Source organism: Triticum aestivum, chromosome 2D, assembly GCF_018294505.1.
Source record: "Triticum aestivum cultivar Chinese Spring chromosome 2D, IWGSC CS RefSeq v2.1, whole genome shotgun sequence".
Classification (NCBI taxonomy): Eukaryota; Viridiplantae; Streptophyta; class Magnoliopsida; order Poales; family Poaceae; genus Triticum; species Triticum aestivum.
In genome coordinates this window covers 599,142,980-599,210,890 of record NC_057799.1, presented here as the reverse complement: position 1 = coordinate 599,210,890, position 67,911 = coordinate 599,142,980, and the positions used below count along the sequence as shown (strand labels likewise).

Genomic DNA, 67,911 nt, shown 5'->3' with positions numbered 1-67,911 from the left:
CCGCCAAGTGTGGTGACGTGGCCAGCCTTTCGGCCTGGGTTGAAGCTTGTTACAAGGACCGATATGCAAGGTACAGATTGCAATTTCCTTTTTTATGGTGGGTCCTGTTAAGATGTATGCTCATGCTTATCCAATGGAGATCTGGTCCTTCTGGACCCTGCTACTTATACTGTTCAAAGAAAAGGAAAACTAAACCGTGTGCTATCCGTGGGCTCAATCAAAACAACGGGAGAGGTCTAGAAAACGGAAAGAAGAAGGTCGCCTTCAGCCGACGCGACGCGGCGACGGCGTGGACCTTTTGTACTAGTACTTCAGACAGACAGAAGCAGAAGCAACCAGCCGAAGCTCGTTCCTCGTAGACAGTTGGACAGTCGTCTCGATCCATCGTCCATCCCGTCTCGCCAGCAGCCGACCATGGCCGCGCAGGCGCCGCCGCCGCCGCCGCCGGAGCAGAAGATGATGGTGGCCATCGACGAGAGCGAGTGCAGCCACTACGCGCTCGAGTGGGCCCTGCGCAACCTCGCGCCCCGCCGCCTCATCCTCTTCACCGTCCAGCCCTTCTCCCCTCTCAGCTACCTCCCCGTCGGCTCCCCGCGTAAGCACCGCGCCTCTCCCCGTCCATCCAGTTACTTGTAGTACTAGCTAAATCGTATTGCTGGCTTCTACTGAAGGAGCAGTTGGCCCGTCGGTGGCGTCGCCGGAGCTCATCAGGTCGGTGACCGAGCACCAGCGGCAGCTCGCCCAGGCGCTCGTCGACAAGGCCAAGGCCATCTGCGCCGAGCACGGGGTATGTGAATCCCTTGCTAACTTGGTTAATTACTTCCTCGATCTGTTCAATGGGCGCGAAAATGGCTCTGAGAATTAGTAATTTGGGGGCAGAACTGGATCTTGGTTTCCCGGATTAGTTGACCGGCTATGTCTCTCTGGTTAATTGGTTGTGTGTGTAGGTTGATGCAGAGACCGTCATCGAGGTGGGTGATCCCAAGGAAACCATATGCGAAGCTGCGGAGAAGTTGAATGTTGATCTGCTCATCCTGGGAAGCCACAGCCGTGGGCCTGTACAAAGGTACCAATCATAATCCTTTTCTGCTCCTCGGGATTTTCTCTTGGGTTCCCGAAATGTGCCACTCCCTAGTGCTGTGTAGGAGTAAATCAATTAGTCAATGCGGTCCCCTTTCTTCGATTTTGTAGTGAAATGTATTTCCTGTCGATGCTAATTTGTGATGCTGTTCTTCTTATCTGCTTGCCATATGTGACTTACACCTGAATTGGAGATGGATAAATAATTATTGTCAAGAACTACCTTTCATTTATCTGTGCATAGATGGGTAGCAGTCTGATAAGCGCCGATTGGTGATTTCTGATGATGAGTGAAAATGAATATTCAGAGAAGTTACATGTGAGAATCTAAAGCAGTAATGAATGAATTAGTAAAACATGAAATAGTTTTGGGTAAGCCAGAGAAACCACTTGCCAGGTTTGGTCAACAAAAGAAATGTGGTTGTGAAGATAGCATGCTTATGTAGGACATACCTCATTCAAGTGACACCAAGTACTGATTTGTGATTTCTGATGAGTGACAACGAATATTCAGAGAAGTTACATGCTACTCCGTCCAGTGAGGTTTGAAAAGATGAAATCGTTTTGGGTAAGACAAAGAAATCATTTGCCAGGTTTATTCAACAAAACAAATGTGATTGTGAAGATAAGTATGCTCATGTAAGACATACCTCATTCAAATGACTTGTGTAAGTTTTCCGGGGAAAAACATGACTTGGAGAGGAATTGCACACCTCACAGCGAAAACAACTTGACATGAAACCTAGAAACACATCTAGAACTACTGTTTTTTGTTATGTACGGCATCTGTTGTTAAGCCTTAATATGTGTCGAACTCAGCTCTAAGCACCATAGCGCTGTTGCTGTGCAAGGTAAGATATGCCTCATTCAGATGACCTGCATGATTTGAGATGAATTGCACATCTCACAATGAAAACTGCCCAAACAACAACAAAGTTTTTTGTTACGTACGACATGTGTTGTTTTATCTCACATGTCGAATTCAGCTCTAAGCTCTCTAGCATTTGTGCAAGCTAAATACTTGGTTATCGCCTGATTCATCTTTTTGGTGTCTTAAGTGATTACATACATATCACCTAAATTGGGGGGAAATCCCTCCTTTTTGAAAAACAAAACATATCACCTGAGTTATTGTACTTGCCATGTTGTTCTTGGTGTACTATCCTTATTCATACTTTGTGTAGCTTTTACAATTAAATTGAGGTAGATTGTTCGCAACATGCAGAACTTAAACTATCTTACTTCCTTGTTTAAAAAGAAAACTATATTGTACTTAACCACCTAACAAGGACATGATGAGAGCCACAGTACTGTGCCAATATTGCTAACTTAGTGAAGAATCAAGTACTCATCAGTCATCACACTGCACCATCTGAGACACATTTGACAGGATGGTCCAGCGTCGAGTTGGTCAAAGTTCCTTCTTCTCCAACTAATGTGATTGCTGATATTGCTACTGCAGGTTTTTCCTTGGCAGTGTGAGCAACTACTGTAGCCACCACGCGAAGTGCCCGGTTCTTGTTGTGAAGAAGAAAGAATGAAACTCCGCTATCTACTGTATTCATGGACATCGTGTGAAGAACCCTTGAGATGTGTATCTACATGTTGTTTGTCACAGCATCTAGTTGCATACTTGCATATGAATAAACATACTTTGCCAATTTGAAAACAACTATATATTCAGTCTTGTACATGAACGAATAATGCCAAGAGGCAAACTGAGTGGTTGATTATTGGAACTGAAGTTGAAGATTCACGGGATTATCTTAGCAGCAACAAGGGAAAATTGAGCATGTGACAGTCGACGGGGGTTTCGTCGATTCTAACCTGCGTGCTTTGTTCTTCTTCGATGCCTTGCGAACAGACTTTTTGGGCACCTTGCATCTTTTTTTTTTCTTCGAAAAGGAGGATAACCCCTGCCTTTGCATCGGGCGATGCACACAGCCATGGGCACCTTGTATCTGCCTTGCAGCTTGGAGCTCTACTGGTCACCTGGTTGTTCGATCAGTCCGTAAGGGGGATACAATGGGAGGTCTGTGATTGCTACGAATTTCTGCTGCTGTGGAGATAAACTGATTGACATGAGCTATCTATGTTCCAAGCGATCACTGAACCTGGAACCCCAAAGACAGGCATGTTGCGACCCAAACGAACACCACTTTCACATCCAGCAGAGTGCTTGCATTTGTTTCAGCGTAATTACCATGTGACTAATAATCCATTCCATACCACATCCCCATCAAAGAATGGCTAACACAATCCCACCACAAAACGTAGCGTATGAGCACACTAACGCACACACACAAGCAAAAACACCCTGCATCTGCGCTGCATCACATGTAATGATTCACCAACCTAGCTACGGGCCCAAGGCTAACACACACACGACCGCACCGAACGGTAGCTAGTTGACGGCGGTGCAGACCCGGCGCACCTCGCCGCCGGAGCCGGTCTTGACCCCGATCCGGCCGAGCTTGGCCATGGCGGCGACGAAGGCGTCGAAGAAGGCGGAGGAGTTGGCGGCGAAGAGGTTGACGGTGGGGCGGGAGCGGCGGTCGGTGAAGAGCACCTGGTCGGAGGCGAGCAGGCCCTTCTGGTACCGGAGGTTGTCGAAGTAGGCGTTGTCGAAGGTCTTGGGCGTGGTCACGTCCAGCATGGCGAACGCCGTGGGCGGGTAGTTCATGGGGCACACCTTGCGCAGCGACCGCAAAAAGTCGAGGTTCATCGGCGGGTTGTACCGCAGCCGCTGCTTGAACGTGTAGATCCGCCGCACGAACTTGTCGCAGTGCGTCACCCCGATCGTGTGCGCACCTGTGGCATATATGTAACACAATCAAGGCACGAAACAGATTCAAACTTTGATTAAAAAAATGACAAACGGATGAATTTTTTGCTTTTTTTCCTTGAGAAAACAGTTCTTCAGTTTTACGGTTTTGCTAAGTCTCAGTCGACTGAAACGGATGAATTACTTTTAGCAATGAGAAAGATATTATTTTGCCAAATTAACGAAAATATAGCTAAACAAGTAGGCTAGCACACGCAAGTGCAAATTCAGGATCGGATGCAAGTGCTAGTGGACTTTGTCAGTTCAAAGGACGAAAGATTTTATGCAAAACAGTTGCGCTCCCGTGGTCCTGCCTGCACAGTCCTTTGAACTTTGCATGGGCCAAATTGGCCAGTTTAGTCAAAAGTTGCTGCTATCAGTACTTTGTTTCTATTTCGTGTCATCATAGGGTGGGCCTTCTTTGGCCCCGAATCCAAGCGTTCCGGTTATGTAAAAGCAAAGCATAGGATCTCACACGAAACCAAGAACATTCAGACAAAGTGTCTTGTGTGCCCGTGCACTGTGACTGAGATAGTTTATCATCCTCCCAATGTGGAATCAAACAAAAAACAAGCGTTAGCAAACACACAAACGGGCTCCTTTGTCTACTTGCTAGTAGTACTATGTCAGGAAACAGCACATGACTTTCTATGTGTTTCCAACGAAAGTAGATTCCGGGCCTGTTACTGTGCAAAAGAGGCCTCCATTTCCCCTCGAGGGAAAGAAATTACCTCTGTTTTATCACCGTGTCAGTGTTTTTCTACTTTCGAAGCAAACAAAACAAATGTGGGAGGCTCTTTTCATCGAAAAATAAGAGGGAAATGCAGTGCAGTGTGGAACAGTGAGCCGCTTTGTCCTCTGCTCCAAGCAGCAGGATGTGTCACGTGAAGTGCGCACAGGGCCAAAGAAAGATGCTTGCGCTGCGATCAACCTACTGCTTACTGAATGTTGAATACAATAATACGGTGCAAACGCTAACGAGGAATCTTTAATCACTGTGCATGCGAATGCGAGGAGGTGTGGTGACGACGGAAGGAAGGGAGGGAAAGCAGTGGTGTACCGGAGAGCGCGATCATGTCGAACTGGGTGAGGCCGTTGCTGGCGAAGAGCGCGTTGAGCTGGTTGAGGTCGAAGCCGGGGCCCGGGAGGACGTGCTTCACGATGGACTTGCTGAACGACCTGCCGTCCAGCCGGCCCAGCTCCACGCCGTAGCTCGGCCCGCCAGTCTACAATAACAACAGCAGCAAAATGAACTTGTCAGCAGCGATTTGTATTGCATTCCCATGGTAATCCTTACGATTTAGCGGGAGCCGTCCATCGGTCCATGACAGAGTTTCAGCAGGGAAGGGGCCTGCTGGGATATTTTCTCCTGGTGCTCCGAGGAGCACTCGTATCGTATCGTATGTAGGCTAAATTGTCCATACCTAGTCATGCATGTCAGTGGCCTACGACTCTACGGAATGGAAACTTTGGCTGCCTGCTGGGCGGGGGCACGCCTTGCAGTCGCAGGCAGCGTCCTCACAGACACAGGCACCCGTCACGGCCTCACGGGCAACATACAGACGACACCGAGCCTACAGTGACCCGGGGTTGCGCAGAACCCGACTAGCTTCCCATCGATCTCCTCGAATCTCATTTCAGGTCACGTCCCTGTCGCTGAAAGCGCCGGAGGCCCAGAGCAGAGGCCGGAGGCTAAAGAAGTACGCTGGCTGTGCGTGCCCCGGTACTCGCCCCGGAACCGCGCGGCGCATGCGTGCGTCGCGACGCGACCCGGCCGGGCATCCGGCCGCGCCCGACACGCATCACGTGTCCTCCGTAGGCACCGCCTTTTCGCGCTTCGGGAGGGACCGAGAGACCGGAAGCGATCGAGCCACCCTGCCGCATCTCTCTGACTCTGCAATGCAAGGCCCGGCCATGGGCGCGGATCACCGGCCGGCAGCGGGGCTGGACCATGGCTACCCTAGCCTATAGATGCAGCATAGCAGCATGGCGCGGTGCCTATCTAAAAAGTAACTGACGGGCGAGCTGGTCGAACAGTGTCACCGCGGCCCCGCCCGGCCTGGTGGGGCTGGGCGCGCTCAGCAAAAGGGTTGCGCGCACACGGCAAGGCCGGACCGTGGCCCGCCCGGCTGGGGTCACGGAGGAGAGAGTGAGAGGAGACGAGCCTGACTGCCTGAGCCAACCAGGACTTGCGCATTTCGGAGTCCTGGGGTCCGTGCGAGCCTGGCTCGACTGACAGGGGCGCATGCGTCCCGCTCTAGCTCCCTACGCCCGGCTACCCCGGTGTCACGGGATAGCGCGGCACGGCCCTTGTTTACACGGCGGTACGATGGCTGAAGTGGTAAAGGGATACGTACCAGGGAGACGACGTCGCGCGCGGCCATGGCGAGGATGTCGGCGCAGGAGACCTTGCCGGCGCACCCGGGGAGCGCCTCGACGGCGGCCTTGGCCTTGTTGATGGCCTCCACGGCGTCGGGCGACAGCGTGGCGTCCGCGCCGCTGTGGCTCTCGTCGTCCCCGTTCGCCGCCATCAGCATCACCGACGCGTCGCACCCCTGCGCACAGCAACAGAGTCACGGTCAGGGCACGGCGAGCAGCAATGCCAGCACGGCGGAGCAAGAAGGGAAGAGACGAGCGGCTTACGCGGACGAAGCAGTCGTGGAAGAAGAGGCGGAGGGTGCCGGGCGCGACGGCGAAGCTCTGCTGCACGTGCTGCGAGATGACGGAGCGCACGGTGGACTCGGCGCTGGGGCAGCTGCTGGCGTAGTAGTTCTGCCGCAGCTGCGCGGTCGCGGCGTCGAGGACGCACGCGAGCGCGACCACCGCCAGCAGGCCGGCGCACGAGAGGGCTCCCGCCATTGCCGGTCGAACAGGCCCCTGCTCAGCTCAGCTCAGCTCGGCGTGGACGCGCGCGCGTGTGGGCGAAAGGCACCGTGCGTGACTGACGCCGGTACGCACGATTTGTACCGGCTGCGCGCCTAGAGAGTGCGAGTGTGCGCTTGCGTGGGGGCGCGGGAGCGAGGAGGGAAGTGCGGGGGCATTCGCGAGGATATATAGGACCGGGGAAGGGTTGGTTCCGTTGGTGCGCGGCGGAGATGACGGGAAAAAGGAGCCGTGCGATGTGAACGGGAACATGAGGGGAACCGAGACGGTCGTGGACTCCAGCCGTTTACAATCTCGGCGCGGATGGATGGGACGCAGGAGTATCTTTTTCCTTTTCCGATTATCGATGAACTGAAACACTTTTTTAGTCCGAATAGCCTCCGGTGCAGAGCTGATCGATGAGCACTTGTGGATTTATTTATTACGTTTTTCGTTGATTTCTTTCTTCAATTTTGCAGCGGGGGATCCATTTCACTTGTTAGTGCTAGTAGAGCACAAACAACCATAATCACTGCTTGCTAAGTAGTGATTATACGCCGAGCTAGGAGTACTTGCTTTGCGAGTGATAGAGTAAGGGGAGCTTTATCGAGCAACAAAACACACTTGAGCACGAACCGCTATAATTATTCGCTGTGCCGTGTGCGTGCCGGAGCGACTAAAAGGGGCTTCATCGGAGAACAAAAGGCCAAAAAAGGATGGCCTCGTGTGGCTGCATGCACCATGTCTACAGTGTGGCGCTCAGGCTCAGCTCATCTCTGGCGCTAGTCCGCTTGCTTGCGCGCAGATTCAGTGGCCAGCTACCATCCAAAGCATCCTCACATGCCGCTGCCTCGTTGCGTCCAGCTTGCGGCCAGCACCCATGGCGCCCATGGGCATGGTAGACTAGCCAGGCCGCCTCCCTTCCCCTCTGTCCCGTCCGGCCGGTACCCAAGGCGCACGTCCCGGCGCCAGAGAAAAACAAGATTCACGGACATGCTGCATAGAAACGCGGCCGCTTTACCTACCCTAAGCTAGGTAGCAGGCCAAGATCATCAGTGACCAACATGCAGTGATGCAGTGCGGTTGTGCGCCGTTGAGACTTAATCCGAAGAGAAGAAATCAAATGTACTCCCTCCATTCGAAATTACTTGTCACAAAAATGAATGTATCTACAACTAAAATATATCTAGATACATTCATTTTTGAACGAGTAATTCCGAACGGAGGGAGTAGCTCTGCATGAACTTTTGTGTTGAACCCTAATACCTAAGCTATAGAAGTATCTTTTTTCCTGTGTCATCTTTGTCAGCCGTGGCCATGGTCGTATGCCTTCGCAGTAAACCTAACTTTCATTGTCTAAAATAATGTACTCCTTGAAACTAACCCTGGGGCACACGGCAGTTACACTAACCCACTACTCGCATTAGTTTACCATCAAACCGTACCTTGGAGCGCGCAGAAAACAAACAAACATCTCTGGAGCATTTCAGAACCCCAACGTGCAATGCTAGTGGCGCAGAGCGTAGCAGGTTTTCTTGGGGGAACGGCACTAAGACTGACTGATGATTAGTCTGGAGAGGCAAATGCACTAACCAGGGAGATGCAACTTGACGGTGTAGATTAGATTAGTGATGTAAAACCGAGCGCCTCTTCTGAAGCGCATTGGACGCGCCGTTTTCGGCAGACGCATCCATCTGCTTCCTCGGTTTGTCGCAACGGGAAAGCAGAGCGGAAAGGCTTTGTTTATTTCACCCGGCAGAATACGAGGGATCTTTGGACATTTCTGCTGGAATCGTCTCGCGGCAGCTGGTGGTAACCCATGAGGCCATCCATGACCTGTGTCTGTGTGGAGCAGGACCAGCGCTCCTTGCTTCTTCATTTTTTTTCTCTTTTGAGAAAGGACCAGCGTTCCTTGGTCCTCGGCGTCGCCCCTCATTTTCATCTATTTTGCGGAGGGTTTTCTGATATCTGTCGAACTGTGCGGTGTTCACTTCCTTCCTTTTTATCTGAACGGTAGCAGTTTGAGCAGTTAAGTGGTTTCTGCTTAAGCATCTCATTCAATTCTCTTGAGCACCAGCAGGCATTTGCGAGGGCGTCATATTAAGTGCGCAGAATGTTTGGAAAAAAAATATGCATATTACTTTCTTCGGTCGGGTTTATAAGCCGGACACGGAATTTTGGCCAAGGAGAAGTGAAAGGTCTGAGCGGTCGGATTTGGACACCTGGCTTTGGCACAAAGGAGCCATGGGGTCGATAGTTTTTCGATTGGCCGGTCACCAAAAGGATTTGCTTTTCTTAATATGTAATATGGGGTGGGGCTGGGGGGGGGGGGGTGCATGACGCTGACAGCCTAGCCCGGGTACACACGTCGCGTGCGGGGCAACGCGCGAGACGATGCACGTGGGCGCGATCGAAAACAACACAGGAAGGTGGCCCTAGTCGCACCCGCGGCCCAGGCGTCATGAACCCCCGAGAAAACTAGGCGGATGCGAGGTGCACGAGTAGATCGGATGGCGCAGAGCGTGTCAGCCGCAGACGGCGTGGAGGGCACTCTTGCGCGGCGAGGCCCCTAGAAGGCTGGTACTCCAGCATCCTTTACAGGAGTAATATGTTAACGGCAATTTCTGTGTTTTATGTTCATGAACACCTCGTCCATGGCAGCCTTCATTATAAAGTATTGATAAGTGATGCTATTTTTGGTCAACACTACCCATTACATGCAGAAACATGTTAAACAACAACACAAAGTTCTCTATCGGTTCATTGCAAATGAAGCCACAACCAAACTAGATGTATTGTCCATGGTTATTTAATGCCGATTAATGGCCCACATGACATCTTATTGCATGTTTGCCACGTATGTAGTGTCAAATGACACATAGACACTGTACTTTGCATAGGCCATGCGTGACGCGTCATCTGTCCAAAACAAGTTCTCCACCTTACCCTCGTCATCAATATTGATTCTCCATTAGAAATAGGAATCCTTGGTCCTCATCTCCTAGAAGTATGCAATATTGCTTCCCACATCTATGTGGCGGTTCTACATGTGAAATTTAGCTCGCTCATTGGAAATATCTTGTGTCGTGTAGGGTACATCTTGAGTACACGCGTAGAACCATGCAATCACCTACATCTACCTTGCAGTCTCGATGTTGTACCCGTGTATAATTCTTAAGAAGTCATTTTCCTCCTCGGGGATGTTTCGATGTGATGTCAGAAATTTTACTAGGGACGGCTTTTTGATGAGGGGATGGTTGTGGTTGCCGTCGAAATGGCCGAGAGTCCACCACACATCCCTATGCGTAACATGAAGGAAATATGCCCTAGAGGCAATAATAAAGTTGTTATTTATATTTCTTTATATCATGATAAATGTTTATTATTCATGCTAGAATTGTATTAACCGAAAACTTAGTATGTGTGAATACATAGACAAACAGAGTGTCACTAGTATGCCTCTACTTGACTAGCTCGTTAATCAAAGATGGTTAAGTTTCCTAGCCATAGACATGAGTTGTCATTTGATGAACGGGATCACATCATTAGAGAATGATGTGATTGACAACACCCATCTGTTAGCTTAGCACGATGATCGTTTAGTTTGTTGCTATTGCTTTCTTCATGACTTATACATGTTCCTATGACTATGAGATTATGCAACTCCCGAATACCGGAAGAACACTTAGTGTGCTATTAAACGTCACAACGTAAATGGGTGACTATAAATATGCTCTACAGGTGTCTCCGATGGTGCTTGTTGAGTTGGCATAGATCGAGATTAGGATTTGTCACTCCGTTTGTCGGAGAGGTAGCTCTAGGCCATCTCAGTAATGCACATCACTATAAACCTTGTAAGCAATGTGACTAATGAGTTAGTAACGGGATGATGCATTACGGAACGAGTAAAGAGACTTGCCGGTAACGAGATTGAACTAGGTATTGAGATACCGACGATCGAATCTCGAGCAAGTAACATACCGATGACAAAGGGAACAACGTATGTTGTTATGCGGTTTGACCGATAAAGATCTTCGTAGAATATGTGGGAGCCAATATGAGCATCCAGGTCCCGCTATTTGTTATTGACCGGAGATGAGTCTCAGTCATGTCTACATATTTCTCGAACCCGTAGGGTCCGCACGCTTAACGTTCGATGACGATCGGTATTATGAGTTTATGTGTTTTGATGTACCGAAGGTAGTTCGAAGTCCCGGATGTGATCACGGACATGACGAGGAGTCTCGAAATGGTCAAGACATAAAGAATGATATATTGTACAATGTTATTCGGACATTCGATGAGTTCTGAGGGTCACCGGATAAATATCGGAGTGCCGGAAGGGTTATCGGAACCACCAGAGAAGTAATGGGACTTGTTGGGCCTAGGGGAGAGAGAGAGGGGCTGCCAAGGGCTGGTCGCGCGCCCCCCATGGGCCTAGTCCGAATTGGACTAGGGGGAGGGGCGGCGCCCCCTCCTTCCTTCTTCTCCTAGTAGGACTAGGAAAGGGGGGAGTCCTACTCCTACCAGGAGGAGGATTCCTCCCCCTTGGCGCAATTTATAGAATTGAGCATAGTTATGAGAATATCTAGGCATGATCATGTATATAGGCATCACGTCCGCGACAAGTAGACCGACTCCTGCCTGCATCTACTACTATTACTCCACACATCGACCGCTATCCAGCATGCATCTAGAGTATTAAGTTCATAAGAACAGAGTAACGCATTAGGTAAGATGACATGATGTAGAGGGATAAACTCAAGCAGTGTGATATAAGCCCCATCTTTTTATCCTCGATGGCAACAATACAATACGTGTCGGTTCCCCTACTGTCACTGGGATCGAGCACCGCATGATTGAACCCAAAGCTAAGCACTTCTCCCATTGCAAGAAAGATCAATCTAGCAGGCCAAACCAAACTGATAATTCGAAGAGACTTGCAAAGATAACAAATCATACATAAAAGAATTCAGAGGAGATTCAAATATTGTTCATAGATAATCTTGATCATAAACCCACAATTCATCGGATCTTGACAAACACACCGCAAAAAGAGTTACATCGAATAGATCTCCAAGAGAATCGAGGAGAACTTTGTATTGAGATCCAAAGAGACAGAAGAAGCCATCTAGCTAATAACTATGGACCCGAAGGTCTAAACTACTCACATATCACCGGACAGGCTATGGTGTTGATGTAGAAGCCCTCCGTGATCGATGCCCCCTCCGGCGGAGCGCCGGAAAAGGCCCCAAGATGGGATCTCACGGGTACAGAAGGTTGCGGCGGTGGAAATAGGTTTTCGTGGTGCTTATCGATGGGTTCGGGGTACGTAGGTATATATAGGAGGAAGAAGTAGGTCGGTGGAGCTACGAGGGGCCCACGAGGGTGGGGGGCGCGCCCAGGGGGGCAGGCGCGCCTCCCTGCCTCGTGGCCTCCTCGTATGTTTATTGACGTCCACTCCAAGTCCTCTGGATCACGTTTGTTTCAAAAATAACTCTCTCGAAGGTTTCATTCCGTTTGGATTCCGTTTGATATTCCTTTTATGCGAAACACTGAAATAGGCAAAAAAACAGCAATTTGGGCTGCGCCTCCGGTTAGTAGGTTAGTCCCAAAAATAATATAAAAGTGTATAATAAAGCCCATTAAACATCCAAAACAAAATATATAATAGCATGGAACAATAAAAAATTATAGATACGTTGGAGACGTATCAAGCATCCCCAAGCTTAATTCCTGCTCGTCCTCGAGTAGGTAAATGATAAAAACAGATTTTTTGATGTGGAATGCTTCCTAGCATATTTCTCAATGTAATTCTCTTTATTTTGGCATTAATATTCAGATCCGAAGGATTCAAGATAAAAGTTTAATATTGACATAAAAATAATAATACTTCAAGCATACTAATCAAAGCAATCATGTCTTCTCAAAATAACATGGCCAAAGAAAGTTATCCCTACAATATCATATAGTCTGGCTACGCTCTATCTTCACCACACAAAATATTTAAATCATGCACAACCCCGATGAGAAGCCAAACAATTGTTTCATACTTTTGGTGTTCTCAAACTTTTTCAATCTTCACGCAATACATGAGCGTGAGCCATGGACATAGCACTATAGGTGGAATAGAATGGTGGTTGTGGAGAAGACAAAAAGGAGAAGATAGTCTCACATCAACTAGGCGTATCAACGGGCTATGGAGATGCCCATTAATAGATATCAATGTGAGTGAGTAGGGATTGCCATGCAACGGATGCACTAGAGCTATAAGTGTATGAAAGCTCAACAAAATAAACTAAGTGGGTGTGCATCCAACTTGCTTGCTCATGAAGACCTAGGGCAATTTGAGGAAGCCCATCATTGGAATATACAAGCCAAGTTCTATAATGTAAAGTTCCCACTAGTATATGAAAGTGACAACATAGGAGACTCTCTATCATGAAGATCATGGTGCTACTTTGAAGCACAAGTGTGGAAAAAGGATAGTAACATTGTCCCTTCTCTCTTTTTCTGTCATTTTTTTTGTTTGGGCCTTTTCTCTTTTTTTTATGGCCTCTTTTTTTTCGTCCGGAGTCTCATCCCGACTTGTGGGGGAATCATAGTCTCCATCATCCTTTCCTAACTTGGGACAATGCTCTAATAATGATGATCATCACACTTTTATTTACTTACAACTCAAGAATTACAACTCAATACTTAGAACAAAATATGACTCTATGTGAATGCCTTCGGCGGTGTACCGGGATATGCAATGAATCAAAAGTGACATGTATGAAAATAATGAACAGTGGCTTTGCCACAAATACGATGTCAACTACATGATCATGCAAAGCAATATGACAATGATGGAGCGTGTCATAATAAACGGAACGGTGGTAAGTTGCATGGCAATATATCTCGGAATGGCTATGGAAATGCCATGATAGGTAGGTATGGTGGCTGTTTTGAGGAAGATATATGGTGGGTGTATGATACCGGCGAAAGGTGCGCGGTATTAGAGAGGCTAGCAATGGTGGAAGGGTGAGAGTGCGTATAATCCATGGACTCAACATTAGTCATAAAGAACTCATATACTTATTGCAAAAATCTATTAGTTATCGAAACAAAGTACTACGCGCATGCTCCTAGGGGGATAGATTGGTAGGAAAAGACCATCGCTCGTCCCCGACCGCCACTCATAAGGAAGATAATTAATAAATAAATCATGCTCCGACTTCATCACATAACGGTTCACCATACGTGCATGCTACGGGAATCACAAACTTTAACACAAGTATTTATCAAATTCACAACTACTCAACTAGCATGACTCTAATATCACCATCTTCATATCTCAAAACAATTATCAAGTATCAAACTTCTCATAGTATTCAATGCACTTTTTATGATCGTTTTTATTATACCTATCTTGGATGCTCATCACTTTTAGGACTAAAATTTCAACCAAAGCAAATTACCATGCTGTTTTATAGCACTCTAAAAATAATATAAGTGAAGAAAGAGAGATCAATAATTTCTATAAAATAAACCACCACCATGCTCTAAAAGATATAAGTGAAGCACTAGAGCAAAAATTATCTAGCTCAAAAGATATAAGTGAAGCACATAGAGTATTCTAATAAATTCCGAATCATGTGTGTGTCTCTCTCAAAAGGTTTGTACAGCAAGGATGATTGTGGAAAACTAAAAAGCAAAGACTCAAATCATACAAGACGCTCCAAGCAAAACACATATCATGTGGTGAATAAAAATATAGCTCCAAGTAGAGTTACCGATGGACGAAGACGAAAGAGGGGATCCCTTCCGGGGCATCCCCAAGCTTAGGCTTTTGGTTGTCCTTGAATTTTACCTTGGGGTGCCTTGTGCATCCCCAAGATTAGGCTCTTTCCACTCCTTGTTCCATAATCCATCAAATCTTTACACAAAACTTGAAAACTTCACAACACAAAACTCAACAGAAAATCTCATGAGCTCCGTTAGCGAAATAAAACAAACCACCACTTTAAGGTACTGTAATGAAATCATTATTTATTTATATTGGTCTTAAACCTAATGTATTTCAACTTCTCTATGGTTCATAAGCTCCGTTACTAGCCATAGATTCATCAAAATAAGCAAACAACACACGAAAAACAGAATCTGTCAAAAACAGAACAGTCTGTAGTAATCTGTATCAAACGCAAACTTCTCGAACTCCGAAAAATCTACCAAAATAGGACTACCTAGATAATTTTTTATTGAACTAATGCAATTGGAATCAGTATTTTATCACGTTCTGGTGATTTTTAACAATTGTTTTCGGGAACATAAAGTTTCTTGAATTTGCAGCAAGATCAAATAACTATCATCCAAGAAGATCTTATAGGTTTTACTTGGCACAAACACTAATTAAAACATAATACCACATCTAACCAGAGGCTAGATCAAAGATTTATTACTAAACAGAAATAAAAAGCAAGAAAATAAAATAAAATTGGGTTGCCTCCCAACAAGCGCTATCGTTTAACGCCCCTAGCTAGGCATAAAGGCAAGGATAGATCTAGGTATTGCCATCTTTGGCATGCAATCCATAAGTAGCTCTCATAATAGATTCATAAGGTAATTTAATTTTCTTTCTAGGGAAGTGTTCCATGCCTTTCCTTAACGGAAATTGGAATCTAATATTCCCTTCCTTCATATCAATAGTTGCACCAATCGTTCTAAGGAAAGGTCTACCAAGAATAATAGGACACGAAGGATTGCAATCTATATCAAGAACAATGAAATATACGGGCACATAGTTCCTATTTGCAACAATAAGAACATCGTTAATTCTTCCCATAGGTTTCTTAATGGTGGAATCCGCAAGGTGCAAGTTTAAAGAACAATTATCAAAATCACGGAAACCTAGCAAATCACACAAAGTTTTTGGAATCGTGGAAACACTAGCACCCAAATCACACAAAGCATAGAATTCATGATCTTTAATTTTAATTTTAATAGTAGGTTCCCACTCATCATAAAGTTTTCTAGGGATAGAAACTTCCAATTCAAGCTTTTCTTCATAAGATTGCATTAAAGCATCAACAATATGTTTAGTAAAAGCCTTATTTTGACTATAAGCATGAGGAGAATTTAGCACAGATTGCAAAAAGGAAATACAATCTATTAAAGATAAATTATCATAATTAAATTCCTTGAAATCCAAAATAGTGGGTTCATTGCTATGTAAAGTTTTGACCTCTTCAATCCCACTTTTACCAATTTTTGCATCAAGATCTAAAAACTCCGAATCATTGGGACGCCTTCTAACTAAAGTTGACTCATCTCCAGTCCCATCATTATAAAGATTCATATTGCAAAACAAAGATTTAATAGGGGACACATCAATCACTTTTAGATCATCATCCTTATTATCATGAAATTTAGAAGAACACGCTTTCACAAAGCAATCTTTTTTAGCACGCATCCTAGCGGTTCTTTCTTTGCATTCATCAATGGAAATTCTCATAGCCTTGAGAGACTCATTGATATCATGCTTAGGTGGAATAGATCTAAGTTTCAAACAATCAACATCAAGAGAAATTCTATCCACGTTCCTAGCCAATTCATCAACCTTAAGTAATTTTTCTTCAAGCAAAGCATTGAAATTCTTTTGCGAATTCATAAACTCTTTAACACTAGTCTCAAAATCGGAGGGCAACTTATTAAAATTTCCATAAGAATTGTTGTAGGAATTACCATAATTATTAGAGGAATTACTAGGGAATGGCTTAGGATTAAAGTTTCCTCTATACGCGTTGTTACCAAAATTATTCCTACCAACAAAATTCACATCCATAGATTCATTATTATTCTCAATCAAAGTAGACAAAGGCATATCATTAGGATAAGAAGAAACACTCTTATTAGCAAACAATTTCATAAGTTCATCCATCTTTTCACTCAAAACATTAATTTCTTCAATCGCATGAACCTTTTTTCTAGTAGATATTTTAGTGTGCCATTAAGAATAATAACCATAATATTATCTAGGAGTTTAGTAGCTTCTCCTAAAGTGATTTCCATAAAATTGCCTCCCGCGGCTGAGTCTAAAAGATTTCTAGAAGCAAAATTCAATCCGGCATAAGAAATTTGTATGATCATCCATAAATTCACACCATGTGTAGGGCAATTACGTATCATTAATTTCATCCTCTCCCAAGCTTGTGCAACATGTTCATGATCAAGTTGCTTAAAATTCATAATATCGTTTCTAAGAGAGATGATCTTAGCGGGAGGAAAATATTTAGAGATAAAAGCATCTTTGCACTTTTTCCATGAATCAATACTATTTTTAGGCCAAGACGAAAACCAAGTTTTAGCACGATCTCTAAGCGAAAACGGAAATAGCTTCAATTTAACAATATCATTGTCTACATCTTTCTTCTTTTGCATATCGCACAAATGAACAAAGCTAATTAGATGGGTAGCGGCATCTTCACTAGGAAGGCCGGCGAATTGATCTTTCATGACAAGATTCAGCAAAGCAGCATTAATTTCACAAGATTCAGCATCGGTAAGAGGAGCAATCGGAGTGCTAAGAAAATCATTGTTGTTGGTATTGGCAAAGTCACACAATTTAGTATTATCTTGAGCCATCGTGACAAGCAAGCAATCCAACACACAGGCAAACAAGAAGCAAGCGAAAGAAAAAGGCGAACGAAAAAAGAGGGCGAATAAAACGGCAAGGGTGAAGTGGGGGAGAGGAAAACAAGAGGCAAATGGCAAATAATGTAATGCGAGGGATAAGAGTTTGTGATGGGCACTTGGTATGTCTTGACTTGTGCGTAGACTCCCCGGCAATGGCGCCAGAAATCCTTCTTGCTACCTCTTGAGCACTGCGTTGGTTTTCCCTTGAAGAGGAAAGGGTGATGCAGCAAAGTAGCGTAAGTATTTCCCTCAGTTTTTGAGAACCAAAGTATCAATCCAGTAGGAGACCATGCGCGAGTCCCTCGTATATACACAAACAAATAAGAACCTTGCAACCAATGCGATAAAGGGGTTGTCAATCCCTTCATGGCCACTTGCAAAAGCGAGATCTGATAGAGATGATAAGATAATATTTTTGGTATTTTTATAATAAAGACTAAAAGTAAAGAAAGCAAAATAAACGTTGATAGAAATAACGAGAGATTATTATGATAGAGAATAGACCCGGGGGGCCATAGGTTTCACTAGTGGCTTCTCTCAAGATAGCATAAGTATTACGGTGGGTGAACAAATTACTGTCGAGCAATTGATAGAATTGAGCATAATTATGAGAATATCTAGGCATGATCATGTATATAGGCATCACGTCCGCGACAAGTAGACTGACTCCTGCCTGCATCTACTACTATTACTCCACACATCGACCGCTATCCAGCATGCATCTAGAGTATTAAGTTCATAAGAACAGAGTAACGCATTAGGCAAGATGACATGATGTAGAGGGATAAACTCAAGCAATCTGATATAAACCCCATATTTTTATCCTCGATGGCAACAATACAATACGTGTCGGTTCTCCTACTGTCACTGGGATCGAGCACCGCATGATTGAACCCAAAGCTAAGCACTTCTCCCATTGCAAGAAAGATCAATCTAGCAGGCCAAACCAAACTGATAATTCGAAGAGACTTGCAAAGATAACAAATCATACATAAAAGAATTAAGAGGAGATTCAAATATTGTTCATAGATAATCTTGATCATAAACCCACAATTCATCGGATCTCCACAAACACACCACAAAAAGAGTTACATCGAATAGATCTCCAAGAGAATCGAGGAGAACTTTGTATTGAGATCCAAAGAGAGAGAAGAAGCCATCTAGCTAATAACTATGGACCCGAAGGTCTGAGGTAAACTACTCACACATCATCGGAGAGGCTATGGTGTTGATGTAGAAGCCCTCCGTGATCGATGCCCCCTCCTGCGGAGTGCCGGAAAAGGCCCCAAGATGGGATCTCACGGGTACAGAAGGTTGCGGCGGTGGAAATAGGTTTTCGTGGTGCTCCTCGATGGTTTCGGGGTATGTAGGTATATATAGGAGGAAGAAGTAGGCCGGTGGAGCAACGAGGGGCCCATGAGGGTGGGGGCGCGCCTAGGGGGGCAGGCGCGCCTCCCTGCCTCGTGGCCTCCTCGTATGTTTCTTGACGTCCACTCCAAGTCCTCTGGATCACGTTTGTTCCAAAAATAACTCTCCCGAAGGTTCATTCCGTTTGGATTCCGTTTGATATTCCTTTTCTGCGAAACACTGAAATAGGCAAAAAAACAGCAATTTGGGTTGGGCCTCCGGTTAGTAGGTTAGTCCCAAAAATAATATAAAAGTGTATAATAAAGCCCATTAAACATCCAAAACAGAATATATAATAGCATGGAACAATCAAAAATTATAGATACGTTGGAGACGTATCAGGTGCAAGACCCGCTGCAGGAGCAACGCCGGACGTTGTGAATGTCTGGCAGAGCAAAGCTGATGACTACTCGATAGTTCAGTGTGTCATGCTTTACGGCTTAGAACCGGGACTTCAACGATGTTTTGAACGTCATGGAGCATATGAGATGTTCCAGGAGTTGAAGTTAATATTTCAAGCAAATGTCCGAATTGAGAGATATGAAGTCTCCAATAAGTTCTTCAGCTGCAAAATGGAGGAGAATAGTTCTGTCAGTGAGCATATACTCAAAATGTCTGGGTATCATAATCACTTGACTCGGCTAGGAGTTAATATTCCAGTTGATAGTGTCATTTACAGAGTTCTTCAATCACTGCCACCAAGCTACAAGAGCTTCGGGATGAACTATAATATGCAAGGGATGGATAGGACAATTCCCGAGCTCTTCGTGATGCTAAAGGCTGCGGAGGTAGAAATTAAGAAGGAGCATCAAGTGTTGATGGTCAACAAGACCACCAGTTTCAAGAAAAAGGGTAAAGGGAAGAAGGGGAACTTCAAGAAGAATAGCAAGCAAGTTGCTACTCAAGTGAAGAAGCCCCAGTCTGGACCTAAGCCTAAGACTGAGTGCTTCTACTGCAAAGGGACTAGTCACTGGAAGCGAACTGCCCCAAGTATTTGGCGGATAAGAAGGATGGCAAAGTGAACAAAGGTATATGTGATATACATGTTATTGATGTGTACCTTACTAATGCTCGCAGTAGTACCTAGGTATTTGATACTAGTTCTGTTGCTAATATTTGCAACTCGGAACAGGGACTACGGATTAAGCGAAGATTGGCTAAGGACGAGGTGATGATGCGCGTGGGAAATGGTTCCGAAGTCGATGTGATCGCCGTCGGCACGCTACCTCTACATCTACCTTCGGGATTAGTTTTAGACCTGAATAATTGTTATTTGGTGCCAGCGTTAAGCATGAACATTATATATGGATTTTGTTTGATGCGAGATGGTTATTCATTTAAATCTGAGAATATTGGTTGTTCTATTTATATGAGTACTATCTTCTATGGTCATGCACCCTTGAAGAGTGGTCTATTTTTGTTGAATCTCGATAGTAGTGACACACATATTCATAATATTGAAGCCAAAAGATGCAGAGTTGATAATGATAGTGCAACTTATTTGTGGCACTGCCGTTTAGGTCATATTGGTGTAAAGCGCATGAAGAAACTCCATTCTAATGGACTTTTGGAATCACTTGGTACTTGCAAACCATGCCTTATGGGCAAGATGACTAAAACTCCGTTCTCCGGAACAATGGAGCGAGCAACGGATTTGTTGGAAATCATATATACTGATGTATGTGGTCCAATGAATATTGAGGCTCGCGGCGGGTATCATTATTTTCCGACCTTCACAGATGATTTGAGCAGATATGGGTATATCTACTTAATGAAACATAAGTCTGAAACATTTGAAAAGTTCAAAGAATTTCAGAGTGAAGTGGAAAATCATCGTAACAAGAAAATAAAGTTTCTACGATCTGATCGTGGAGGAGAATATTTGAGTTACGAGTTTGGTCTTCATTTGAAACAATGTGAAATAGTTTTGCAACTCACACCACCCGGAACACCACAGCATAATGGTGTGTCCGAACGTCGTTTACTGATTTACCGCTATCGTTTTGGGGTTATGCTTTAGAGACAGCTGCATTCACGTTAAACAGGACGCTATCTAAATCCGTTGAGACGACACCTTATGAACTGTGGTTTGGCAAGAAACCCAAGTTGTTGTTTCTTAAAGTTTGGGGCTGCGATGCTTATGTGAAAAACCTTCAACCTGATAAGCTCGAACCTAAATCGGAGAAATGTGTCTTCATAGGATACCCAAAGGAGAATGTTAGGTACACCTTCTATCATAGATCCGAAGGCAAGACATTCGTTGCTAAGAATGGATCCTTTCTAGAGAAGGAGTTTCTCTCGAAAGAAGTGAGTGGGAGGAAAGTAGAACTTGATGAGGTAACTGTACCTGCTCCCTTATTTGAAAGTAGTTCATCACAAAAATCAGTTCCTGTGACTCCTACACCAATTAGTGAGGAAGCTAATGATAATGATCATGTAACTTCAGATCAAGTTACTACCGAACCTCGTAGGTCAACCAGAGTAAGATCCGCACCAGAGTGGTACGGTAATCCTGTTCTGGAGGTCATGTTACTTGACCATGAAGAACTTACGAACTATGAGGAAGCGATGATGAGCCCAGATTCCGCGAAATGGCTTGAAGCTATGAAATCTGAGGTGGGATCCATGTATGAGAACAAAGTGTAGACTTTGGTTGACTTGCCCGATGATCGGCAAGCCATAGAGAATAAATGGATCTTCAAGAAGAAGACTGACGCTGACGGTAATGTTACTGTTGGGGAACACAGTAATTTCAAAAAAATTCCTACGCACACGCAAGATCCATCTAGCTGATGCATAGCAACGAGAGGGGAGAGTGACGTCCACGTACCCTCGTAGACCAAAAGCGGAAGCGTTATGACAACACGGTTGATGTAGGCGTACGTCTTCACGATCCGACCGATCCTAGCACTGAAAGTACGGCACCTCCGCGATCTGCACACGTTCAGCTCTGTGACGTCCCACGAACTCTAGATCCAGCTGAGGTCGAGGGAGAGTTTTGTTAGCACGACGGCGTGATGACGGTGATGATGAAGTTACCGACGCAGGGCTTCTCCTAAGCACTACAACGATATGACCGAGGTGGAAATCTGTGGAGGGGGCACCGCACACGGCTAAACAATCAACTTGTGTGTCTTGGGGTGCCCCCTGCCCCCGTATATAAAGGAGCAAGGGGGGAGGCCGGCCGACCCTCCTTGGCGCGCCCCCAAGAGGGGAATCCTACTAGGACTCCAAGTCCTAGTAGGTTTCCACCAAAAGGGAGAGAGGGGGAAGGAAGGAGAGGGAGAGGGAGAAGGAAAGGGGGCTCCGCCCCCCTTCCTAGTCCAATTCGGACTCAAGGGGGAGGGAGCGCGCGGCCTGCCCTGGCCGCCCCTCTCTCTCTCCACTAAGGCCCATCGAGGCGCATTAGTTCCCCGGGGGTTCCGATAACCCTCTGGCACTCCGGTTTTATCCGAAACTTCTCCGGAACACTTCCGGTGTCCGAATATAGTCGTCCAACATATCAATCTTTATGTCTCGACCATTTCAAGAGTCCTCGTCATGTCCGCAATCACATCCGGGACTCCGAACAACCTTCAGTACATCAAAACACATAAACTCATAATACCGATCGTCATCGAACGTTAAGCGTGCGGACCCTACGGGTTCGAGAACTATGTAGACAAGACCGAGACTCATCTCCGATCAATAACCAACAGCGGAACATGGATGCTCATATTGGTTCCTACATATTCTACGAAGATCTTTATCGGTCAAACCGCATAACAACATACGTTGTTCCCTTTGTCATCGGTATGTTACTTGCCCGAGATTCGATCGTCGGTATCTCAATACCTAGTTCAATCTCGTTACCAGCAAGTCTCTTTACTCGTTCCGTAATGCATCATCCCATAACTAACTCATTATTCACATTGCTTGCAAGGCTTATAGTGATGTGCATTACCGAGAAGGCCCGGAGATACCTCTCCGACAACCGGAGTGACAAATCCTAATCTCGATCTATGCCAACTCAACAAACACCATCGGAGACACCTGTAGAGCATCCTTATAATCACCCAGTTACGTTGTGACGTTTGATAGCACACTAAGTGTTCCTCCGGTATTCGGGAGTTGCATAATCTCATAGTCACAGGAACATGTATAAGTCATGAAGAAAGCAATAGCAACAAACTAAACGATCAAGTGCTAAGCTAACGGAATGGGTCAAGTCAATCACATCATTCTCTAATGATGTGATCCCGTTAATCAAATGACAACTCATGTCTATGGCTAGGAAACTTGATCATCTTGGTTTCAACGAGCTAGTCAAGTAGAGGCATACTAGTGACGCTCTGTTTGTCTATGTATTCACACATGTACTAAGTTTCCGGTTAATACAATTCTAGCATGAATAATAAACATTTATCATGATATAAGGAAATATAAATAACAACTTTATTATTGCCTCTAGGGCATATTTCCTTCAATATGCCCTAGAGGCAATAATAAAGTTGTTATTTATATTTCCTTATATCATGATAAATGTTTATTATTCATGCTAGAATTGTATTAACCGGAAACATAATACATGTGTGAGTACATAGACAAACAGAGTGTCACTAGTATGCCTCTACTTGACTAGCTCGCTGATCAAAGATGGTTATGTTTCCTAGCCATAGACATGAGTTGTCATTTGATTAACGGGATCACATCATTAGGAGAATGATGTGATTGACTTGACCCATTCCGTTAGCTTAGCACTTGATCGTTTAGTATTCTGCTATTGCTTTCTTTATGACTTATACATGTTCCTATGACTATGAGATTATGCAACTCCCGTCTACCGGAGGAACACTTTGTGTGCTACCAAACGTCACAACGTAACTGGGTGATTATAAAGGTGCTCTACAAGTGTCTCCAAAGGTACTTGTTGGGTTGGCGTATTTCGAGATTAGGATTTGTCACTCCGATTGTCGGAGAGGTATCTCTAGGCCCACTCAGTAATGCACATCACTATAAGCCTTGCAAGCATTGTAACTAATGAGTTAGTTGCGGGATGATGTATTACGGAACGAGTAAAGAGACTTGCCGGTAACGAGATTGAACTAGGTATTGAGATACCGACGATCAAATCTCGGGCAAGTAACATACCGATGACAAAGGGAACAACGTATGTTGTTATGCGGTTTGACCGATAAAGATCTTCGTACAATATGTGGGAGCCAATATGAGCATCCAGGTTTCGTTATTGGTTATTGACTGGAGACGTATCTCGGTCATGTCTACATTGTTCTCGAACCCGTAGGGTCCGCACGCTTAAAGTTCGATGACGGTTACATTATGAGTTTATGTGTTGTGATGTACCGAAGGTAGTTCGGAGTCCCGGATGAGATTTGGGACATGACGAGGAGTCTCGAAATGGTCGAGACGTAAAGATCGATATATTGGATGACTATATTCGGACATCGGAAAGGTTCCGAGTGATTCGGGTATTTTTCGGAGTACCGTAGAGTTACGGGAATTCGCCGGGGAGTATATGGGCCTTATTGGGCTTTAGGGGAAAGAGAGAAGAGAGGCTGGGCGCCCCCCAAGGCCTAGTCCGAGTTGGACTAGGGGGAGGGGCTGCGCCCCCTCCTTCCTTCTCTTCTCTCTCCCCTTTCCTTGACTCCTACTCCTACTACTTGGAAGGGGGGAATCCTACTCCCGGTGGGAGTAGGACTCCTCCTAGGGGGCGCCATAGAGAGGGCCGGCCCTCCCCCCTCCTCCACTCCTTTATATACGGGGAGGTTGGCACCCCTTGGAGACACAAAAATTGATCCCTTGGATCTCTTAGCCGTGTGCGGTGCCCCCTCCACCATAATCCACCTCGGTCATATCGTAGCGGTGCTTAGGCGAAGCCCTGCATCGGTAGAACATCATCATCGTCACCACGCCGTCGTGCTGACGGAACTCTCCCTCAAAGCTCGGCTGGATCGGAGTTCGAGGGACGTCATCGAGTTGAACGTGTGCTGAACTCGGAGGTGGCGTGAGTTCGGTACTTGATCGGTCGGATCACGAAGACGTACGACTACATCAACCGCGTTGTGCTAACGCTTCCGCTTTCGGTCTACGAGGGTACGTGGACAACACTCTCCCCTCTCGTTGCTATGCATCACCACGATCTTGCGTGTGCGTAGGAATTTTTTTGAAATTACTACGTTCCCCAACAGTGGCATCCGAGTCAGGTTTTATGCGTTGATGTAATATGCACGAGTAGAACACAAGTGAGTTGTGGGCGATATAAGCCATACTGCTTACCAGCATGTCACACTTCGGTTCGGTGGTATTGTTGGATGAAGCGGCCCGGACCGACTTACGCGTACGCTTACGCGAGACTGGTTTTACCGCCGTGCTATGCACACAGGTGACTAGCGGGTGTCAGTTTCTCCAACTTTAGTTGAACTGAGTGTGGCTACGCCCGATCCTTGCGAAGGTTAAAACAGCACCAACTTGACAAACTATCGTTGTGGTTTTGATGCGTAGGTAAGAATGGTTCTTTCTCAGCCCATAGCAGCCACGTAAAACTTGCAACAACAAAGTAGAGGACGTCTAACTTTTTTTTGCAGGGCATGTTGTGATGTGATATGGTCAAGACATGATGCTATATTTTGTTGTATGAGATGATCATGTTTTGTTGAAGTTATCGGCAATTGGCAGAAGCCTTATGGTTGTCTCTTTGTTGCATAAGATGCAAGTGCCAAATAATTGCTTTACTTTATCGCTATGCGATAGCAATAGTTGCAAGAGCAATAGTTGGCGAGACGACCATGTGACGACACATTGATATAGATCAAGATGATGGAGATCATGGTGTCATGCCGGTGACGATGGAGATCATGACGATGCTTTGGAGATGGAGATCAAAGGCACAAGATGATGATGGCCATATCATGTCACATATTATGATTGCATGTGATGTTTATCTTTTATACATTTTATTTTGCTTAGTTCGGCGGTAGCTTTATAAGATGATCTCTCACTAAATTATCAAGTTATAAGTGTTCTTCCTGAGTATGCACAATTGCGAAAGTTCTTCGTGCTGAGACACCACGTGATGATCGGGTGTGATAGGCTCTATGTTCAAATACAACGGGTGCAAAACAGTTGCACACGCGGAATACTCAGGTTAAACTTGATGAGCCTAGCATATAACAAATATGGCCTCGGAACACTGAGACCGAAAGGTCGAGCGTGAATCATATAGTAGATATGATCAACATTGTGATGTTCACCATTGAAACTACTCCATCTCACGTGATGATCGGACATGGTTTAGTTGATTTGGATCACGTGATCACTTAGAGGATTAGAGGGATGTCTATCTAAGTGGGAGTTCTTAAGTAATATGATTAATTGAACTTTAATTTATCATGAACTTAGTCCTGGTAGTATTAGCATATCTATGTTGTAGATCAATAGCTCGCGTTGTTGCTTCCCTATGTTTTATGTATGTTCCTAGAGAAAACTAAGTTGAAAGATGATAGTAGCAATGATGCGGACTGGGTCTGTGATCTGAGGTTTATCCTCATTGCTGCATAGAAGAATTATGTCCTTGATACACCACTAGGTGACAGACCTATTGCAGCAGCAAATGCAGACGTTATGAACGTTTGGCTAGCTCAATATGATGACAACTTGATAGTTTAGTGCACCATGCTTAACGACTTAGAATCGGGACTTCAAAGACGTTTTGAACGTCATGGACCATATGAGATGTTCCAGGAGTTGAAGTTAATATTTCAAGCAAATACCCGAGTTGAGAGATATGAAGTCTCCAACAAGTTCTATAACTAAAAGATGGAGGAGAATAGCTCAAGCAGTAAGCATGTGCTCAGATTGTCTGGGTACTACAATCGCTTGAATCAAGTGGGAGTTAATCTTCCAGATAAGATAGTGATTGGTAGAATTCTCTAGTCACCATCACTAAGTTAGTAGAACTTCGTGACAAACTATAATATGCAAGGGATAATGGAAACAATTCCCAAGCTCTTCGTGATGCTAAAATCGACGAAGGTAGAAATCAAGAAAAACATCAAGTGTTGATGGTTGACGAGACCACTAGTTTCAATAAAACGGCAAAGGGAAGAAGGGGAACTTCAAGAAGAACGGCAAGCAAGTTGCTGCTCAAGTGAAGAAGCCCAAGTCTGGTCCTAAGCCTGAGACTAAGTGCTTCTACTGCAAAGGGACTGGTCACTGGAAGCGGAACTGCCCCAAGTATTTGGCGGATAAGAAGGATGGCAAAGTGAACAAAGGTATATTTGATATACAGATTATTGATGTGTATTTTACTAATGTTCGTAGCAACCCCTCAGTATTTGATACTGGTTCAGTTACTAAGAGTAGTAACTCGAAACAGGAGTTGCGGAATGAACAGAGACTAGTTAAGGGTGAAGTGACGATGTGTGTTGGAAGTGGTTCCAAGATTGATATGATCATCATCGCACGCTCCCTACACTTTCAGGATTAGTGTTGAACCTAAATAAGTGTTATTTGGTGTTTGCGTTGAGCATGAATATGATTTGATCATGTTTATTGCAATACAGTTATTCATTTAAGTTAGAGAATAATTGTTGTTCTATTTAGATGAATAAAACCTTCTATGGTCATACACCCAATGAAAATGGTTTGTTGGATCTCGATCGTAGTGATACACATATTCATAATATCGAAGCCAAAAGATCCAAAGTTAATAATGATAGTGCAACTTATTTGTGGCACTGCCGTTTAGGTCATATTGGTGTAAAGCGCATGAAGAAAGTCCATGCTGATGGGATTTTGGAATCACTTGATTATGAATCACTTGATGCTTGCGAACCATGCCTTATGGGCAAGATGACTAAAACTCCGTTCTCCGGAACAATGGAGCAAGCAACTGGCTTATTGGAAATAATACATACTGATGTATGCGATCCGATGAGTGTTGAGGCTCGCAGCGGGTATCGTTATTTTCTGACCTTCACAGATAATTTGAGCAGATATGGGTATATCTACTTGATGAAACATAAGTCTGAAACATTTGAAAAGTTCAAAGAATTTCAGAGTGAAGTGGAAAATCATCGTGACAAGAAAATAAAGTTTCTACGATCTGATCACGGAGACAAATATTTGAGTTACGAGTTTGGTCTTCAATTAAAACAATGTGGAATCGTTTCACAAATTCATGCCACCTGGAACACCATAGCATAATGGTGTGTCCGAACGTCATAACCGTACTTCGTTGGACATGGTGTAATCTATGATGTCTGTTACCGATTTACCACTATCGTTCTGGGGTTATGCATTAGAGACAGCTGCATTCACATTAAATAGGGCACCTTCTAAATCCGTTGAGACGACGCCTTATGAACTGTGGTTTGGCAAGAAACCAAAGTTGTCGTTTCTTAAAGTTTGGGGTTGCGATGCTTATGTGAAAAAGTTTCATCCTGATAAGCTCAAACCCAAATCGGAAAAATGTGTCTTAATAGGATACCCAAAGGAAACTATTGGGTACACCTTCTATCATAGATCCGAAGGCAAGACATTCGTTGCTAAGAATGGATCCTTTCTAGAGAAGGAGTTTCTCTCGAAAGAAGTGAGTGGGAGGAAAGTAGAACTTGATGAGGTAACTGTACATGCTCCCTTATTGGAAAGTAGTTCATCACATAAATCTGTTCCTGTGACTCCTACACCAATTAGTGAGGAAGCTAATGATGATGATCATGTAACTTCAGATCAAGTTACTACCGAACCTCGTAGGTCAACCAGAGTGAGATCCACACCAGAGTGGTACGGTAATCCTATTCTGGAGGTCATGTTACTTGACCATGACGAACCTACGAACTATGAGGAAGCGATGATGAGCCCAGATTCCGCGAAATGGTTTGAGGCCATGAAATCTGAGATGGGATCCATGTATGAGAACAAAGTATGGACTTTGATTGATTGCCCAATGATCGGCAAGCCATTGAGATTAAATGGATCTTCAAGAGGAAGACGGACGTTGATAATAGTGTTACTATCTACAAAGCTAGAATTGTCGTAAAAGGTTTTCGACAAGTTCAAGGTGTTAACTACGATGAGAGTTTCTCACTCGTATCTATGCTTAAGTCTGTCTGAATCATGTTAGCAATTGCCGCATTTTATGAAATCTGGCAAATGGATAAACAAAACTGCATTCCTTAATGGATTTATTAAAGAAGAGTTGTATATGATGCAACCGGAAGGTTTTGTCGATCCTAAAGGCGTTGACAAAATGTGCAAGCTCCAGCGATCCATCTATGGACTGGTGCAAGCATCTCGGAGTTGGAATATACGCTTTGATGAGTTGATCAAAGCATATAGTTTTATACAGACTTGCGGTGAAGCCTGTATTTACAAGAAAGTGAGTGGGAGCACTACAACATTTCTGATAAGTATATGCGAATGGCATATTGTTGATCAAAAATAATGTAGAATTATTCTGCAAAGCATAAAGGAGTGTTTGAAAGGAGTTTTTCAAAGAAAGACCTCGGTGAAGCTGCTTACATATTAAGCATCAAGATCTATAGAGGTAGATCAAAACGCTTGATAAGTTTTTTCAATGAGTACATACCTTGACAAGATTTTGAAGTAGTTCAAAATGGAACAGTCAAAGAAAGAGTTCTTGCCTGTGTTACAAAGTGTGAAATTGAGTAAGACTCAAAACCCGACCACGGCAGAAGATAGAAAGAGAATGAAAGTCATCCCCTATGCCTCAACCATAGGTTCTATAAAGTATGCCATGCTATGTACGAGATCTATTGTATACCCTACACTGATTTTGGCAAGGGAGTACAATAGTGATCTAGGAGTAGATCACTGGACAGCGGTCAAAATTATCCTTAGTGGAATAAGGATATGTTTCTCGATTATGGAGGTGACAACAAGGTTCGTCGTAAAGGGTTACGTCAATACAAGTTTTGGCACTGACCCAGATGGCTCTAAGTATTAATCTGGATACATATTGAAAGTGGGAGCAATTAGCTAAAGTAGCTCCGAGCAGAGCATTGTAGACATAGAAATTTGCAAAATACATACGGATCTGAATATGGCAGACCCGTTGACTAAACTTCTCTCACAAGCAAAACATGATCACACCTTAGTACTCTTTGGGTGTTAATCACATAGCGATCTGAACTAGATTATTGAGTCTAGTAAACCCTTTGGGTGTTGGTCACATGACGATGTGAACTATGGGTGTTAATCACATGGTGATGTGAATTATTGATGTTAAATCACATGGCGATGTGATCTAGATTATTGACTCTAGTGCAAGTGGGAGACTGAAGGAAATATGCCCTAGAGGCAATAATAAAGTTATTATTTATTTCCTTATTTCATGATAAATGTTTATTATTCATGCTAGAATTGTATTAACCGGAAACATAATACATGTGTGAGTACATAAGACAAACAGAGTGTCACTAGTATGCCTCTACTTGACTAGCTCGTTGATCAAAGATGGTTATGTTTCCTAGCCATAGACATGAGTTATCATTTGATTAACGGGATCACATCATTAGGAGAATGATGTGATTGACTTGACCCATTCCGTTAGCTTAGCACTTGATCGTTTAGTATTCTGCTACTGCTTTCTTCATGACTTATACATGTTCCTATGACTATGAGATTATGCAACTCCCGTTTACCGGAGGAACACTTTGTGTGCTACCAAATTTCACAACGTAACTGGGTGATTATAAAGGTGATCTACAGGTGTCTCCGAAGGTACTTGTTGGGTTGGCGTATTTCGAGATTAGGATTTGTCACTATGATTGTCGGAGAGGTATCTCTGGGCCCACTCAGTAATGCACATCACAATAAGCCTTGCAAGCATTGTAACTAATGAGTTAGTTGCGGGATGATGTATTATGGAACGAGTAAAGAGACTTGCCGGTAACGAGATTGAACTAGGTATTGAGATACCGACGATCGAATCTCGGGCAAGTAACATACCGATGACAAAGGGAACAACGTATGTTGTTATGCGGTTTGACCGATAAAGATCTTCGTAGAATATGTGGGAGCCAATATGAGCATCCAGGTTCCGCTATTGGTTATTGACCGGAAACGTATCTCGGTCATGTCTACATTGTTCTCGAACCCGTAGGGTCCGCACGCTTAAAGTTCGATGACGGTTATATTATGAGTTTATGTGTTTTGATGTATCGAAGGTAGTTCGGAATCCCGGATGAGATCGGGGACAAGACGAGGAGTCTCGAAATGGTTGAGACGTAAAGATCGATATATTGGACGACTATATTCGGACATCGGAAAGGTTCCGAGTGATTCGGATATTTTTTCGGAGTACCGGAGAGTTACGGGAATTCGCCGGGGAGTATATGGGCCTTATTGGGCTTTAGGGGAAAGAGAGAGGAGAGGCTGGGCGCCCCCCCAAGGCCTAGTCCGAATTGGACTAGGGGGAAGGGCTGCGCCCCCTCCTTCCTTCTCTTCTCTCTCCCCTTTCCTTGACTCCTACTCCTACTACTTGGAAGGGGGGAATCCTACTCCCGGAGGGAGTAGGACTCCTCCTAGGGCGCGCCATAGAGAGGGCCGGCCCTCCCCCCTCCTCCACTCCTTTACATACGGGGAGGGTGGCACCCCTTGGAGACACAACAATTGATCCCTTGGATCTCTTAGCCGTGTGCGGTGCCCCCACCACGATAATCCACCTCGGTCATATCGTAGCGGTGCTTAGGCGAAGCCCTGCGTCGGTAGAACATCATCATCGTCACCACGCCGTCGTGCTGACGGAACTCTCCCTCAAAGCTCGGCTGGATCGAAGTTCGAGGGACGTCATCGAGTTGAACGTGTGCTGAACTCGGAGGTGCCATGCGTTCGGTACTTGATCGGTCGGATCGTGAATACGTACGACTACATCAACCGCGTTGTGCTAACGCTTCCGCTTTCGGTCTACGAGGGTACGTGGACAACACTCTCCCCTCTCGTTGCTATGCATCACCATGATCTTGCGTGTGCGTAGGAATTTTTTTGAAATTACTACGTTCCCCAACACGTATTTCCTTCAGTCTCCCACTTGCACTAGAGTCAATAATCTAGATTACACAGTAATGATTCTAACACCCATGGAGTCTTGGTGCTGATCATGTTTTGCTCGTGAGAGAGGCTTAGTCAACGGGTCTGCAACATTCAGATCCATATGTATCTTGCAAATCAATATGTCTCCCTCCTTGACTTGATCGCGGATGGAATTGAAGCGTCTCTTGATGTGCTTGGTTCTCTTGTGAAATCTGGATTCCTTTGCCAAGGCAATTGCACCAGTATTGTCACAAAAGATTCTCATTGGACCCGATGCACTAGGTATGACATCTAGATCGGATATGAACTCCTTCATCCAGACTCCTTCATTTGCTACTTCCGAAGAAGCTATGTACTCCGCTTCACACGTAGATCCCGCTACGACGCTTTGCTTAGAACTGCATCAACTGACAGCTCCACTGTTCAATATAAATACGTATCCGGTTTGTGACTTAGAGTCATCCGGATCAGTGTCAAAGCTTGCATCGACGTAACCATTTACGACGAGCTCTTTGTCACCTCCATAAACGAGAAACATATCCTTAGTCCTTTTCAGGTATTTTAGGATGTTCTTGACCACTGTCCAGTGATCCACTCCTAGATTACTTTGGTACCTCCGTGCTAAACTAATAGCAAGGCACACATCAGGTCTGGTACACAGCATTGCATACATGATAGAACCTATGGTTGAAGCATAGGGAATGACTTTCATTTTCTCTCTATCTTCTGCAGTGGTCGGGCATTGAGTCTGACTCAACTTCACACCTTGTAACACAGGAGAGAACCCTTTCTTTGCTTGATCCATTTTGAACTTCTTCAAAATTTTGTCAAGGTATGTGCTTTGTGAAAGTCCAAGTAAGCGTCTTGATCTATCTCTATAGATCTTGATGCCCAATATATAAGCAGCTTCACCGAGGTCTTTCATTGAAAAACTCCTATTCAAGTATCCTTTTAAGCTATCCAGAAATTCTATATCATTTCCAATCAACAATATGTCATCCACATATAATATTAGAAATGCTACAGAAGCCTGTATTTACAAGAAAGTGAGTGGGAGCTCTGTAGCATTTCTAATAATATATGTGATTGACATATTGTTGATTGGAAATGATATAGAATTTCTGGATAGCATAAAAGGATACTTGAACAAGAGTTTTTCAATGAAAGACCTCGGTGAAGCTGCTTATATATTGGGCATCAAGATCTATAGAGATAGATCGAGACGCTTAATTGGACTTTCACAAAGTACATACCTTGATAAAGTTTTGAAGAAGTTCAAAATGGATCAAGCAAAGAAAGGGTTCTTGCCTGTGTTACAAGGTGTGAAGTTGAGTCAGACTCAATGTCCGACCACTGCAGAAGATAAAGAGAAAATGAAAGTCATTCCCTAGGCTTCAGCCATAGGTTCTATCATGTATGCAATGCTGTGTACCAGACCTGATGTGCCCCTTGCTACTAGTTTAGCAGGGAAGTACCAAAGTAATCCAGGAGTGGATCACTGGACAGCGGTCAAGAACATCCTAAAATACCTGAAAAGGACTAAGGATATGTTTCTTGTTTATGGAGGTGACAAAGAGCTCCTCGTAAATGGTTACGTCGATGCAAGCTTTGACACTGATCCGGATGACTCTAAGTCACAAACCGGATACGTATTTATATTGAACGGTGGAGCTGTCAGTTGGTGCAGTTCCAAGCAAAGCGTCGTGGCGGGATCTACATGTGAAGTGGAGTACATAGCTTCTTTGGAAGTAGCAAATGAAGGAGTCTGGATGAAGGAGTTCATATCCGATCTAGGTATCATACCTAGTGCATCGGGTCCAATGAGAATCTTTTGTGACAATACTGGTGCAATTGCCTTGGCAAAGGAATCCAGATTTCACAAGAGAACCAAGCACATCAAGAGACGCTTCAGTTCCATCCGCGCTCAAGTCAAGGAGGGAGACATAGAGATTTGCAAGATACATACGGATCTGAATGTTGCAGACCCGTTTACTAAGCCTCTCTCACGAGCAAAACATGATCAGCACCAAGACTCCATGGGTGTTAGAATCATTACTGTGTAATCTAGATTATTGACTCTAGTGCAAGTGGGAGACTGAAGGAAATATGCCCTAGAGGCAATAATATAGTTGTTATTTATATTTCCTTATATCATGATAAATGTTTATTATTCATGCTAGAATTGTATTAACCGGAAACTTAGTACATGTGTGAATACATAGACAAACAGAGTGTCACTGGTATGTGTCTACTTGACTAGCTCGTTGAATCAAAGATGGTTAAGTTTCCTAGCCATAGACATGAGTTGTCATTTGATTAACGGGATCAGATCATTAGAGAATGATGTGATTGACTTGACCCATTCCGTTAGCTTAGTACTTGATCATTTAGTATGTTTCTATTGCATTCTTCATGACTTATACATGTTCCTATGACTATGAGATTATGCAACTCTCGAATACCGGAGGAACACTTAGTGTGCTACCAAACGTCACAATGTAACTGGGTGATTATAAAGGTGCTCTACAGGTGTCACCAATAGGGTTTGTTGAGTTGGCATAGATCGAGACTAGTATTTGTCACTCCTATTGTCGGAGAGGTATCTCTGGGCCCTCTCGGTAATGCACATCACTATAAGCCTTGCCAGCAATGTGACTAATGAGTTAGTTGCGGGATGATGCATTACAGAACGAGTAAAGAGACTTGCCGGTAACGAGATTGAACTAGGTATTGAGATACCGACGATCGAATCTCGGGCAAGTAACATACCGATGACAAAGGGAACAACGTATGTTGTTATGCGGTTTGACCGATAAAGATCTTCGTGGAATATGTAGGAACCAATATGAGCATCCAGGTTCCTCTATTGGTTATTGACCGGAGATGAGTCTCGGTCATGTCTACATAGTTCTCGAACCCGTAGGGTCTGCACGCTCAACGTTCGGTGACGATCAGTATTATGAGTTTATGTGTTTTGATGTATCGAAGGTAGTTCGGAGTCCCGGATGTGATCACGGACATGACGAGGAGTCTCAAAATGGTTGAGACATAAAGAATGATATATTAGACGATGTTATTTGGACATCGGATGAGTTCCAAGGGTCACCGGATAAATATCGGAGTGCCGGAAGGGTTATCAGAACCACCGGAGAAGTAATGGGCCTTATTGGGCCTAGGGGAGAGAGAGGGGCTGCCAAGGGCTGGCCGCGTGCCCCCCGATGGGCCTAGTCCGAATTGGTCTAGGGGGAGGGGCGGCGCCCCCTCCTTCCTAATCTTCCCCCCTCCTTCCTTCTTCTCCTAGTAGGACTAGGAAAGGGGGGAGTCCTACTCCTACTAGGAGGAGGATTCCTCCCCCCTTGGAGCGCCTATGAGGGCCAGCCGGCCTCCCCCTCCCTCCTTTATATATGTGGGGAGGGGGCTGAAGGAAATATGCCCTAGAGGCAATAATAAAGTTATTATTTATTTCCTTGTATCATGATAAATGTTTATTATTCATGCTAGAATTGTATTAACCGGAAACATAATACATGTGTGAATATATAGACAAACAGAGTGTCACTAGTATGCCTCTACTTGACTAGCTCGTTAATCAAAGATGGTTATGTTTCCTAGCCATAGAGATAAGTTGTCATTTGATTAACGAGATCACCTCATTAGGAGAATGACGTGATTGACTTGACCCATTCCGTTAGCTTAGCACTCGATCGTTTAGTATGTTGCTATTGCTTTCTTCATGACTTATACATGTTCCTATAACTATGAGATTATGCAACTCCTGTTTACCGGAGGAACACTTTGTGTGCTACCAAACGTCACAACGTAAATGGGTGATTATAAAGGTGCTCTACAGGTGTCTCCAAAGGTACTTGTTGGGTTGGCGTATTTCGAGATTAGGATTTGTCACTCCGATTGTCGGAGAGGTATCTCTGGGCCCACTCGGTAATGCACATCACTATAAGCCTTGCAAGCATTGTGACTAAATGAGTTAGTTGCGGGATGATGTGTTACGGAACGAGTAAAGAGACTTGCCGGTAACGATATTGAACTAGGTATCGAGATACCGACGATCAAATCTCGGGCAAGTAACATACCGGTGACAAAGGGAACAACGTATGTTGTTATGCGGTCTGACCGATAAAGATCTTCATAGAATATGTGGGAGCCAATATGGGCATCCAGGTCCCGCTATTGGTTATTGACCGGAGACGTGTCTCGGTCATGTCTACATAGTTCTCGAACCCGTAGGGTCCGCACGCTTAAAGTTACGATGACAGTTTTATTATGAGTTTATGTATGTTGATGTACCGAAGGAGTTCGGAGTCCCGGATGAGATCGGGGACATGACGAGGAGTCTCAAAATGGTCGAGACGTAAAGATCGATATATTGGACGACTATATTCGGACTTCGGAAAGGTTCCGAGTGATTCGGGTACTTTTCGGAGTACCGGAGAGTTACGGGAATATGTATTGGGCCTTATTGGGCCATACGGGAAAGAAGGAAAAGGGCCTCAAGGGTGGCCGCACCCCTCCCTTGGTCTGGTCCGAATTGGACTAGGGAAGGGGGGCGCCCCCTTCCTTCCTTCTCTTTTTCCCTTCATCTTTTCCTATTCCATAAGGGAGGTGGAATCCTACTAGGACTAGGGAGTCCTAGTAGGACTCCACACTTGGTGCGCCCCCTCCTAGGGCCGGCCTCCTCCTCCCTTGCTCCTTTATATACGGGGGCAGGGGGCACCCCATGGACACAACAATTGATCCTTGAGATCTCTTAGCCGTGTGCGGTGCCCCCTCCACCATATTACACCTCGATAATACCGTTGCGGAGCTTAGGCGAAGCCCTACGTCGGTGGAACATCATCATCGTCACCACGCCGTCGTGCTGACGAAACTCTCCCTCAACACTCGGCTGGATCGGAGTTCGAGGGACGTCATCGAGCTGAACGTGTGTAGAACTCGGAGGTGCCGTGCGTTCGGTACTTGATCGGTCGGATCGTGAAGACTTACGACTACATCAACCGCGTTGTGTTAACGCTTCCGCTATCGGTCTACGAGGGTACGTGGACAACACTCTCCCCTCTCGTTGCTATGCATCACCATGATCTTGCGTGTGCGTAGGAAATTTTTTTGAAATTACTACGTTCCCCAACAGGGGCACCCTAGAACACATCAAGTTGATCTTAGCCGTGTGCGGTGCCTTCCTCCACAGATTTCCACCTCGGTCATATTGTTGTAGTGCTTAGGTGAAGCCCTGCGTCGGTAACTTTTCATCAACACCATCACCATGCCGTCGTGCTGACGGAACTCTCGCTCAGCCTCAACTGGATCAAGAGTTCGAGGGACGTCACCGAGCTGAACGTGTGCAGATCGCGGAGGTGCCGTGCGTTCGGTACTTGATCGGTTGGATCGCAAAGACGTTCGACTACATCAACCGTGTTACTAAACGCTTCCGCTTTCGGTCTACGAGGGTACGTGGACACACTCTCCCTCTCGTTGCTATGCATCACATAGATAGATCTTGCGTGATCGTAGGGAATTTTTTTGAAATACTGCGTTCCCCAACATAACATACATGTGGGCTTGACATTCAGTCCTCACAACCTTTCTCTTTTTCTCTTCTTCGCAATGATGGTTGAGTTTTGCACACTCTGCAGCTCCTCCTTGTCCATGTGGTTTTCCGTATTTTGCACAAACTAGAAGCACTTTGCTTATAGTGCCATCCACTCTCTGTCCCTTGTAGTCCAGTCTTATCTTTTGGAGAGTTCATATGACATAGCCACTGCCAGAAACCCTAACAGTTCGCTCACACCGATATGGATCTCGGTCTCACCGAGATGACCTTGCCAATTCTCTGTTGCCTATTGCAATTATTTCGGTCTCACCGAAATAGCGATCGGTCTCGCCGCGTTGGCTTGACATTCTCTCTGTTGCCATATTGCTTCACTTTGGTCTCACTGAGTTGATGCAATCGGTGCCACCGAGTTAATGTTTACCCTAAGCCCTACAACATCAGTCCCACCGACTTGTTGCAGTCAGTCCCACCAACATTCCTAACGTTCACATTTTGAACTAAATCGGTCTGACCGAGTTGGGTCAAATGTGTGTAACGGTTGGATTTTGTGTGGAGGCTATATATACCCCTCCACCCCCTTCTCCATATGTGAGAGAGCCACCAGAACGTGCCTACACTTCCAGCATACTTTTTCTAAGAGAGAACCACCTACTCATGTGTTGAGATCAAGATATACCAATCCTACCACAAGAATCTTGATTTCTAGCCTTCCCCAAGTTGCTTTCCACTCAAATTATCTTTCCACCATATCCAAATCTGTGTGAGAGAGAGTTGAGTGTTGGGGAGACTATCATTTGAAGCACAAGAGCAAGGAGTTCATCATCAACACACCATCTATTACCTTTTGGAGAGTGGTGTCTCCTAGATTGGTTGAGTGTCGCTTGGGAGCCTCCGACAAGTTGTGGAGTTGAACCAAGAAGTTTGTAAGGGCAAGGAGATCGCCTACTTCGTGAAGATCTACCTGAGTGAGGCAAGTCCTTCGTGGGCGATGGCCATGGTGGGATAGACAAGGTTGCTTCTTCGTGGACCCTTCGAGGGTGGAGCCCTCCGTGGACTCTCGCAACCGTTACCCTTCGTGGGTTGAAGTCTCCATCAACGTGGACGTACGATAGCACCACCTATCGGAACCACGCCAAAAATCTCCGTGTGTCCATTTCCTTTGCACTCTCCAAACCCTTCCCTTTACCTTCATATGCAATGTTTACTTTCCGCTGCTACACTCTTAGAATTCCATGTGTAGGTTGATTGCTTGACTTGTGCTAGTTGCTAAAATCCGCCCACAACTAAAATTGGGAAAAGGTTAGATTTTTATTTGGTCAAGTAGTCTAATCACCCCCCCCCCCTCTAGACCTACTTTCGATCCTACAAAAGGCGATGGGTAGATGATCAAAGGGGTTGAGAGAGATGAGGATGAGATAGAGACGAGACGAGTGGCTGAGAGATGTTGGGAAGAGATAAGCCCGCGCACAAAGAAAGTGGGGATGCGAGTGGTGCCTGGGACCCACCATACACCGTCACACGTGAGAGAAGCTAGCAGTGTGTGCGCGAGGCGACCGGTCGGCCGGCACGAATCATTTTCTATATATATATAATCGCACCTATACTCTCGCTCACTAGCTGGATATTCGGCCCATGAAATTATGGGACAACAATGGAAGAACACAACGCTCCTGCTAAAAAATGACCCAGCTAAACTCCCGTAGTGGTGGGACACATGTGGTAAGCAATCCAAACTATTAAAAAAACCACACTCCCCTGACCCAACAAAAGCCCATCGCCATTAACCTTCTCATCATGTAAGAAAACTGGATTTTGAAAAAGCTTGTGATAAATAAAATGGCCTTTTGTTTTTCAGATGTTAAAAGGGAAATGTTTCCCTGACAAATGGATAGACTGGGTTATGGGGACTATATGAGGAGGAAAGTGTGTATCAAGGTCAATGAAAATTATGGACCTTATTTTCCCACACACAAAGGGCTGAGATAGGGGGATTCCCTGTCTCCCCTAATGTTCAATCTAGCTGCTGATGCTTTGGCTATCTTCATGGATAATGCCAGAAAAGCTGGCCTAATCAAAGGGTTGTTGGCTGAAAAATTGGAGGGTGGAGTTAATATGCTGCAATATGTAGATGCCACTATCTTTGTTTTGCAAGATGATTATGAAAGTGCTTGTAACCTGAAATATATATTATGCTTGTTTGAACAAATGTCTGGCTTGAAAAATCAACTTTCATAAAAGTGATTTTTTTTCTTTGGTGTAGCTGCTGATAAAAGACAAGAGTACTCTAGGATCTTTACTTGTCCAGTGGGGGAGCTACCTATGAAATACTTAGGACTCCCTATTGATAAAAAATAATTAGAAACAAACACTGGAAACCCTCTGAGGATAAAATGGAGTGGAAATGTGGGACATGGCATGGGAGGCTACTAGCTAGTGCTGGGAGATTGACCCTGATACAGTCCTCATTACCAGGGATCCCTTACTTTATGATGTCTTTTTATGGATTATCAGTAGGAGTTGAAAAAAGAATGGACTTCTTTAGGGCCAGATTGTTGTAGCAGGAAAACAATGATAGGAAAAAAATCACCTACTTAAATGGTCAGAGGTTTGTAAGCCTAAAGATATGGGGGGGCTAGGCATACAAAACCTAGCTCTTATGAATAGAGCTTTGTTATGTAAATGGTGGTGGAAAATTTATAATACTGATGGGATGTGGCAAAAGGTGCTTAGATGTAAATATCTCAAAAAACATGTAGCACGAGTGTCAAGGGCAAAGTTGGGGACTCACAGTTTTGGGGTGAATTGTTGAAACATAAAGAATTCTTCTTCTCTTTATGTAAATTTAATGTGGGAAGTGGTGAGAATACTAGATTCTAGGAAGACCAGTGGATTGGACCAAAAACTTTAAAGGACAGTTATCCTCGTCTCTATACCATTTGTTTTGATAAAGACAAGTCAGTGTCAGTTATTTTGAGTAAAGGGCTTGCTAATGTTGGGGGAATCATTGGAATTATGGGAACACATAAAGGAAGCGTGTGAGAGCTTTACTTTGAATGAACACCAAGACAAGATCAGATGGACCTTGATGGGATATGGCAAATACACCGTCAAGTCCTGCTATAGACATCTGGTCCAGAATGGGTTCAAATATCCTTATAAATTTATGTGGAAAACGAAAATGCCACCTAGGGTTAAAGTCTTCCTATGGCTGCTGCTAAGGAAGAGTATTCTTACTAAAAACAACCTGAAGAAAAGAGGGTGGCAAGGTGATAGTAGTTGTTCCTTTTGTGGGAGAGAAGAGGACATAGATCATCTTTTTGTACATTGCTCTGTGGCAAAAATGCTATGGATAGTCATGAAATGTTTGCTTGGTATGCAAGATATTCCTGACAATGTGAATGATATTTTTGGGGGGTGGATCAATAAATTTGAAAAATATGACAAGAGTCTTATGACGGTTGGTATATCTGCAATGTTATGGACTATGTGGAAACATAGAAATAGATTGGTATTTGATAATCATAGGGTGGTTGACCCCTGTGTTCCTGTGAACCTGATCATTAAAAATCTACATGACTAGTGTGTGTTGCAGAAAAATCAAGGAAGAATAAAGTGCATGGAGAGCATAAGGCAGGTTGAACGGGTGGCTACGGAGATCTTCAAAGTTGCGCATTGATGGACAACTGGGTCCCTAGACTAAAAGGCTCCTAAAGATCAAACATGCTGAAGTTTCTCGACCTCGTTTATGGCCCTTTTTATCTTCCTGTTATTTTGGTCATGTAAGAAAGAATTTATGTACCAGTGGTATGTTTAGTTTCCAATATATATTGGGTAGTACCTGCTGTTTCCACCAGGGGGTAGCCTATCTTGACAAGAGCTGTGGCAGGAGGGGGGAGGGATGGCTCCCTGCCTCTACCATAGCGCCGTCAGTTTATCAGTATGCTGTAGCAGTTAGGATGTGGAGTTTGTGAACATTGTGGTTTCTCTTAAATGAAATCGGAGAGAGAGCTCTTTTTTCAAAAAAAAATATAAGAAAACTGGAGTATTTCTAAAACAAAAGTAAGAAAACTGGAACCCAAAAGAAAACCATAAGAAAACTGGAATTTTGCACGGATCTTAGCGCCTCAGATCCAATGGTTTCAAAGGTGACTGAGACTTTTGCATGCTGGAAACCCAAGAGTCCAAGACTACCTAGCATACCGACTCCGACTCATATATGCCTATTGCCCTGTTGCATGGTGGCTTTCTAAACAGGAACACCTCTACACCGAACCCGGCTAGAAATCGGCACGAACATGCTCCATATAATGCCTGCATCCCATAGTATTCCCACGCACGACGTGGACAGTGGACACCACCGTGCACGCCCTCCCCGCGGGCTCGCAACCGCCACCAGGCCGTCCAGGCGGCGGACGCCATTGGAACAAGTTCGACTTGCCACATAGCGGACGACGAGACAGCCTCCGGAGGCATGACGACGGTCGCCTCCCGAGTCGCTTCCATCTGCGAATTGATCGACACCTTAGCCGCTGGTACAACTCTGAGCGCCAGGCGAGTTGCCGCCATCTCCGCCATGATCGACGAGGTCGCCCAGGGAAGGAGGAGGAGGACCACGAGGAAGCGGCGCATGGGCAACTCTCGCTGCTACGAGCAGGTGTGCACGCTCGGCGGGGGCACGTTCGGCGTCGTTGTCAAGGCGCGCCACCGCGCCACCGGCCAGACCGTCGCTGTGAAGACTCTCCGCAGCTTGCCCACCCAAGAATCGGTCGGCGAGCTCCTTCGGGAGGCCTGCTTCATGGCGGCCTGCAGCGGCCACCCCTCCCTCGTTGCTCTGCGTGGCGTCGTGCGCACACCCGGCACCAAGGGACGCAGGGACTACTTCCTCGTGATGGAATACGTCGGGCGCAACCTGTACCAGGTCCTCCGTGAGCGCATCGAACGCGGTGACCGGCCGTTCCCAGAGGCTGACGTGCGCTGCATCGTGCGGCAGCTGCTAGCCGGCGCGGAGACGATGCACAGGAACGGCGTCGTGCACCGCGACATCAAGCCGGAAAACATCCTTGTCGCCCAGCACGGCGGCGGCGGCGGCAACATCGTCAAGATCGGCGACTACGGGCTGGCGCTCTCCACGACCGAGCAGGAAGACGGCACGGCCGGAACGAGGCACTACATGGCGCCGGAAGTGCTGCTCGAGAAGCCGGACCGCGACACGCTCGTCGACCTCTGGTCCATCGGCTGCGTGATGGCGGAGCTCCTCACCGGAAAGACGTTGTTCAAGGGGGCCGACAAAGCCGACCAGCTCCACAAGATCTTCGACGTGCTCGGCGTGCCAGGCGAGAGGGCGTCGGGGCCCGCCTTCAACTCGCCGGTCCTCGGAGAGGAGGTGCAGCTATGGCGAGCGCGGCAACGGTCCGCTGCTGGGCCCAAGAACCGGCTGCGCAAGCTGTTCCCCAAGGCGCTGCTATCCAAGGAAGGGTTCGAGGTCCTCCGGGGCCTCCTCACGTGCAATCCCCTCAGGCGGCTGGATGCCGCCGCCGCGCTCCGACTCCCGTGGTTCGTTGACACCGGTGTAATGCCGGTCACCGCTGTCCCGACCCCGAGGCCCGGCGGCTGAAGCGGGCTGCCGCTGTGGTCGTTCAAAGCGTTTGGCGTCGGCCCGTCGCTTTGGAGAGAGAATTAGAGACGGCCTGCTCCACATCGGGCAAGGTTATTCACCGTGTAAATCCAGAAGTGCGCCAAGCATTGCTCTCGTTTTATCTTGCGTAAGAGGAGATGGTAACGTGACATCGGCTGCATTCATGACTCCGTGGTTGACCGAGGTCTTCGTGACATCTACATGCATCCATGACGACTCACAGGTGTATTCTTCCTAGCCATCAGTCAACTGGTTTTTTTCTTAAAAATCAGTCTAGCGTTCAATTTTTTGTTGTTGTTTTGTAAATACACTGGCATCTTAGATTGACAGTGTCTTGCTTCGATCGGACATATACAAGTGAACCCAGCTTTTGTTGTTTGCTGTGTAGTATTTCACATTACGCTTTTGTCTTTGTCTTTCAGGGTGGGCTTTCAGAGTGAGTTTTGTTGTTGTTTCTCTGTACCTTTTTGGCAGTCCCAAACCCCTAACTTTGTAAAGAATATGATTGCAAATGCAAAAGAAACAAATGCAAAAGAAGAAAACCTGTGGACGGGGCCACCATAATTCAAGTCCTAGATTTGACATGGATGCTTGCACTTTTCTAAATTTATTTCAATGGTAAGCAACGTGCTCAGTGCTCACAAACTTAAGATTGTGCAATTTTGATAATTTACAACTTCGTTTGTAAGGAAGTGAACAAAACCAAAACTTCAAAAAATGGTCATTACGCAACTTTGAAATATGTTATTTTCAAGATTGTGAACAATTATAAGTTTTAAAGCATTATGAAGAGAGAAAACAGAAAAGTGGGGCTCATTATTTCCCTACTAACGCCATGAAGTTATGAATATGTATTATTCCTTTTTTAACACAATACAGACGTAGACGCTCATGCATACGCACATACGCTCACCCCTATGAACACACATGCACACACCCTTCCCCTATGAGCACCTCCGAGAGACTGAGCCGGCACATCACCTTGAGATTGACGAAGTCGTCACAGACGTCCTCATAGTCAACGGGAACGTCTCCTCTCACCGAGCACACATCGCCAAAAGGCCTGAAACAAATCCAGGAAAATGCGAGCTTCGATGTCAACCAACCCATGTTGTATATAAAGTTATAAACACACTTTGTTAATATCCTAATATTTGCAAGTAACAAAAGGTTTTGAGAGCTTGCATAATTTAGACTGTTGATTGAGAAAAGAGGAGACAACAAAAAGGCTCTTGGGTTCCAAGAAAAAGAGTTATGTACTATGGATGGCTTTCATAGTTAAGGGAATCATATTTGTTATGGAGAATAGGGGGATCATATTTGCCTTTATATACATTGTGACATCTCCTCATTTTTCCTTCAGGCCGCAGCCCAACTGTTTTTCACTATTAAAATAATGGTTTCTCTTTTAAATCTGAATTCTCTTTTAAATCTGAATTTCAAATTTAGGCCAATATATATTGTGTCATCTTGAACAATGAATGAGATACCATCACCGCAAATTTGTTGAATACCATGTGTCACTATAAGCATCAATGTGTCTATTATAATGGGAAGAAGAAACGAGATGACATCAGTTTTGGATTGTATTTGAATTCCACTTTTAGGCTCAGGTGCAGTTGTCTCATCATTTCAACATCAACATGCCAGACGGGCGAGACACTCCCGGCCCAACTATTCCCCCCTATTTTTAGGGAAAGATTAATGTGTTCAAATAAGTTTGTAATGCAATAGAAATCTTCAGACCTAAGTCGTGGAAGATATTAGCATACAAGAATACCACTTCCAGTTTTCATGGATGACATCATAGATCGATGGAGGGTCACTAGTGACCAAACAAGCTAACTGCGGCAACTTGGTTGAGTGTGGACACCCTGGACATGGCAACCGCTGGTCTTTGCTACCTGACTGGTCGCTGTTGCCAAAAACTGTATTAATCACGCATGCAGGAAAAAAATACTACTCCCTTCGTCTAGGTGAGTAAGTCATCTTAGGTTGTGCACCGTGACCAAGGAGGAGGGGAAAACGAGAGAACTTAATGTTTATTTGCTAATTAATAGTATTGCATGCAATGAACTAACCACTGCATGTCGTGTTTGGTAGTCTCAAGTCATTAAAAACATGCACACCCACATCTCTTATTGGTTGATATGTCAAGAAACAAGAAACGAGGTGGAAGTTAATGCACCGCGGCTAAGTGTTTTGTAATTATTTGGTTTTCGTAAGATGACTTACACATCTAGACGGAGGGAGTAGTAGTACTTAATACGATGTACATGGGCTAGTACGGGCCCCTGCTAGTGATGGCAGCATGATCCACGCGGGCCACTCAAGGTCCTATGAGGAGAGGTCGTCTTCACATATATGGTCTTTATTTCAAGGCAGTGTCTTCTCGAGTTCATACAGTTCATATCATACACGTTGTACAAGGGAGCGCATGACACCCCCAACCGTGGAATGTATTTAAGGTTCCTCCCGTAGTAATCACGGTTGTGAAAACAGCAGAGAGGGTCGTCTACTTCTTTCTCCTATAAATCTTCTTCAGAAAGATCTTCAAAATCTCCCGAATCGCACGGTCTGGCTCGGCGTCGATGGTTGAAACTAGGTGCTTGTAAACTCTTGACTCGTACTCCAAGAATATGTCCTGGGTGCAGGAGGAGATAAACAAAATAGTTCAGAGTTCATCAGATTGGCAGTTCTCTGTTTCTTTTTTAACAAAAGAAGAAAAAGAACAAAGGGATAGCAGTAAAAATCAGGTTAAGACAATATTAGAAGAGTCTCGAGGCAGAATGTGAAATCTGGCTGGAAAGAGTTATACCTGGAGATCAAGCTCCTTATAAACATTTTTCACTGCTGCAACACATTCCGGGCAAGACTTGCCATAGTTTTCCTGAGAAATTAACATGGTTCATGGAAATATTTGCAATTTAGTACTTTCTCCTAGCAGGTCAATAAACATTTTCACTGAAGTGGGGGTCTCTGAAAACTCAAATTAGTGACTTAATTTCGTACATATAGTATTTTCATCTCATTCTCATTAGCCAGTTCCATAGCCTGGACAATTAGCCAGGAGCACTTGTAGTCTTCTATGTCTGTTCCAACCTGCAGCACAGTGAGACAGTGAAACTCTGAAGCGAGCAAGAAACAGTAAGGAAGACAGAGGGTGTGAATCTTTTGTACCTTGCCAATAACTTGAGGGTCGCCGAAGCAATCGAGGTAGTCGTCCTGAAAATGCAGCGCATTTCAGCCATACATGCTAGATGAAGTTTACAGAAGAAACGTTTACTTATGGAGGGCACCGGACCTGTATCTGAAAGTAGACTCCCATCTCAATCAGTACATTTTTGAGCTCGACGTAGTCGCTCAGTTTCGCGCCATTCAAGAGCAATGCACAGGCAACCTATATGCATGAAAGTAACCAATTTTAGGACCGATTTTTGCGTTAAGAAGAGTGTTCTGTGCAAGAGAACTCGTGGATGCTGCAACGAAGTTCTACGAGGCAACTATTCTGAATGACTACAAAATAGTCGGTACAGGCTGATCAAGTCTGAACTAGAGGCAGGAGATGTGTACTGCAGTTTCAGGGCCAGAGACTCACCGGCAGGTAGAAGGAATAGTAGGATGTCTTGTACTTGACAATGCGGCGGTACCTGTCATAAACAAGGTGGCGATATGTAATTACTGGTAAGTACTACCTCTGTAAACTAATGTAATAGCGTTTAGATCACTAAAATAGTGATCTAAACGCTATTATATTAGTTTACGGAGGGAGTACTTTTTAAGCTATATAGAACTTGTTGTTAAGCTACAAGACTCTAACGGCATACCCTTGGATCCTGTATCTGGCGAGATCCTTGGCGCCGGTGTGGGTGGTGATGAGGTCCAGCATCTGCCCCATGGCGGTCTGCAACCCAATCTGTCCAAACAATGCACACCATCCAGCAAACAGCTCTGTTATTGCCATGGAAATGTACGTACAGATATTAACTCTGGAAACTGATTTGATGGCGCGCATTGGATCGTGCATACCTCGTTCCAGAGCTCCATGAGTTCCATGAAGTAGAACTTCTCCTTGAAGTAGCGCTTGATGATGGCCTGGACGTGGCATTTCAGCAGCACGCCGTCGTTTATCGCAGACAGGCCAACCTGACAGACAACACGTGTTATTAACTTATCTGGTCTCCCACGAGATGTACTGGGTGGTGAAGTGAGTACTCACGGTGGGCAGCTTGTACCAGCAGAGGTTGTCCCGCCTGGTGTAGGCGTTGTCCGTGATGTCATCCATCACCAGGGCAGACGCCTGGAGCTGCACATTCAGAGACACAAGTCAATGTACTTGTAATGTCTTCTCCCAGAGAAGCACTCAATACAGAAATTAGCTCACCCATTCGATGCACCAGCCGAGGACGCAGGCGAGGTAGAAGTCCTCTTCGTCCACCTCGGTGCCCTCCCGCAGCAGCATGTAGCTGTCGATCACTGACAGCCCCCGGTTCAGCTTCCCTTCAGTTCAGATATAAACCGCGAGTGTCAGACAGAGCTAGCTGCATAGGTTCAACTGAGTCTTGTTGGTGCTCATGGTGCAAACTGCAGAAGAAGGAGGGCGGCTCACCTCCAGGCACGTTGTAGTCCAGCATCTGAAAGAGCAGTCGCCAATAAACGATTATAGTGCCAACGGGAGCGACGGTTAGAAACAACAGCAGAAGGTGAGGAAAAGGTCGGAAGCAAAGAACAACGCAACGGTACTAACAGACGCTTCCAGTGCACAGAAAAGAGCGGGCGAGACACGAAACTGGAACCCTGAGGCCAACTCCACCGCACGACACCAAACAGACGTCCGTTTTGTTCGGATTCTATCCGTTTGGGTAGGGATTTGGGGTCGTGTCCGGACGTGTCCTGAGATGCGGTGGCCGTGCGTCCAGCGCGCGAACGCATCCCGGCCGCATCCTGTCCGCGTGCATTTTTCTTTGCAAGTCCTTAACTTTTTTTATCATTCATTTTTGTTACATGACAATACATCGTCACATTTTGACTAGTAAAGCAATACCAAAGAAAATAACAACCACAAGAATACATTTTAAAAGATACCCAACTTCCATAGCTGCTCCCTTGAGTTGCGTTAGGGCCTTCTCGATGCACTCATTGTTGATCTGTGGAGGAGGCTCGATGTTGCACCCTACTTTCTTCTTCAAGCCAGAAGTCGATGTTGCTTCCTCACACCTAGTCTCGTGTCTAGCCTTAGCAACAAGTGCACTTGTCTCATCTACAGCCTCTATGCTAGCTAAAAGTGCACGAACATGTACTAAATTTCGCTCTATCAATATATCGATGTACTCTTCTTCCCAATACCAAAACTTGCATCCATTCTACACAATAAAATTTGAAGTTAGCACAACTAGTCTACTCCGAGAGCACAAACCGAAGCTAAAAAGAGCACATACCCCATCGTTTAAGCACTTGATGAACACCCATCCGGGATGTTCCGGCGTTGTAGACACGTGGCGCACGACCATCCTTGGGCAGTGGTCGCACTTAATGAGTGGCAACGGTGCGTCGACGAGCTTTTGGGCAAGCACCGAGCCCGGCCGGCCGCCATTCGTGTATCTGCCGGCGGACCACCGACGGTGCAGATCCGAGCGGCTAGAGGAGGAGCCACTGCCTGCATGTGGTCTTGCGGCCCTGCCAGGGCCTTCCGGCGAGGTGCCCGGCCAGTCCATGGCGCGGCCCAGCCTCCCACAGCCGGGCGAGCTCAAGACCGACCGTATCCGCCCCAAATCCGGCCAGCGGGTGCGCAAATCAGGTGGCCGTGGTTGGGTAGCTCGGCGGCGCCGAGGGGAAGGGGCTGGGCGAGCGCGCGTCCGAGCTGCATGGCTGCAATGGCAGCGGCGGCGGCAAGGGAAAGAGTGGGGAAGAGTGGAGAAGAGTGGAGTGGGGTGCGGCCGGAGGGAGGGAGGGGGCGGATAGAAAAAGGTCCGCCCTGTGCCACCGACGGGCGGGCCAGGGGAGGACACGCGCAGACGGCCGGCGCGTCCGCGTGGTGTCCGTTTTATCCCAAAAACAGCGCAAACTTGGGCCGAGGATAGGTCAAAAGCGGACACAAAACAGACAAAAATCCGTTTGCTCCCGCGCGCTGGACCGCTCGGTTTGTCCCTTTTATCCCAAACGGACGGGGACGGACAAAATAGGGTCACGCGGTGGAGTTGGCCTGACGAAAAGTTGGGCCAGGCGGCCAGCGGGCCATTTGCAGTACGAAACCAGTCTCGCTATCTTGGGCCATTCGTGGCTGTCAGACGTGCGACAAAATTGCCGTCGTCCAGTGATGTTTCTCAGAAAAAAAATGCCGTCCAGTGACTTACGGACTGTGAGTTTATCCCCGATATTCCGCAGCGACATGGACATCTGTGACTACAGGGAGGCGTCACTTCACAACCACACGAGCCCGGTTGTGCTGGTAACTAAAGCGTACTAACAGTTATCCGGAACTCCAGTTAAGCATCTCCAGCGGCCGCCGCCAACGCGCGAGGCGTTAAAAATCAGTATACAGCGTCGGGTCAGCCAATTTTTGCGCGCGGCGGTGCCCTTGCTCCAGCAGCCGCCGCAAAATAAAGCGAGTCCGAGCCGCTCCAGCAGGCGTGCTATATTTCTTTTTTTTTCTTGACGCCTATTATGTGAACTATGATTTGATACACATTTGGTTTCGATAGTACAAATGTGAGATAGTTCGTCACATGGCCTGCTTCTATGATACAAAATAGTGCATAGATAGTTCATAGTCTTCTCCTATGATAGATAAAAAAACGAAAAACTACTACTACTCATCATTCTTCGACTCGGACTCTGCCTCGGTGATGTCCTCCTCCGACGTCTGAGCGTAGGCGTCAAGAAACCGCTCGTCGCTGGAGTCCCAGGACGACGCATCTCCTTCCGCGTTCGCTTGTCCTCGCGATAGGCGGCTCGCTCCTCCCTCCTCTCCTTCCTCTCCGTCCTCCTCTCGGCTATGAACTGTTCATCGTTGATGATGTCTTGCGGGAAGCGTTGGCGCCACAGATCCATGGCTTCCTTGTCCATCTCGGCCAGGCTGAGACGGCGCTCCCGTCTCCGGTTCTTGCGATGATCCTCGTCGGTGATAAGCCGCAGGGGAGGCGCCAACTCCTGTGCCCGCTCCCGCTTCGCCACGTCCGTGAAGTTCATGTCCCAACGGGACCGCCGGAGGCGCCACGCCGCAGCGTCGTATGCGCGGGCGCCATCCTGGGCGGTGTCGAAGGTTCCGAGGCCGAGGCGCACGCCGCCCGGCCGAATCTCGGCGGAGTTTGTGCCGGACGGACGCACGCGGACGCCGCGGTAGCCCGAAGCTCCCCGGCGGCGAGGCGGCATGGTGGCGTGTCGGCGGCGAGGTGAGAAAGCGGTAGAGGAAGCGACGAGAGAGCGGCAGAGGGCGCTTCAATTTTATAGACGCGCCGGACGCGGTGCGCTAAATCTAACGCGAGCTGCCGCATTTTTCCCCGCACGCGCAATCGTTTCCCGCGCGCTCTAATTTCCCGCCTCCGCTGAAGTGCGCGAAAACGTACCGCGCACGTCTTTTGGGGCGGCTGTTGGGGATGCTTTAGCGTCCAGCCATGCACGCGTCACGTCCACATTTTCATGAGCTAAACTCTAAGCGGCGACTCCGAAACTCTAATGGCGTTCGACGGAAAATACAAACACCCAAATGGACGCCATGCAGGTCACGTCCGCATTTTCATGAACTAAACTCTAAGCGGCGACTCCGAAACGCTAATGGTGTTCGACGGAAAATACAAACACCCAAATGGACGCCTGAGCCTGGAGCGCGAAGCTTCTCCGGGGCTTCAACGCATCATGCATGTCATGGTTAGTCGGACCAGCCGGCGCAAGGGACACTTCTTCCGTATGGAACGATTATTCGTAGCTCGAGATTGATTCGGACTGTGGAGAGGCGCGCGCGCATGCAGGTAGCACGTACGTACCTTGGCGACCCACTGCCTGGTCTCCTCGGTGAAGTCGAAGTTGAAGGCGCGGTCGTTGAGGAGCTCATCCTTGAGCCGCTCGTACGCGCGCAGGAACCGCTCCCGCGTCTGCTGCGCCCCGTTGCCGGCCCCCTGCTCCGCCCCCGCCCCGGCGCCACGGCCGTTCAGCCGGAGCAGCTCCCTCAGCTCGTCCTCCAGCCGCGCCGCCTTGCGCACCAGCTCGCCGGGGTTCGGCAGCGCCGCCAGCGCCGCCAGCCCCGCGCTCAGCATCCCCGACGGCACGTGAGACGCGATCGACGCCGCCAGCGCCCCCATGATCCAACTAACAGTCAGTGACTAGCTGGACAGCTTCTTCGGGTCTAGGTGCGCGCGTAGATAGATAGCTAGGCGGGTGACGCGAGGTGACTGGGTGGATAGATCGCCGGCCGGGCCAGGCTAGCTATCAAATGCGCGCGGGTGGAAGTGGTGTTGGCTGCAGGGAGCGACGAGAAAGTCTCGCGGCGCACGATCGAGAAGCGTCGGGTACCGAGTGGCGGACGCCGCGCGGGCGAGCGGGGCGACACGCGCGCCCGGATACGGCTATAGGCAGCGACGTGAGCTGAGCGAGTGACGGAGCGACCACGGGCCTGCGTTGCCACGATAACGTACGTCTCAGCCCTACGTCGCTTCCGATCCGAGTTCGGTTGCTTTCGAACACGCACGCCACATATACGTTACCAATCCATCCACCGGTGCTTCTGAACGAGCATAGTTTTCTTTTCTTCAGCCTCTGCGTGCCGTGCGTCGGTACGTACCCGTGGTGCGATTTCACGATTTGCCGATCGTGCTCAGGCGCTAGTACTGGTATTTTTATTTATTTATTTTTAAAATGCTAGTACTAGTACTCACACATCCATATTCAGTTTCCACAGTTGACAGTTCAGCGTTTAAGTATCAGGAGCCTGATGCTCGTATTTATTTCTGGATTTATTTCAAAATTTTGGGCGATGCACATTCAGTGTGAGGACATGTTCCCGTCGACGACGAGGCGCCTACGGTGACTTCGTAAATCTCAAGATGATATGCCCGCTCAGTCTTTCGGAGGTGCTCATAGGGGTAGGATGTACGTGTGTGTGCGTTCATAGGGGTGAGTGTATGCGCGTGTATATGAGCGCTTGTGTCTGTACTGATGTTTAAATAAATGTACCAGGATCGTAGTACATGCTAGTAGTACTACGTACACAGCTCTGCTTCGATTTGAATATTCCGCGTCAGTATCGCACGTAGTACTACGTACAACAGCTTCTGCTTTGATATTAATACATATATATTCTACGCCAGTACCGCACTGCATGTGCATGTACGAATTCTTTATGCACCATACTGAGGCAATACTGAATATGCCAATATGGGCAAGAGATGGTCAAGATTTCTTGGCCTAGGCTCTTGAGAAATCGGGCGAATACACTATAAAATCAGCCTATCGTGCTCTTGTGCTGCGTGCTACAGAGAAAGGGACGGTAGCGGGAACCTAATCGTTGGACAAACAGTTATGGGCTGCTCTCTAGAAACTCAAGGTGATCCAAAGAGTTCGGGTATTTTGGTGGCGCTTTAGGGTATTCTTCCAAATTATACTACCATGAAATACCGTCATAATCAAATAACATCACTATGAGATCTGTGCAAAGCGATGGATGAAGATCTAATGCAGGTCCTAGTTCATTGTTCCCATGCTAGAAGCTTTTGGTAGGTAGCAGAAGAAGTCTTGGGCTTCTTCCGCCATTGCATCCAGATACATGGTCAAGGGATCTCGTGGTTGATGCAATGTTCTCCAATACATATAGGTGCAAGAATATTACGATCATGATGCTATTTGGACCTTACGGAATCGTTGGACTCATGTTGAAGAAGGATATAACCCAATACAGGGCAAGGGATGATCTAGCATTGCTTGAGTTGCCAAAAGATCATCGGAATATTTCTGTTGGGCAGTGCTGGCGGTCACGGATCCTGGGTGGGTAAAAGTTAACACAGATAGCGCAATTGACACCCAGGCACAAGTGGGAGGCGGAGGTGGTGTAGCACACTCACACGTGTCCTTGGGTGCTTGGAGTAAGCCCTTGCCCGGTGTCACCGATCCTTTCATTGTCGAAGCTCTAGCATTGTGAGAGTGCGTTATTTTTGCCCAGCTGAGGGGTTACTACATGTGGTGATGGAGATCGATTGCTTAGAGGTGGTGAACCTCTGGAATTCACGTCACAACACCAGGTCAATTGTTATTCCTATCTTCGATGAAATCAGGGAAAGAGCTTCAAGTTTCGCTTCATTCTCTATTTAATATGCTACAAGGGATGCCAATGGCGTGGCCGATCTTTGTGCTAAATATCCTACCTCCTTTATTGGTATCTAAGTGTTGGATGGATGTTTGTCCTTCCTTCCTTGTAAGCAGCCTTTTAGCTGAGTGTAACCGAATTCCAGTCATGCAATAAAGCTCTTAAGATTCGCGTAAAAAAGAGTATCATTCCGTGGTCAGCTCAGCGTCTTGTTTGTGTTTTGGTCACTTTGATGTATAAGTGCATGTCCAACACCGACCCTTAAATTAGACACACTATTTCTCCGTAGACTTGTCCGAACTCATCCACTGGCACACATACGGGAGCCGGCCATCCAACCCTGTCCTCTAAACCTTCGTCTCTGTTTTTTTTTGCACCACTTAAAAAATCACTAGCACAACCATTGTTCAAATAAAAATATTACATCCAACATAACTGGATGTTCAACAAGTTTTTTGAATTCATCGATTCAGAATTCGACGATACTCGAGTTAGAATCCGCACATGTCATCCCATGCACTGTGCCCCTTGAGCATCGTCCAACAATGTATGAACGTAAATGGCCTATTCTCGGTTCTGTGGTACAACACGACAACGCATCCAGGCTATACAACATGATGATTATCAAGTTACAACATTGAGTGAACCAATGAATTGACGAACATGTAGAGCAACAAGAAGAAAAACTTACGATCTCTATGGCTGACAAACCCAGTGGCCACCTTCTCTCCACTTGTGCAATCGTACCGCAAAACTTCATGATGAAGTTGGGCTAGCGACTTCACATTGTGTTCATGGATCACGTGCAAGTTGTAGGACACGAAGTGCTTTTGCCCATGAAACGAAGCATGCACGTTTCGAGAAAAAATCGAGCCCCCTTGCCTCATGCCTACCAAGTCCATAGATACGACATTCCCCGCATCGCACAACAACTCATCCTCCATCGTGCTTATGCTAGAAAACAATAAGAAGGTAAAAAAAAAGCTCGATGACATTTGACCAAACACATGTCGAGCGTGGTGTCTGCCATGAACGCCGTTGGCAGGGGCAGAGGGTACCTGGCTGCAAACGGATCTGGAGTGGACGGTACCATAGTCCAAGGGGGCGGACGCGTGGGTGGGTCTATGGATGTCCGACAATGCATCTGCGGTGGCCGGAGAGGTACAGCGACGGCTGCGCACGGGGAGCGTGCAGATGCAGAGTAAGGGGAGCAGGGGTGGAGTGGAAGGAAAGTAGTCTGGGAATAGGTCGGGTCCAGACATATGTGGGTGTTTTAGGGGATGGTGTTGGAGATGCCCTAAGTGGTGAGATCATTTAGGTTCTAATTTTTCAAAAAAAATATCTATTCTATTTTTTTTGTAATATCCATTTTTTATTTTCTTAAAACAATCTCAAGGGTTCTCCCTTTTTCCATTTTTTTCTTCCAAATGTTCATTTTAATAACCTACATATTCCTGTATATTTAGTTTCCTATACAAAAGATTACCATACCTAACTTCTTTATGTGTCTTCAGATCAGTTGATTTTTATTTTAAAAAAGAACTTTAATTCCGTCTTTGTGCTAAATGGGATGAGACGTGTGCAAAGCTAACTCTGCATAATTGTTAAAACCAATTTCAATTTTGAAGACGACCAAAGTTGGACAGTTCTCACACCAGAATGGCCAAAAATGTGTATTAGAATTGACAGACCAAAGCTAGATTTTTACAATAAGTTCTCATTTCGACTACCAGAACTCTTGTTAGTGTCCTTTGATACGTCTCAAGCGCATCTATAAGTTTTTATTGTTGTGCTATATTATCTTTTTTATATACTTTTATTATTATTTTATATATTTTTATGAACTAACCCATTAATTTGGTGCATTGTTTTCTACTTGTTTTTGGTTTCAAAGAAAATAAATATCTACGGAGGTCAAAATATGTTGCCGATTTAACACAGTTTTTTGTGGGCAACAAGAAACACATGAAGCTTCTGGAGTCATCGAGAGGACCCACCATCCAGCCACAAGGGCAGGTGGCGCTACCAGGGGATAGCCACGCTACCTGGGCTTGTGGGGCCCACGGAAACCGCCTTGACCTATTCCACTACCATAAATTCCTATAAATAGAAAAAACATTCATCGTACCTCCAGAAGAATTTTATCGCCGCCGCAAGCCCTGTTCCGAAGAGATCCCATCTAGAGCCCCGTTCCGGAGCTCCGTCGGAGAGGGAAGCCATTGGAAAAGGCCTCTTGATCAACCTTGCTGGCGGTCCATAGTAGTAGCTAGATGGAGTAGTTCCTTTAGGACCTACGGGCCCATAGTAGTAGCTAGATGGTCCTCTCTCTCTTTTGGATCTTCAATACCATGTTCATCATCTTCTTCGTAGGATCAAGATCAATCCGATGTAATTCTTGTGGTGTGTTTGTTGGGATCCGATGAATTGCAGATTTATGATCAGATTGTTCATTGAATATTATTGAATCTTTTGAAGTTTCTTTGCTAGATAATTGAGTAGCCATGTATGCTTTCTACTCTATTCGTCTTCTCTAGCCAAGATTGATGGGTAGTTCTTCAGAGGGAGTGGTGCATACTAGTGGGTTCAATCTTATGGTGTTCTATATCCCGGTGAGAGTGGGTACAAGACACGTATTTGTATCGTTGATACTAAGGATAAAATGATGGGGATTTATCTTATCGCTAGATTTCTTTCTGTCTACATTATGTCATCTTGCTTATTGCGTTGCTCCGTTCCTAGTAAACTTAATACTTGGAGATGCATGTTGGATAGCAGTTTCGGGGTGGAGTAATAGTAGAAGATGCAGTTCGATAACGATCTACTTATCGCGAACGTAATGCCTATGCAAGATTATCCCATGAATGATCATAATTATAAATGCTTCTTTTCTGTCAATTTCTCAATAGTAATTTTTCTACCATACCATGCCTTCTTTCGACAGAGATGCCACTAGTGAGGGTCTATTTTTCATCAATACTTTCTTCTACAAAGTTTCCTCTTTATTTGCCGTTAATATTTTGCCGTTTCACTATACCATTATCTATCCATTTATTTGTTTGTAACCTTGTAACTAGCAAGAGGAAGGGCTTGACAATCCCCTTGCCAATTTGGGTGCAAGTATTTATTTTGTTTGTGTACAGGTGTTGCTTATCTTGTTATCTTGTAGGCTCCTACTGGTTAGATTAAACCTTGGTTCTTAACTGAGAGAAAATACTTTTGCTTCTGTGCTACATCACCTTTTCTCTTAACCCAACAACTCCTATGGGTGTAGCATCATTCAATCATCAAATTTAATTAAGTCAATCATGTCAGTAAGTTGTGATTGTTTGATCAGCTAAGGAAAATTACACACCTCCCCACCACCATCACCCCCACGCGCTAAAACACCGACTCATTTTTCCGTTTACTTGTCACTATTGATTGATCTCTACTGGCCTGTTTGGTAGCTTGCACGGTGTTTGCGTTTTTTGGGAGTATGTCCGAGTTGGGCCTGCCTACGTTAGTAAGGGGTAAAAATCATGTTATGCATATAGTTTGGTAGCTTGCATCCTCCTCGGCCTGGCTGAGAAAACCACACACATGGTTATTTAGTACAAGCATTTTCTCCCCAGATGCAACATGTTGTTGTTTGGCTATGTGGTGAACTTACCTCACGTGAAAACGGGTGCTAACGGAAGAAGGGAAGGGCCGGCTTGAGATAGAAGAAGGTGTGGCAGCCCTCGGATGCTCATTCAACGGGCCTGCTTAACGTAGAAGAAGGTGTGGAAGCCCTCAGATGCTCATCCAATGGTCACGAAATTGCCTGGGCGGGAATCTTTTTCAGGCGACTAACACCGGTGTGACACGTTTGTACAGTCAACAGGGAGACATAGATATACTCGTCTACACCGGTGAAACCGAAAACGTACAACACGAAACTCATGTGAAACGACGAGATGAAGCTAATGGTCAAAGGAAATTTCAAACGATTGACCGGGTCCTAAGATTTTGCCAACATTCATCCGAAGAACCTCCAAAAATTTGCATGAATTGAAGATTTACAATTCATAAAATTAGGAACCGATTGTTTGAATGGAACCACAATATCGATGTGCATCTTTTTTGTATAGAGCTTATTTCGAATCGAAGCATCATTATGTAAATTAGAAGGGATCATGTGAAGTGGATTCGGGGATGAGTGGAACAACGCACATGCAAACACACTCCCCCATTACCACTAGAGCCAAAAGTGCCCTAGAGTTGTATCGCCCGGGTCTGGCTCTGAAAAAGGATCAAAGCATTGGGTCATATATGCCGAATAGTATTTACACACACCCAAATAGCCTAAAATCGGAAAAAGTTACATCCATTCCGTTGGAGTTGATACAAACCACCAAACGCGCCCTATATTTCTCTCAATCACGGAAGTCTCTAGTGTGCACTATCAATTCAGGATTTCGCTATTTCGGACAAATGAAAGATGAATCCAAAATACGCAATTCATGAATGACAGGGACCCATCTGCTCTGAAAACCACATGAAAATTTTAAGAATCTAAAATTCGATATTCCCCGTATCGTTCCATATAATTTCCATGCCGCCTCTTATGAGTTATGACAGGTATGTAACAGATAGGCTTTAGGCAGCCACAGCCAGAATATATAAGTCACAGTATCTTGCCACAAGCCAGAAAATTTCAATCCAAAGTTAACCACAAATAGTCAGATATCCTCAGCAAACATACAAGAGAAATCTTGAGACGCAGCAAAAGCCAGTGAAAAAACGGTGGGGAAACTCGGCTTAGAAAAAAAAACATCTTCGCAATTGATCTTTTCCCTGTAGTGCCCAAAGAACCATAACATACACGACCCTGCAGCACAGTCGATTGGTGCCCGGGCAGCATGAGCAAGCTCGACTACTGCTTCAGCAATGACTACATGGTGCTGCGCCCGGACAGGGCCAGCCCGTTCGACCTCCTGCACCTCCTCTTCTCGCCCAAGGTCGGCCGGAACAAGGCCGTCGACTGCTTCACCAGCACCGAGATCCGCAGCTTCCCCCGCCGGCTCGCCCTCTTCCTCAACCTCCTCCTGCAGATCCTCCTCCTCTCGCTCGCCGGCCCCGTGGCCGCCATCGGCGCCGCCGTCGAGCTCGCGCTCAACTTCGTCGACAACGTCCTCCACGGTCAGCTCATGAGCGCGTGCACGCGCGTACTGTTTGCGTTTGGCGCCCGTCTTGGCTGCAATGCAAACTGAAATGAACTCTACCGTGGTTGATTGGTTGGTTGCAGGGAAGATGGAGTATCCGGACAGATCGTCGGCGTCATACCGGTCGCTGACGGGGCTCATCGACCGGCGAGTCGATCTTGACAGGAGCATCGCGCCGGCGGACAGCCGGCACCACGCCGCGCTGTGCGTCATGGCATCCAAGGTGGCGTACGAGAACGAGGCTTTCATTCGCGACGTGGTCACCCGCCGCTGGCAGATGGAGTTCGTCAAGTTCTACAACTGCTGGAACGGTAATCAACTCTTCTGTGTGCACAACGGACACACCTGCGTGTGTGTATCTGAACTGATGCGTGTCGACTGCTCCAGAGTTCGAGGGCGCGTACACGGCGCAGGCGTTCGTGTTCTGCGACAAGGCGGGGCCGGACGCGGAGCTGGTAGTGGTGGCGTTCCGGGGGACGCCGGCGTTCGACGCGGCGCGGTGGCGCGCCGACCTGGACCCGTCGTGGTACAAGGTGCCGCGGCTCGGGCGCGCGCACGCCGCCTACACGCACGCGCTGGGCGCGCAGCGCAACATGGGGTGGCCCAAGTGGGTGGAGCACATCAAGGGCAAGCCCCAGAAGGTGTACGCGTACTACACCATCCGCGACGCCGTCAAGGGGCTCCTGGAGGCGAGCCCGAAGGCGAGGCTGCTGGTGACCGGGCACGGGAGCGGCGGCGCGCTGGCCGTGCTGTTCGCGACGGTCATGGCGTACCACCGGGAGAAGGCGGTGATGGACCGGCTGGCCGGGGTGTACACGTTCGGGCAGCCGCAGGTGGGCGACGCCATGCTCGCCATGTTCGCGGAGCGGAACCTGGACAGGCCCAAGAAGCGGCACTTCCGGTTCACCTACGCCGGCGACCCGCTGCCGCGGCTGCCCGGCGTCGGATCCCCCGCCCATTTCCTGCACTTCGGGCTCTGCCTCCACTTCGACGTTTCCTACAACCTCAAGGTGATCATTGAGCTTCTACTATGAACCTGATCTGTTTTTGAACATTTTCGAATTTCTGCCCATTTTTAGTGGAACAATTGGCGCGCGTACACCACGTCGCCACCATTGCTTGAACAATCCAGAATGAGCATCCAGTGAAAGTGATCTTTCGTTCTTTTCTCATGCCAAAACCTGCCAAGTCTTACTAGATACTTCGCCAATCATTGACGATGTAAGGTCACAAAAATTTGCATTTACGTACACCCGTAAAGTGACGAGATAAACGAAATGTGGCCGAGACAACAGGAGATACGGGAGTTCGGCGAGAGCCACCGAACTGTTCGTGGCCACCAAAACCGTCCTCTTCGACCTGGAAAAATGAAATGCATTTTCCTCTGAATCAAAAAAAAAAAAAAACGATGCACATTTTGCGTTGCTCGTGCAGGTGTTCACGGAGATACCGGGCGAGACGGCGAGCCCTTCGTCGTCGGCGGCGGGGTTCGTGGCGAGCCGGGTGAACGCGGCGCGGGAGCTGGCGCGGAGCGCGTACCTGGGATACCGGAGGGGCGGCTACTTCCGGGAAGGGTGGGAGCTGCTGCTGATGCGCGTGCTGGCGGTGGCGCTGCCCGGCCTGCCGTTCCACAGGGCGCACGACTACGTCAACGGCGTCGCGCTCGCCGCGCGCATTCCCAAGGACGAGTGACGGATGCGCGTGCCATGGCCTTGACTACTATGATGATGGATGATGCACCCGTATGTGTCCATGCCCGTAGCGTGCAGAGATGTTCAGTTCTGTATCCTCCAGCAGTGGCATCAACTGCACCTTACGTACTACTACTAGTTCTGTGATCTTGCTAATGTGCGTGTGAGTACCAGTGCGTGTGTTGAGCTGTATGAACACTTGTTATGCCTGTGAAGTGAATAAGAAGTTCAATGAAGTATGTGCAGATTATTTGGCATCTTCTTGTGTGCCGTACCATAGACATTGTTTGTTCTAGAAAGCAACTTCGCAGCTGGAAGCTCGAAGATGTGTGCAGCGGTTCTGAATAATTTGTGTGAGCGTTACAGAAACTGATGCACAAACTTACCCGCAAAAGCAAAAAAAAGAAACTGATGCACAAATAATAGTACTCACTCCGATCTATACATGGCCATGGGAAACCCGGCCCGGCCGGCCTGACCCGGCCTGGCCCGGTCTTGCCCGCGGGCCAGGCCTGGGACTAAGTTTTGAGCCTAAAGGCCGGGCCGGGCTTGGCATATTTGCGTTTTAAGGAAGAGGCCTGGCCCGAGGCCCAACATGCTTTTTCTCTGATGGGCTGGGCCTGGGTCTGAACTCTAGGTCCGATGACCGAGCCAGGCCTAGGTTTTTTGCTACGGGCTTTATTAGGCTCGGACCGGCCCGACTATGGCAGGTATATCCTATCCAAATGTATCAAAAAAAAAGGTATATCCTATCCATAGTAATCGACTCACATTTAATAGAACTTTGGAGATTCTAAAAAAAAAACTTAATAGAGCTTTGGTGAATATCTCCTTTTAACAGGGGTGTGACTGTAAGAATGAACAAAAGCTGTCTTCGGTGTTCTGTATTTGGATAGATAGAGGCTGGTGCGATGGTTGGCTTGAGGAGAACAGAAACCAGCAAAGCCCTTCACTTCAGTTCAGCCTCTCGGTGTCGTAGGTCGGAACCGAACATGGACGCCGGGCAATTCGTCATCCCGATCCTCGGCATCGTCGGCGCCGCGGCAGCGACCTTCTACGCCGTCAGCTTCATGGAGATCCGGGAGGTTTGCCTTGTCCCCCTTATTCCTCCGTGCATTCGTACGCACAACTTCTCTCCGTTAATTGTGAATTCGCGTCGATGGTGCAGAAATCACTGGAGGACCTGGACGACAAGTACTCGGAGTACGAGGAGGGCGGCGGGCGGCAGCGCCGGGCGCGGCGGAGGTCCGGCCGCCAAGCCAAGAAGCGAAATGATTGACGGATACACCATCAGCCTGAGAAGTAAAGAGGATATGCGTGGCCTCTGTGTCGATGTTCTTCACTTCCCCTCGTTTTGTGAGCGGCTTGATGCTTAGCAGCTAATCCAGTCTATGTTCGACCCGTGGCCAGAGGAAATGGGCATTGTTCACTGCTGCTAGCTCTTTTGGCCCTGCACTTGCATTCAGTGCTTATGCATTTGATTATACTCCTAGTACTTCTCTGCGCTGCGCATGCTGATTCTGAACGTGTATGATGCATTGTCGAGCATGAGTTCATGCGGTCAGAGATTGCCAGTTTTCTGTAAAACGAATTGGGTAATTGATTGAGAAGAATGGATGAGAGCATGGTTAATAGTATAGCCAACAATCGGCTATATGAAGTGGTCATGTCATTTATAGCCAATTTAATAGCCCACTCATACAATAGTTACACATATTAGAATACTGTACAATTAATACATGACCCACTCTTTCCTCTCACAAAGGGTGTTGTAGCTCGTGCTAAAGCCGGCCGTAAGCTTGTAGCCCGCTTCTTTTCTCTCTCATCTCCTTTCTTCTCCACCTAGACATAAATCTGACATGGCATCTCTTATAGCCCGCCCATGTCACCCTATTGTACTTGCTCTGATGCGTTCGGCCGCCAACGCATGCATCGGGAAGCCCTCGTCGGCCTCTCCTCTCCATCGCTGCCCTGGTCCTCCAACTCCCTCCTCCTCGGTCTATGAGCCCTATGGGCGCTGAGCGGAGCCAACACCTACACCGATGTTCTCCGGTAGGAGTTGTGCTTTGCCACCGAACTCCCGTTGTCACGCAAGGGATGGGCCGTTGTGCCTCTTGGCCGCAGCTAAGGCAGAAGCCGTACCTGGTCGGATCCTCTTGCTCTCCGCCAACATGCCCACGGCCTTGGAGGGTGGAGATGCATGTTAACACGTTGTATACCTGTGTATGTACATGTACTTGTATTCCTAGAGAATAGGATCATGGATCACGCCCGGGCCTGCGTGCCACTTCCATCGGGCTATTTGTTGTAACTCCACTTGTATATCTTGTGACCGTGTGGGTGAATGCAAGACAGAGAGTGCAGTTCTATCGTCCAGCTTGGTATCAGCGACCAGGTCCCTCCCATGGCTCCGGACTCCACCTCCTCCGCCACTTCTCCGGCCACCTCGCCGGGCTCCCTTTCCTCGGCCACCGGCCCGGCCCTTGACGGCGGCTCCACGTCCGCCGCCACCTCCCCTGCCCCCTTTGTATTCGGGACCTCTCCGGCTCTCAACAGCGGCTCCTCCCTCCCTCCCACCACCCAATTCGCCCCCATCTTTTCTTCTTCGGCGCCGGCCCCTCCCCCTGCCCGCCACCCCATCTTCAACGACAGTATCCACAACCACATCAAGTTCCTTCTTAACCCCGACGAGCACAACTACCATAAGTGGAAGTCGTTCTTCCTGCTGGTTCTGATCCGCTACGGCGTCACCCAATTCATTGAGCACCCCCTTCCAGCCACCGCCACCCCCAACAGCGCGAGCTCGATGCCCATCTCGTGCTCTGGATCTACGCCACCCTCGCCGACAACCTTGTTGATCATGTCGTCGGCGCCACCACCACCTATGATCTCTGGCATCGCATCCGGGATTATTTCCTCGCGAATAGGGCGGCTCGGTACATGATGCTCAACACGCAGTACCGCAACCTCAAGCAGGGGGGCCTTTCCGTTGCCGAGTACGCCCGCCGCATGAAGCTGATCCTCGCCGGCCTCGCCGACATCGACCACGCCGTCACCGAGGTGGATCTCACCACCCGGTTTCTCCACGGCATCGACAAACGCCTCGACACCATCCGCGTCGTCCTCGGGGACACCGTTCCTCTGCCGCCGTTTGAAACGGTGTTCTCTCGCCTGAAGCTTGCCGAGGCGAACCTCGCCCAGCGCGAGGCCGCTGAGCCGGTCACCATCCTCGCCGTCACCGGGAGCGGCGGCCCTGCTGGCCACCCTTCTAGCCCTGGCGGCTCCTCCAGCACTCGCGCCGGTGACCGCGTCGATCGCCCTGACCGGGGCGCTGATCGCGGCAACGGCTCCCAGGCTCGCGGATCTGGCAACCGCAACGAGGGTGGTGACCGCGGCGGCCGCGGTCGTGGGCGCAGGCGCGGCCGAGGGCGTGGTGATCAAGGCGGTCGTGGCCATCCGCCGCCCATGTCCTACGACCCGTACATGGGCTTCTTCGCACCCTACGGCATGGCGCTGCCGAACCCGCGCCCCGGCTGGGTTCCTCCCAACAGCGCCGGCGTGCTCGGCCCACGCCCCGGGTCGCATGCCCAGGCGTACCAGATGCAACTCTCGGGCTACCCCGCGACGCCGCCGCCCCAGCCTCCTTCCTGGGATCACGTCGCCATGCTCCAGGCCGCCTACAGCGCCCAAGGCTACCCCAACAGCAGCTCCGCTCCTCATGAGTGGTACCTCGACAGCGGCGCATCCTCCCACGTCACCGGCAACTCTGGTAATCTTGACCTCTCGAATTCTTCATTAAAGCATTGTTTCTCTAGCATTGTAGTTGGCAACGGCACTCACCTTCCTATCCATGCCTTTGGCTCCACCACCCTCACCCCTCACAATTTTTAGCTTAGGGACGTTTTATTCTCACCTCATGTAGTCACCAGCCTTATCTCAGTTCGCCAATTCACCAAAGATAATTTATGCTCCATTGAATTTTACCCATATGGCTTTTTTGTGAAGGATCTTCGCACCAGGAGGGTAATCATGATCTCCGCTAGCTCTGGCGACCTTTACCCGTTCTTCGGCAATAACAAGACTTGACGCTCCGCTTTCTCCACCACCACGACTACCGGCGACGAGTGGCACCGCCGGCTGGGCCACCCGAGTCCTCAAATAACATCTTCACTAGCTGCCCAGGATTTTCTTCCCTCATGTAATAAACCGGCGCATACACCATGTAATGCTTGCCAATTAGGCCAGCAGCCTCGCCTCCCCTTCCCTTCTTCTTCTAGTCCCACGTTTGCTCCTTTTGAGTTGATCCATTGTGATCTATGGACTAGCCCCGTTGTAGGCTTCTCTGGTTTCAAATATTATTTGATTGTGCTTGATGATTACACACACTTCTCCTGGTCCTTTCCTCTTCGCACTAAATCGGACACATCCACAACTCTCCAACGCTTTTTCTCGTTTGTCCGCACTCAATACAATGTAATCATCAAAGCCCTACAATGTGACAACGGCGGCGAGTTCATCAACTCCTCCTTACGTGCTTTCTTCTCCACGAATGGTATTGCATACCCTTTTTCGTGCCCCCACACGTCCCCTCAAAATGGCAAAGCCGAGCGTCACATTCGCACCACCAATGACATCGTACGCACTCTACTACTACAAGCCACTCTTCCCCCACCCTTTTGGGTCGAAGCCTTGCACACGGCCACGTATCTACTCAACAGACGTCCTTCCCGTGCCATCCACAGCCACACCCCTTACTACATGCTCCACGGCATTCATCCCACCTACGACCACTTACGCGTTTTCGGGTGTCTTTGTTACCCCAACCTCTATGCCACCTCTCCCCACAAGCTTTCACCACGCTCTACCCGCTGCATTTTTCTTGGCTACCCCCTCGAGCATAAGGGCTACAGGTGCTACGACCTTACACAGCGTCGCGTTATTGTTTCTCGTCACGTCACCTTCGATGAGACGATTTTTCCCTACGCGCTACCTTCTCCATCGCCTCCTCCACTGCCAGCCACAGCGCATCCCACCCGGCCGGTACAGCCAGCCGCAGAAAATCCCCCCTCCACCTTGTCCCAGGCCCCACCAGATCCTCCCGATGGGACGCCCCCATGCACGCCCAATCAGGATCGCCAGCCCACCCAGACCGCGTCGCACTCGTCCACGTGCCAACCGTCCGCTGGCTCGCCTCGGTCCACCAACCCCACCTCCCCACTACCGACAACCCCACGCGCTTCCTCGGGATCATCGGCCCCCGTACCCACCGCGTCTGTTTCCTCGGATCGCGCCACAGATTCGCCTGCCACCCGATCGTCCTCGGATCCAGTGCCATCTGCTCCTGTACCCGACCCCACGCCATCTTCCTCTCATTCCGCGCCCTCCACTCCTATCCAGCCACGTCTCCCAGCCCGTGCACAGCCAATAAAACCCCCCCATAACTCGCATAAAATGCAAACTCGCACCAAGTCTGGCTTCTGCCAACCCAAACGCCTCTTCCTCGCCAACACCACTACCTCTCCTATCTCACCCATTCCCCCAACATACCGTTCCGCACTTAAAGATCCTAATTGGAGACATGCAATGCTTGATGAATATGATGCTTTAATTAAGAATTCCACTTGGTCTTTGGTTCCAAAGCCTGCAGGTGTCAACGTGGTGCCGGCAAGTGGATTTTTCGCCATAAGTTCAACACTGATGGCACTTTGGCGCGGTACAAGGCGCGTTGGGTGGTCCGTGGATTCACTCAAAAGGAGGGCATTGATTAGGACGAGACGTTCAGTCCGGTGGTCAAGCCAGCCACTATTTGAGTTGTACTCAGCATTGCCACATCCAGCTCGTGGCCCATCCATCAACTCGACGTCAAGAATGCATTCCTTCACGGCGACCTCAAGGAAACGGTGTATTGTGCTCAACCGGCCGGGTTCGTGGACTGCTCGCGGCCGGACCACGTATGCCTTCTTCATAAGTCCCTCTATGGCTTGAAGCAAGCCCCCCGTACGTGGTTCAACCGTTTTCGGTCATTCCTTTTGTCACTTGATTTTTTGGCCTCCAAAAGTGACTCATCCCTCTTCATTCTCCACCAGGGCAATTCTATTGCCTACCTCCTCGTGTATGTTGATGATATCATCCTCACCGCTAGCACACCCCACACCCTACATCATATCATCTCATCTCTCAAACACGAATTCTCCATGACTGATCTCGGTGAGCTTCATCACTTTCTAGGCATCAACGTGACACCCACCACCACCGGCTTGTTCTTGTGTCAACAACAATATGCCCTCGAAATTCTTGATCGTGCCAAGATGCTCAATTGCAAACCCGTCTCTACCCCCGTTGACACACAATCCAAACTGTCCGCCCATGATGGTCACCTTCTTGACAATCCCACCCTCTACCGCAGCCTTGCCGGCGCCCTACAATACCTCACTCTCACTAGGCCTAACCTAGCATATGCGGTTCAACAAGTTTGTCTCTTCATGCATGCGCCCCGTGACACTCACATGCAACTCATCAAACGCATCCTTCGGTATCTTCGTGGCACCACCCACTACGGTTTGCAGCTATACAAGTCCTCCTCACGTGATCTTGTTGCTTACACCAATGCCGATTGGGCAGGCTGCCCGGACACCCGCAAGTCCACCTCCGGGTTTTGTGTTTTTCTCGGCCAGAACTTGCTCTCATGGTCCTCTAAACGGCAAGCCACGGTGTCACGATCCAGCGCTGAGGCCGAATACCGTGGTGTTGCAAATTGTGTCGCCGAGTCGTGTTGGTTGCGCCAACTCTTGCATGAACTTCGCCATCCACCCACTCAGGCCACTATCGTATATTGTGACAACATCTCTGCCTCATATATTGCTTCTAATCCCGTCCAACACCAACGGACCAAGCATATTGAGATCGATCTTCATTTTGTCCGCGACCGGGTGGCTCTCGGTGAAGTTCGAGTCTTGCATGTTCCATCTAGTTCGCAATTCGCGGATTTGTTCACAAAGGGCTTGCCATCACAGGTTTTTCACGAGTTCCGCAGCAGCCTCAACATCCATCCACATGGAGTTCCGGCTGAGGGGGGGTGTTAACACGTTGTATACCTGTGTATGTACATGTACTTGTATTCCTAGAGAATAGGATCATGGATCACGCCCGGGCCTGCGTGCCACTTCCATCGGGCTGTTTGTTGTAACTCCACTTGTATATCTTGTGACCGTGTGGGTGAATGCAAGACAGAGAGTGCAGTTCTATCGTCCAGCTATGCAAACGAGCGCGAGGATGGAGCCGAAGTGAGATCCAGAGCAACGGTGGTGGGCTGGCCGGTGAGCACAAGGTGCTACTGTCGCCAAGGGGTGCGGGAAAGATGGCAAGAGCGAGTGGGGACACAGAAAGATGCCACGTGGGCAAACCACTCTGCAAAACCACCTTCCAATCTTCTAGAGGGTGATTTATGAGCAATGCTACACGCACGAAATATTTTTACATGGTATTCCCTCCGTCCGAAAAAGTTTGTCCCAAGCTTGTCCGTCAAATGAATGTATCTACCACTAACTTGGTGCTAGATACATCCATTTGATGGACAAATTTTTTCGGACGGAGGGAGTATTGCAGACTGGCTTACCTGGCTGATTTTGACTGGGTAGAAATA

General features: G+C 47.1%; 7 protein-coding genes across 8 annotated transcripts; 4 read left to right on the top strand and 3 right to left on the bottom strand.

Moving 5' to 3' along the window:
• Positions 1-371: 371 nt before the first annotated feature.
• LOC123054856 (universal stress protein A-like protein) lies at positions 372-2,836 on the top strand (the record flags this gene model as incomplete). Its single annotated transcript, XM_044478722.1, is given in 4 exon segments — positions 372-595; positions 672-787; positions 948-1,066; positions 2,543-2,836. Coding segments are annotated over 4 exon segments (495 nt in total). The 3' UTR covers positions 2,622-2,836.
• A 403-nt stretch (positions 2,837-3,239) lies between these two features.
• On the bottom strand, positions 3,240-6,937 carry LOC123054855 (peroxidase 50). The gene is made up of 4 exons (XM_044478721.1): positions 6,548-6,937; positions 6,262-6,459; positions 4,965-5,130; positions 3,240-3,891 (listed from the first exon to the last, which is right to left on the bottom strand). The coding sequence occupies exons 1-4, from the start codon at positions 6,761-6,763 to the stop codon at positions 3,485-3,487; spliced, it is 987 nt and encodes a 328-aa protein (XP_044334656.1). The 5' UTR covers positions 6,764-6,937; the 3' UTR covers positions 3,240-3,484.
• A 34,882-nt stretch (positions 6,938-41,819) lies between these two features.
• LOC123050293 (putative cyclin-dependent kinase F-2) lies at positions 41,820-43,577 on the top strand. Its single transcript, XM_044473112.1, has one exon. The coding sequence runs from the start codon at positions 41,938-41,940 to the stop codon at positions 43,078-43,080; it is 1,143 nt and encodes a 380-aa protein (XP_044329047.1). The 5' UTR covers positions 41,820-41,937; the 3' UTR covers positions 43,081-43,577.
• A 1,879-nt stretch (positions 43,578-45,456) lies between these two features.
• LOC123054852 (farnesyl pyrophosphate synthase) lies at positions 45,457-51,677 on the bottom strand. Of its 2 annotated transcripts, XM_044478719.1 has the most exons (12): positions 51,084-51,669; positions 47,711-47,735; positions 47,486-47,601; positions 47,321-47,407; positions 47,131-47,247; positions 46,929-47,017; positions 46,700-46,751; positions 46,406-46,501; positions 46,282-46,326; positions 46,114-46,203; positions 45,920-45,991; positions 45,457-45,745 (listed from the first exon to the last, which is right to left on the bottom strand). In XM_044478719.1, exons 1-12 carry the CDS (start codon positions 51,396-51,398, stop codon positions 45,617-45,619), a joined length of 1,233 nt encoding a protein of 410 aa, XP_044334654.1. In that variant the 5' UTR covers positions 51,399-51,669; the 3' UTR covers positions 45,457-45,616. The 2 variants fall into 2 exon arrangements, with proteins under 2 accessions (XP_044334654.1, XP_044334653.1); XM_044478718.1 differs by having other exon boundaries at positions 46,114-46,326; positions 51,084-51,677.
• On the bottom strand, positions 48,864-51,077 carry LOC123054853 (ethylene-responsive transcription factor ERF105). The gene has a single exon (XM_044478720.1). The coding sequence runs from the start codon at positions 50,470-50,472 to the stop codon at positions 49,879-49,881; it is 594 nt and encodes a 197-aa protein (XP_044334655.1). The 5' UTR covers positions 50,473-51,077; the 3' UTR covers positions 48,864-49,878.
• Positions 51,678-58,133: 6,456 nt separating the features above from the next.
• Positions 58,134-60,274, top strand: LOC123054851 (triacylglycerol lipase OBL1; the record flags this gene model as incomplete). Its single annotated transcript, XM_044478717.1, is given in 4 exon segments — positions 58,134-58,555; positions 58,662-58,889; positions 58,966-59,588; positions 60,013-60,274. Coding segments are annotated over 4 exon segments (1,389 nt in total). The 5' UTR covers positions 58,134-58,275.
• An 862-nt stretch (positions 60,275-61,136) lies between these two features.
• LOC123050292 (uncharacterized) lies at positions 61,137-61,759 on the top strand. Its single transcript, XM_044473111.1, has 2 exons — positions 61,137-61,354; positions 61,438-61,759. The coding sequence occupies exons 1-2, from the start codon at positions 61,181-61,183 to the stop codon at positions 61,546-61,548; spliced, it is 285 nt and encodes a 94-aa protein (XP_044329046.1). The 5' UTR covers positions 61,137-61,180; the 3' UTR covers positions 61,549-61,759.
• Positions 61,760-67,911: the final 6,152 nt, after the last annotated feature.

Bases quoted from the DNA above. Each gene is read 5' to 3' on its own strand.
- LOC123054852 (XM_044478718.1), bottom strand. From the start codon at position 51,398: ATGGGGGCGCTGGCGGCGTCGATCGCGTCTCACGTGCCGTCGGGGATG. The intron at 47,602-47,710 runs GTGAGCCGCCCT...TCTGAACTGAAG, and splicing joins GGACTACAACGTGCCTGGAG to GGAAGCTGAACCGGGGGCTG. The intron at 46,327-46,405 runs GTCCGGTGCCCT...CTGCATTTTCAG, and splicing joins GAGTCTACTTTCAGATACAG to GACGACTACCTCGATTGCTT.
- LOC123054855 (XM_044478721.1), bottom strand. From the start codon at position 6,763: ATGGCGGGAGCCCTCTCGTGCGCCGGCCTGCTGGCGGTGGTCGCGCTC. The intron at 5,131-6,261 runs GTACGTATCCCT...TTGTTATTGTAG, and splicing joins CGCGCGACGTCGTCTCCCTG to ACTGGCGGGCCGAGCTACGG. The intron at 3,892-4,964 runs GTACACCACTGC...TATATGCCACAG, and splicing joins CGACATGATCGCGCTCTCCG to GTGCGCACACGATCGGGGTG.
- LOC123054853 (XM_044478720.1), bottom strand. From the start codon at position 50,472: ATGCCGCCTCGCCGCCGGGGAGCTTCGGGCTACCGCGGCGTCCGCGTG.
- LOC123050292 (XM_044473111.1), top strand. From the start codon at position 61,181: ATGGTTGGCTTGAGGAGAACAGAAACCAGCAAAGCCCTTCACTTCAGT. The intron at 61,355-61,437 runs GTTTGCCTTGTC...TCGATGGTGCAG, and splicing joins GCTTCATGGAGATCCGGGAG to AAATCACTGGAGGACCTGGA.
- LOC123050293 (XM_044473112.1), top strand. From the start codon at position 41,938: ATGACGACGGTCGCCTCCCGAGTCGCTTCCATCTGCGAATTGATCGAC.